A 72,089-nucleotide genomic window follows, 5' to 3' on the forward strand; every position below is an offset into this window, starting at 1 on the left:
TAATCGAATATCTCGTCTCTGAAACTCTTGTAAGGAAGTGATTCTTTAATCGAATATCTTGTCTCTGAAAATGATTCTTTGATCGAATATCTCGTCTCTAAAACTCTTGTAAGGAAATGATTCTTTAATCGAATTCAAAGTCAGGTGACTCTCATGGTATAGATGGACTTATTCTATAGATTTTTGTAATCTTATTTTTATTTTAAGTTTATGATTATATTCTAGTAACTAACATTATATTATTTGTTGGTGATGATAAATATATTAGAGATAATAGAAAAAGTTGTTAATATAATAACTTATTAAATTTAAAGATTCTAATGAAATCTTTTTCATAGATATGTAAATCTTTAAAAATTTAATGAAATAAGGAAAAAAATTAGAAACAGAAATACAATTTACCACTTTTTTTAAAAATTTAATATATGAACCAAACAGCATTTTATTTTTTACTTTATTTTTTCTTGTATAAAAAATTACCTATTATTTAAAGTTCAATTTATTTTATCTTTTAAAAGAAATTAATTATTTTTATCATATATATAACACCACTTTATTTTGATTTTATTTTAAAAGTTTAACATTTTAATCAAAATGTGATTTTATTTTATACTTCACTAATTTTATGTAAATAATTAATTGTTATTTAAAGTTTAGTTTATTTTATCTTAAAAAAATAAGTTACTTAAATTTGGCGAGAAAAACTTACTTAAAAACAGCAATATTGTAAAATTAATATAAAATGACACTAAGAGAAAAATAATAAAAATATGGAGAAAAAAATATAAACAAAATAAAAACTAAAAACAAGATAAAAGAAAATGAATAAATAAAAAATAACGTACTTAAAAATAACAAATAAATACTAAAAATAAAATAAAAACTAAATAAACTAAAACAAAATAAAACAGAAAATTAAAATTATAATTGTAAAAACTAACGAACTTACATAAAATATACTACCTAACGTAAAAATAAAAACAAAAACTAGTAATGATAAATAATTAAAACAAATAAATAAAAACTACCTAAACCTAAATATAACTACGTAACTAAACTTAAAAAGAACTAAAATAAAATATAATAAAATCAAAAGAAAATCAAAAGAAAAATCGAAATAAATCTGAAAATAAATAGAAACAAATAAAATCAAAATAAGAATTAAAATAATAATAGCAAATCAGCAAATTAAAATAAAATCAAATAAAATAAAAACAAATATGTTTAAAATAAAAACACAAAATTAAAATAAATTAAAATATTCACAATATTTAGGAAACTATACTCAACAAATCAAACCTGTTCCCGACAACAGTGCCAAAAACTTGATGACTTTTTACGGCAAGTGCATCGCTTTGTCAGTAATAATTATCCATAAGGACAGATATCGATCCCACAAGAAACATTGAATTATTATTAAGTACAATAATTGCTAAATATAGAACAACACAATTAAAAGTGTGTTGAAAGTGGTTGTGTTGGCGATGATCAATAAGAAACACAGACAAAGAATTGGTTGTTTCAAGTTGGAAAAATAGGGATTAGGTTTCATCTCTCTCACTCTCATGTATTTTGATTAGCATGTCAATATTAAGTTCTTTGATTGAAATTGATGTTCTCATAAAAATCATTTATATCTATTCCTCGCATATAAAATCCTTAAGAATGTCCCCTAACTATTGATCCCTCTCATAATTATAAGAACAACATGCTCGATCCCTCGCATAATTATAAGAACAACTTGCTGAGACGTTTAATAGCAATTAACATTCCTAACACTCAAATATGTTAAGTATTGATGTTTACGTTCGAACCCTAAAAGTACTTCTCAGTCATATTTAAGATTCTCAAATTGTCACGAAAAGTTAAAAGTAAAACAACAATACCAATAATCAATCAAGAATTGAATATTAATATATAAGATATCACCCTCAATACATAAGAGTTTGAGCAGATTACTCCTAATCCCAATTGGTAAAACTAGTCACGCATACTTCTAGCACCTTCCATTCTCCCTTGATTACAATTGGTGTTTTCCTCTAAATCTGGCACACTAAGATTGAGCCTCTAGCCCCCTATTTATCCTAGTTTCATAGGGTTAAGTTGCTTCCTGTGTCGCGCTAATGGGCTAAGTGATAAAACATAAAAAAAAAACTCAATCTTTCTTTGCATCTTTTTCCATTCTGGGACCTTCCAGCTTTCTCTCTTTAGCTCAAATTATTCTTCTTTACTCCAAATCTTCAATCCTCCCCAAAAATTTGTAATTAACATCAAATTTGGAAATAAAATGCTCTTATGCAAATAAAGGTCATAAAAAATGTAAAAAGGTATAAATTCATAAATTAGGGATTATTTTATAAGTAAATTAGCAATAAATCCCCATAAGTGCCTATTTTTTAATATCAAATATTACTGAAATTAGACACTTATCACTTTTCCCAACTTAGAATCTTGTTTGTCCTCAAGCAAAGTAAATGAATATATTTGAATTTAAATATCAAACAACTTAATTCACTATACAACATATCAAATTAAAAACTTATGATGCTTCCAAATTCAAATATAGAAAACAAATAAATGACAATTCATCAAAGAATTTATTTTCCTATGCTCACAGGTAAGTGTTTCTCTCTATTTTCACTGAATCATAATAAATCACAAGTGCTTTTCATTTCATCTTCAAATAACAAACATATTGGAAACACGAATCTTGAGGTCTTTTCCAGGGTTGTAATGAGGTTGGGCTTCCAAAAAAATATTGGTTTTTCTTAGATAACAAAATGCACATCTTAAAGAAGAAGAACATACCTACAATTCAATTATAGAGAACATATATGTTATCTAATCACCATTTTCTTTTGATGTCACCTTTTTCCTCACTTTCTTCTAATTTTTCATGATGAATTTTTTCTTTTCTATTTCTTTTTTTTTTCATTAATAGGAAAAGATTCTTCCTATTTCCAACTCTTTTTTTTAGCTTTCACAATCAGAACCAACCATTCCCTTTTCTATATGTATTGCATCTATGTTCTCCTTCCTTGAACATGCCAAAGGGTAGAAAAATATATCATCAAAGGTTATGGTGCAATAATAACAAAAGTCTTGGCCCAAAGGGATACATAAAAAAATGGAATTCTAATAAGATAAAGGTTGACTATTTGGCCCTGGGTTCCTAATTAACACAAACAAATGCCTCAATCATCTTCATGTTGTTTTATGATGTAACAAAAATAAAAATTAAGCAACCACAACTGTTAATTAATCAGCAAAACTCTCAAAACTGTTTAAGGTTCACACACTTACTTGGTTTAATTGGCCTCATTCCTTGGTCTTGTCATTCTCTGTCCTAATCAACCATCCTGTTAAATTTTCATGTATCATAATTTCAACTACATTTGAATAAGGATTCAATCAAAGTTTCTTTTCTAATTTGTGTCTAATTCATCTCACTATTTAATATTTAAACACAAATTCGTTTTTTCACAATTCAAATTTAATATTGTAGTTCTTTTTTTTTTATTTGAGAAAAATAAAAATAGAAAACAAATTAAATTAAACCTGAAATTTATTATAAAAAAGATAATTCAAGACCTGAAACTAACAAACTAACAAAACAGAAAATTTATTCAAAATACAAAATAAACAATTAAAAGAAACTAAACAAATAAGCAAATAAACAGAAAACAAAATAAACGAAAAATAAAATAAATAAAATTAGAAAAAAATCAAATAACTGAAAAGAAAAGAGAATTAGAAAGATAAAACTATATTTTTGCTCAATCCTCTCTTCTTAAGAAGTCATCCAGCTTTTTGTTAAAATCTTTATCTACAGTCTTGCTACATTTGCTGGATCTGCCCCCTGAATAATAGAACATGTCCCCAGGTTAAAATACATAACCTGCAAAATGATTAGGAGGCATATAAGATTTTTTTTATATTACTTAATTATAATTTTTTTAAATAAAATCAACAAAGGTAGTAAAACAACATAAAACTAAAATGTGGACTGGCTTGCCTCCCACTAAGCGCTCTTTCAACGTCATATAGCTTGACGCCTATGTCTTTATGGGTCACCTAAAAGGATGACTATAGTGAGGTTTTCATGTTCATTACCCAAATAAGGCTTTACCCTCTGACCATTTACAACCCAACTTCTGTGTCATTTTGGTTCTTCTAACTCTATTGCTCCATAAGGCTTTACCTCTTTCACAACATAAGGACCTGACCATTTAGATTTTAACTTTCCAGGAAAAAGTTTCAATCTAGAGTTGATTAAAAGCACAGATTGCCTAGGGTAAAAATTTCTTTCCACAATCTTCTTGTCATGATATTTCTTTGTGCGTTCCTTATAAAGCTTTGAGGAACTATATGCGTTTAACCTCCTCTTCAAGTTTATGGATTTGCAGTTTTCTCTTTTCCCCAGCTGCTTTAGCATCTAAATTTAGTGTCTTTAATGCCCAATATGCTTTATGCTCTAATTCCAAAGGAAGATGACGGGCTTTCCCATAAATCAGCTGAAATGGGGAAAGGCCAGTAGGAGTTTTAAATGTCATTCTATACGCCCACATAGTTTCATCAAGTTTGATTGACCAATCTTTCCTTAATGCAACCACTGTTTTCTCTAATATTTTCTTGATTTCTCTGTTAGAAACTTATGCTTGCCCATTTGTTTGTGGGTGGTAGGCTGATGCTACTCTATGACTAACCCCATAATGTTCTAACACTTTCTTCAATTGGGTATTACAAAAATGAGACCCACCTTCACTTATCAATACTCATGGAATGCCAAATATGCAAAAAATATTCCTTTTAAGAAATTTGATAACTGTCTTGGAATCTGCACATTGTGCTAGAATTGCTTCCTCCCATCTAAAAACATACTCAACTGCCACTAGTATATATTCATTTAAAAAAAGACAACAAAGGCCCTATAAAAGCAATGCCCCAACAATCAAAGACTTCAATTTCTTGAATATTTTGTAATGGCATCTCATGTCTTCTAGAAATGCTTCCTGTCCTTTAACACCTGTCACATCTTTGTACTAATGCATGTGTATCTTTAAACAATGAGGGCTAGAAAAAACCTGATTGAAGAATTTTTGCAGCTGTCTTTTCCCCATTAAAATGTCCTCCATATGCTGAATTATGGCATTGATATATAATTTTCTTGGCTTCATCTGAAGAAATACATTTTCTCAACAAATTATCTGCACCAATTTTAAACAAATGAGGATCATCCCACACATAATGATTGACATCCTTAAAAAATGTTCTTCTTTGATGCCAGTCCAAATTCTCCGGGATTGTTCCAGTAGCTTTAAAATTGGCCATGTCTGCAAACCATGACCTCTCTTTGATTAACAGTAGCTTCTCATCACGAAATTCAGCAAGAACTTCAGGCTCCAATGTGGTTACCTCATCATTTGCAAGTCTTGATAAATGATCTGCTACATTGTTCTCACATCCTTTCTTATCTTTGATTTTCAAATCAAATTCCTGCAACAAAAGTATCCATCGTATAAGCCTTGGCTTAGAATCTGCTTTATTCAATAAATATTTAATTGCTGCATGATCAGTGAAAACAATAACTTTAGAACCTATCAAATAAGATCAAAATTTCTCAAGTGCATACACTATAGCTAGTAATTCTTTTTCTGTTGTGGTGTAGTTACTTTGCGTTTCATTCAATCGCATAGTGTTTTACTTGAAAAATTCTTTCTTTCCTTTGTCCTAAAATTCCTCCTACTGCATAATGATTAGCATCACACATTATCTCAAAATTAAGTTTCCAATCAGGAGCAGTTATGATAGCTGCAAAAATGAGTTTTTCTTTCAAGATATTAAAAGTAGCTAAACAATTATCATCAAATTTAAAAGGAGTATCCTTATTGAGGAGGATGCATAGGGGCTTTGAAATCTTGGAGAAATCTTTAATAAATCTTCTGTAAAATCCAGCATGCCCTAAAAAACTTCTGATTCCTTTGATGTTGACTAGTGGAGGTAACTTCTCAATGACTTCAACTATTGCTTTATCTACCTCCAACCCTTTTTGAGAAATTTTATGGCCTAAGACAATTCCTTCAGTGACCATGAAATGACATTTCTCCCAATTTAGCACAAGATTTGTCTCCACACATCGCTTCAGTACGAGATCAAGATTAGTTAAACAATCATCAAAAGAAGGTCCAAACACAGAAAAATCATCCGTAAAAACTTCAATGCATTTCTTAATCATATCTGCGAAAATAGCAAACATACACCTTTGGAAAGTTGTTGGAGCATTACATAACCCAAATGGCATTTTTCGATAAGCAAAAACGCCAAATGGGCAATGATGTCTTCTCATGATCTTTTGGATTAACCACAATTTGATTATATCCTGAATAACCATCCAAAAAATAATAATATGTTTTACCTGCCAATCTTTCCAACATTTGATCCATAAAAGGTAATGGATAATGATCTTTCCGCGTAGCTTGGTTCAGTTTCCTATAGTCATGCACATCCTCCATCCTGTAACAGTTCTTATAGGAATATAATTGTCATACCTCCTTTCTTAGGTACCACTTGTACTGGACTAACCCACGAACTGTCTGAAATGGGATAAATCATTCCTACTCTTAAGAGCTTTTGTACCTCCTTTCTAACAACCTCCTTCATGGAAAGATTTAAGCGCCATGGTCGTTGAGCCACATGTTTGAAAAATTGCTCCATGTGAATTTTATGCATGCAATATGATGGGTTTATACCTTTCAAGTCAGCAAATGTCCATCCTATAGCTTCTTTATTTGCCTTCAGCACTTTTATCACCTTTTGTTCTTCCTCTTTGGATAAATGGTTGCTTATGATAACTAGCTTCTCCCCATTTTCTTCAAGTAAAACATATTTCAAATAATCTGGCAACTATTTTAGCTCTATTTTCTGTGGGGTGTTGGCTTTGTTCTTTTCTATTTCATCAAAAATCCCTTGTTGAACTTCTTTTGCCTTTCCCAACTCTAGTAAACATTCCTTGACTTCCTTAACCTCATAGTCCTCGCAATTTTCATTATCATTTAGGACGTCTTTCATCAATGAATCATCTATAAATATTTCTCTGTGATTTTCCAAATAGAGGTCATTTAGTGCATCCATCCTAAAACAATCATTATGATCAACGGATGTTTCATTGCTTCAAATACACCAAAGTTAACTTCTTCATCCTGCACTTGAACCTTTAACTTTCCTTCATCCACATCAATCATAATTTTTGCAGTCTTCATAAATGGGCGTCGAAGAATGAGAGGTACTTCAACATCTTCCTCTATGTCCATGATCACAAAATCAACTGGGAAGTAAAATTTGTCTATCTTCACCAAAAAGATATTCTACTATCCCATGTGGATGTTTTATCGATCTATCAGCTAATTGCAATGTCATCCTTGTACGCAAAATTTCAACATCCCAAATTTTCATCAACATAGATAATGGCATCAGATTTATGCTTGCCCCAAGATCTAGTAAGGCTTTGGCCACTATAAATATTCCTATAGTGACTGGAAAATTAAAACTCTCAGAATCTTTATATTTTTGTGGCAGTGATTTTTGAATAATGGCACTACATCCTGCTTCTAGCTCCACAATTCCTTGTTCTTTTAATCGTCTCTTCTTGGTCAACAATTCCTTCATAAATATGGCATATGTAGGCATCTGTTCCAAAGCTTTAGTGAACAAAATACTTATCTCTAGTTGTTTCAGAATTTCACAGAATCTGACAAACCATCCTTCTATATTCTTTCTGGAGGGAGCATGTGGATAAGGTAAATCTACAATTCGAACACTTCTTTTTTCATTCTCTTTTTTGAAACCCACGATTTTTTATAAATTTGTCAACTCCTTGTAGGCTAAGCCCACGCTTGACCTACGCAAAAAACACCCGTCATGTGTCGCCCACACCCGCCAATATCTTTACGTCGACTACATTAGCTTCGAAATTCACATTAATGTTATGCCCATGATAAAAACCATTTTGCGTAGGTTTTTCATAGTTACGGTCCGTTTTTTGGCCCATTCTACTAAACCATTTTTTTTGTAGTGGATACTCTAAATTAAAAAAAAAAAGTTATGATTTAATTCATTACAGTAGAAAAAGGGTTTTACTTTAACAAATGGTTAAATATAAAACTCTGTTCTCCATAAATCTACTATACCAAATACCAAACAATGATCTCCGTCACTCACGCCATCCAAACACTCCTTAACGGTTTTCTTACATTTGGTCTTATCTCGACCAGTGGCATGAAAACAGGTCCAACATTACTGAAGTGATCTCCCCTGGGCGAGATTGGACTCGCTTGGGTGAACTTCTTTGGGACCTTTTGGCATGAGCTAGTGCTGGAGTGAATGTTAGTGCTTTCCGACTCCCTTTTTTTTATCTTTGTATATTCTCCTTTTGTTCTTTCATCTTCATTATTTCCTAAAATATTGAAATTAATACAAATTTGTGAATAAATCGTTCTTATTCAAATTATAATCAAAAAATATGTAAAGAGATTTAAATTCATAAATTAGGGGTTATAGTTATTTTATCAGGTAAGTGATTTATCCAGGGATCAAAATTCATAGAGAATTATGAATAGATAATAGAAACTTTCTCGTAGTGTATTAATTTGTAGGTTCAATTGATTTGTGAATTTTGTAAATGATGTGTATTGTATGAGAAGGTTGAAATTGGTATTAAATTGAGGTTATACGTTTAAGATAATATATAAATTGTTGTTGGATTGAAAAAGAAATTAGATTATTTATGAACTACTAACCTAATTGTCTCTTATATATTTGTATATATTAAAAATTAATTTATTTTATCTTTTAATAGAAATTAATTATTTTTATCATATATATAACACCACTTTATTTTAATTTTATTTTAAAAGTTTAATATTTTAATCAAACTGATTTTATTTTATACCTCACTAATTTTATGAAAATAATTAATTGTTATTTAAAGTTTAGTTTATTTTATCTTAAAAAAAATAAGTTACTTAAATTTGGCGAGAAAAACTGATTTTATTGTAAAATTAATATAATAAAAAAAGTCATTTTGTATGAAAGAATTATTTTGGTAATGACTTGCATTAAAATTTGCCTATATGAATAATGATTATTTTATCTAATAGTTACATCTAGTTTATGTTAATCTTTCAATGTGTTAAACAATCATCAAAAGAAGATCCAAGCACAGAAAAATCATCCATAAAAACTTCAATGCATTTCGCAATCATATATGGGAAAATAGCAAACATACACCTTTGGAAAGTTGTTGGAGTATTACATAACCCAAATGACATTTTTCGATAAGCAAAAATGCCAAATGGGCAAGTAAATGATGTCTTCTCTTGATCTTCTGGATTAACCACAATTTGATTATATCCTGAATAACCATCCAAAAAACAATAATATGCTTTACCTGCCAATCTTTCCAACATTTGATCCATAAAAGGTAATGGATAATGATCTTTCCGCGTAGCTTGGTTCAGTTTCCTGTAGTCAATGCACATCCTCCATCCTGTAACAGTTTTTGTAGGAATCAATTCAATTTTTTTGTTATAAATAATTGTCATACCTCCTTTCTTAGGAACCACTTGTACTGGACTAACCACGCACTGTTTGAAATGGGATAAATCATTCCTGCTTCTAAGAGCTTTTGTAACTCCTTTCTAACAACCTCCTTCATGGAAGGATTTAAGCGCCTTAGTGGTTGAGCCACAAATTTGAAATGTTGCTCCATGTGAATTTTATGCATGCAATATGATGGGCTTATACCTTTCAAGTAAGCAAATGTCCATCCTATAGCTTCTTTATCTGCCTTCAGCACTTTTATCACCTTTTGTTCTTCCTCTTTGGATAAATGGTTGCTTATGATAACTGGCTTCTGATGGAGGAGGGCCGAGCACAACCTCCCATGAAAGGCTAGACCCCAAGTCAAGAGCGTCTAGACCCAAGCCAAGCATCTAAGACCAAGCTAGGAGCATCTAAGATCAAGCTAGGAGCGTCTAAGACTAAGCTAGGAGCGTCTAAGATCAAGCTAGGAGCGTCTAAGATCAAGCTAGGACTGTCTAGGACAAGAAGACTTGGATCAAGCTATGAATGGGAGAATGACATATTAGTACATGTTTCGTGAAGGCCCATCAAGTGTAGCCTAGTTTTAATTGGGGTGTAAATAGCATAGCCATGTGGACAAATGTTTATTTTTCTGCACATTAGAATTAAGGAGGAGTTAACCTTGATTAGCTAAAGGTTTCTAGAAACCTTCACTCATCAAGTTCGCCCATGTGTAAGTTGGAGGGCCATGTGCACCCATGTGCCATGTGCCCATGTGCCCATGTGCCCCTTTCATTACATTTCATTTGGCTTACATTTGTGTAGCATTTAGGTCATCAAATCTGGTCCTCCTTAGCCTATAAAAGGAGGAGCCTACACCTTGTATTTTCAAGATTAAATTGAGTAATGTTATGCTGCTCATTTAGTGCCATACTTTACTCCTTGCCTATCTTTTTGGTTTTAATCTTCCTTTCACCACCTACAAAGGGGCTGGCCGAACCTCCCCATGTCCACACTCTTCATGCACCTTCAAGGTCACCACACCTCCTAGGAGGACCTTGTCCATCTCATCCATAAGCTTCCGCACCATCTTCACCAAACATCCAAGAAGAGCTCATAGGGAATGCCATCATTTGGTATCATGAGCTATGGTTCTTCAAAGATGAGTATCTCTTTGTCATTTTCTTTTTGAGTTCTTCTTAAATCCGTGTTGTTCTTCATCTTCCATATTGTCTTGCTGTTTTTTAATTTTTGTTTTGAATTGGTGTGTTGTTTGGAAATTCCAATCGGTGCATCTTGTTCAATTGTTCTTGAGTAATCTTTGTGCAATTTTTGGTAGGATTCCATATAGTTTGTGTTGCTGTTTTATTTTAGGTATTTGAGTCCTTATTGCAATTTTAATTGGTTCATATTATGTTCATTTGAGTCTTTTAATTTCTGAATCTATATGTGTTTTGTCTAGTCACGTTCTTCCAAAATGTCATCAAATCATAGTAGTACTTTGTTTGGCTTATTTGTTTCTTGTTTTTGGTATAAATGCTTGATCTGAATCTGCTGTGTTTTTAATCCTTTGGTGCTTTTTATTTTTAGCTTGAGTTCATATTTGTGTTTAGATCTACATAAATTCCTTTTCACCAATTCCATTGTGTTTTTCTTTTGGTATATCTTGCTGCTTTTTTTTTTCAGATTTACAGAATCCCCTGTTTTGCATAACTCTGTGCTGGCTGTTTTGCTTAAGAAAATCATTTTCCCACATAAGAAAATTCTGATCCTCTGGATTTTGCAAGATTGAGGTGTTACAGAAAAGAAAAAAAAAAGAATCAGTTCAAAAAAACAAATAGAAAAAAAAATGATAAATATTATAAAAACAGTATGCAATCCTGACGCTACAACTGGCGTAACTGAACACTGATTTAAGAAAATTTATTAAAAAAAAATGGTGCATGCGTTTGGAGTGAAACCAACGCCAGAATTTTGTTAAGATCTTGATCTGTTTGCATATAAATTTTCAGAAGCAAATCTTAAAAGGCTAGCTCAGCATAAATCAGTGAAAATCACGCTCTCTGGACCACAACAATTATTTCAGTGGTGCTGTTTTTTGATTTTGAAATCAAATCTAGTGCTATTCTATAGGTTCCATTTTGTGTGCCATCTTTCTTTGAGTACCTTTTATTTGCTTGTCTAATTTCTTTGGAACTCTTTCTAGTTGTCACATTTAATTCCTTTTGTGTGGTACTGTTTTTCAAATTAATTTGTTTCTTGCTTTAATTCTTTGACCTCTAAGCTTGGTAGTGGAATTAATTATCAATTGGTGCTTGATTGAGTGGGATTTGACTTGAGGGGAGTCTAGTTTGCTTAATAGGTGCTGGATTGAAGAATTAATCACCTACTTCCAAGAGGCACAAAGGCAAGGAGTAGAAACAAACACCTTCTAAATACACCACATACATTGGAAGGCCCAACCAAGAATAGACAACAAAAAGAAGTGCAAATAGAAAAATCAACAAAAGGGAGTTCATCTAATTTCTTTCTACTTAACTTTTGTTAATTACGCAATTAGACGGTGAGTGTGTCTTCAAGGGCTCCAAGTGTCCAAGAAGCCTCACCTAGGGCTGATTAGCTTAGAACTATCTAGTTTGGCAATTGTTAATTGTTTTTAATTGCATCTCTTTGCTTTCTTAGCTACGCTTATTAATTGTCTTGTATGGTTTAAAGCTTTGTTAAATTTGCTTGCTTGATTAGATAGTTTGCATTGTTTCTTACATTCAAAATTTGATTTCTCCAATTTGATCGTGTTTTAAGTGGTTTACTAAGAGAAAGATTTGTGTGAAGATTTGGAGGGATAGTTTTTGGCTAAGGCAAGACTTGGTATTTAAGTAGTCCATTGTGACTCACCTCTCTTACCTGGAAAACTACCTTCTTTAACTTTCCTAATTTTTCTCAAAGTAAAATACTTCTATACACAAAGCTCTAGTCATGTCTTCTTCTTCTCATTCTGCAAAGTCTATTGAAAGTGAAGTAAAATCTTTAAAAACTCTTTTGAAAGAAGTTTCACAAGCTGTGCAATTAATTTCATTTAGACAATTGGAGAATGAGACTAAAATCAATGAGTTGACTAAAGCCAAAGAAGAGAAATCACAAAATTCAAAAAAATCTCATACTCATGCATCTCATTCAAAAGAAGATGAGTCTCTAGGGGAGGGTAGCCTTAGAATCCATGATTACTACCAACCACCCCCTAGGAGAAATAGAAGAAGAGAGGAAGAGAGCCCAAGGGAAGTAAGGGTAGACCTACCCCATTTCTATGGTAAGGAAGATTTAGAGGTATACCAAGATTGGGAGATGAAAGTATAACAACTCTTTGCTTGCCATAAGGTGAGTGAAGATAGGAAGGTACCCTTAGCAACCCTTAGTTTCCAAAGTAATGCCATGTATTGCTGGACCTCTCTAGAGGGAGACCGACGTCTTCATAGGGAGCCTCCCATAGAGTATTGGAATGACCTTAGGGGAGCCCTAAGACGTCGCCACATACCTTCCTACTACCATAGGGAGTTAATGGACAAGCTCCAAAGACTCCAACAAAAAAACATGAGTGTGGAAGAGCTCTACATGATGAGAGCATCCATTAGAGAGGAAGAGATCACCACCATATCTAGGTTTTTAAGTGGGCTCAACCTTGAGATAAGGGATAGAGTAGAACTTCTACCCTACCAAGACTTGAATGACTTGGTTCAACTTTGCATTAAAGTTGAACAACAAAATTTGCGCAAAACTTCCAGTCAAAGGGTGGGTTCTTACTCCAACTTTTATCCCAAGAAAGACTTTAAAAGGGAAGGTAGCATATCTGGAGATGAACCCAAAGAAACTACCAAACCTTTAGTGAAAGATGCCTCCACCCCACCCATCCGTGCTAGGGACACCAAGTGTTTTAAGTGTTTTGGAAGAGGGCATGTGCAAGCGCAATGTCCAAACCAAAGGGCTTTGTTCTTAAAAGGAAAAGATGAGTACACTAGTGGTGAGGATGAACCTAGTACACAAGAAAAGGGGGAAGGAGAGAGGATAAATCCTTTGGAGGGAGACTTATTGATGATTCAAAGAATCCTCCACAATCAACCTAGTGCATCCATCGAGACACAACGAGAGAACATCTTTCATATTAGATGCAATGTTTTAGAAAATATATGCTCTCTTATTGTAGATGGTGGATCATGCTGCAATTGCTGTAGCACTAGATTGATTGAGAAACTAAATCTACAAGTAGTTCCTCATCCAAAACCTTACAATTTACAATGGATCAATGAGAATGGGGAACTACGTGTAGACAAACAAGTGGAAATCAAGTTTTCTATAGGTAACTACAAAGACAAAGTTTTATGTGATGTAGTACCTATGGAAGCTTGCCACATCTTATTAGGTAGACCATGGCAATTTGATAAGAAAACCTTGCATTATGGTCTAACTAACGAGATTTCCTTCATCCACAAGCACAAAAAGTTTGTACTTAGCCCTTTACCACATTCCCAAGTGGTAAAAGACCAAATACAAATGAAACATAAGAAGGATGAAGAGAAAATAGAAAAAGAGAAAACTTTTGGGAGACAAAAGGCGTGGAAGAAGAGTGTTCCTTCCCACAAGGTCATTCAACAAGACAAGCACATTGAAACTATCCTTGAAAACATGCTTCTTGTTGAACAACCTAACCTTACCTCTTTTAAAGGAACACTTGCAAGCATAAGCAAAAAAGAAGAGTCTTTAAAAGAAGTTTGCATAGATAAAGACTATTTCTCAAATGTGCTAGGATATCACCAAGAGAATGTCAAGTTATCTATAAGCATCTACAAAAACAAATTTTTGTGTGAAGTAGTGCCTAGAGCAACTTGTCATGTCTTATTGAGACAACCATTGCAAAGTGTACAAATTTTCATAAACAATGGTTGTAACAACGAGACTATCTTTACACATAAGAGAAAAAGTGTACATGAAGGAGAACCCATGGGCCAAATTAGAGTTGATAAAACTCTAGAGCTTTTAAAAGGAAAACTTTTGTCACTCATGAGAAAAGAGGTTCAAAGACATTACTTTAGGTACAATTCTTGTTTTCAAACTACACCTAAGGCAAAGTCTCAAGAACTCTATACTCCTTCACCTTTTGTAAATGATCCTTGGGAAGACACACATTTCATATTAGAGCTTCCTAGGACAACAAAAGGTTTTGATTCCTTCTTCATGAATGTGGATAAACTCTTCCTAAGAAAAGTGACAAGCCTCCATGATTTATCTTCAAAAATAGTGATGGATAGAGCTCCAAAAATTTGAAAACATAGCTCTTCCTTCTATGCTTCACAAAATCATGAGGGACACCCACAATTCTTGGGATAAGAATCCTTTTCCTATTGAGCATGCACACCATAAAGTAGTTCACAAAACTACTTATATTTCTACTTTTGAGGTTGTATGTGGGCTAAATTATCTTTCTTCTTTTGAGTTGTTACCATCTCCTATAGGATTTGTACCTAAGGAGAAAGTAACCACAATTGAAAATTTTAAAATGCATAAGATGATTAGAGAACACATACAACAATCAAAAAAGAAATATTGTAAAAAGTTGCCAAACACAAAAGAAAAACAAAAATGGCAACTTAGTGAAATTAATTTTCAAACTAACACCTATGCTTTATTTGATGATTTCCGTAGGTACACCACTAGTGCAAAAAGAAGAAAAGGATACACTTTATTTAGTGCGGCTTTTGCGCTACCCGCTTTCGTAAAAAACGCGGTGGCATTTTTGAAATTATTTTGATTTACGAATGCGGTTATTTGAATAGCCGCATTCGTAAATCAAAGCACTTGATTTACGAATGCGGCTATTTGTATAACCGCACTTGTAAATCAAAGCGCTTGATTTACGAATGCGGCTATTCAAATAACCGCATTCGTAAATCATTTTTTACCCTAAATTTTGAAGCGCGCCACACACAATTTCAAACTTTATTTCTCGTCTTTGCCTTCGTTTCGCGTTCGCACTCTGAGTTCGTCTTCTTCTGCTACATCTGCATTCCATTTGTGCAATGTAAGTTTCTTGAACTCTCTTTCTTCCTCTTCATCTTCACAAATATATGCATAAATGTTTTTTGTTTTTCTTATATATGTTTTTTTCCTTGCATTGGTGGTCTCGAAGCACTGTTTCGTTGGCTGACATTCGTTTTTCTTACATTGTTTGGTTTCTCGCATTGCTCAGTACTCTTTCATTGTCTTCGTGGTTTTTTGTGGATTTTTTGGTTTGCTTCATTGCTGCTTCCCTGTCGGCCGTCGCTTCTGCTGCCGCTACCGTTGTTGGCGCTCCCGTGACTCTTCATCAACGTTGGCTTCACACAAGATTGACGATGTTTTAAAATTTTTAATTTTTTTTAATGATTTGGCATATACAAGTGCGGTTAATGCAAATAACCGCACTTGTAAATGGTATTTATAAATGCGACTATATAGCCGCATTTATATTTCTTGATTTAAAAGTGCGTGTTGATCAAATGCGGTTATAAAGCCGCATTTATAAATTCGAAATAGCCGCATTTGTTTTATGTTTCTGCACTAGTGCACGTTTGACCCAGGAGGGCAATCCTAGTTCTCAAAGCACGAGGCTGCAATCCGAGATCAAGTCTGAAGATCTGAGGATAGATCTTCTAAAAAAGGAGGAGATGATGGACACCATCCAGCCACAACCATCCCCCTAGGAAGCAAAAGCATTGGATTTGAGGACAAATCCTTTTCAAGAGGGAGGGGATGATAGAGGAGGGCCGAGCACAACCTCCCATGAAAGGCTAGACCCCAAGTCAAGAGCGTCTAGACCCAAGCCAAGCATCTAAGACAAATCTAGGAGCCTCTAAGATCAAGCTAGGAGCGTTTAAGACCAAACTAGGAGCGTCTAAGATCAAGCTAGGACCGTCTAGGACAAGAAGACTTGGATCAAGCTATGAATGGGAGAATGACATATTAGTACATGTTCCGTGAAGGCCCATCAAGTGTAGCCTAGTTTTAATTGGGGAGTAAATAGCATAGCCATGTGGACAAATGTTTATTTTTCTGCACATTAGAATTAAGGAGGAGTTAACCTTGATTAGCTAAAGGTTTCTAGAAGCCTTCACTAATCAAGTTCGCCCATGTGTAAGTTGGAGGGCCATGTGCACCCATGTGCCATGTGCCCATGTGCTTCAATGTGCCCCTTTCATTACATTTCATTTGGCTTACATTTGTGTAGCATTTAGGTCATCAAATCTGGTCCTCCTTAGCCTATAAAAGGAGGAGCCTACACCTTGTATTTTCAAGATTAAATTGAGTAATGTTATGCTGCCCATTTAGTGCCATACTTTACTCCTTGCCTATCTTTTTGGTTTTAATCTTCCTTTCACCACCTACAAAGTGGTTGGCCGAACCTCCCCATGTCCACACTCTTCATGCACCTTCAAGGTCACCACACCTCCTAGGAGGACCTTGTCCATCTCATCCATAAGCTTCCGCACCATCTTCACCAAACATCCAAGAAGAGCTCATAAGGAATGCCATCAGCTTCTCCCCATTTTCTTCAAGAAAAACATATTTCAAATGATCTGGCAACTGTTTCAACTCTATTTTCTGAGGGGTGTTGGCTTTGTTCAGTTCTAATTCATCAAAAATCCATTGTTGAACTATTTTTGCCTTTCCCAACTCTAGCAAACATTCCTTGACTTCCTTATCTTCCCATTCCTCGCAATTTTCATTATCATTTAGGACGTCTTTCATCAATAAATCATCTATAAATATTTCTCTGTGATTTTCCAAATACAGGTCATTCAGTGCATCCATCCTAAAACAATCATTATGATCAATCGGATGTTTCATTGCTTCAAATACACCAAAGTTAACTTCTTCATCCTGCACTCGAACCTTTAACTTTCCTTCATCCACATCAATCATAATTTTTGCAGTCTTCATAAATGGGCGTCGAAGAATGAGAGGTACTTCAACATCTTCCTCTATGTCCATGATCAAAAAATCAACTGGGAAGTAAAATTTGTCTACCTTCACCAAAAGATCTTCTACTATCCCATGTGGATGTTTTATTAATCTGTCAGCTAATTGCAATGTCATCCTTGTAGGCAAAATTTCAACATCCCCAATTTTCTTCAACATAGATAGTGGCGTCAGATCTGTACTTGCCCCAAGATCTAGTAATGCTTTGGCCACTGAAAAATTTCCTATTATGACTGGCAAAGTAAAATTCCCAGGATCTTTAGATTTTTGTGGCAGTGATTTTTGAATAATGGCACTACATCCTGCTTCTAGCTCCACAATTTATTGTTCTTTTAATCTTTTCTTCTTTGTCAAAAAATCCTTCATAAATCTAGCATATGTAGGCATGTGTTCCAAAGCTTCAGTGAACAAAATACTTATCTCTAGTTTTTTCAGAATTTCACAGAATCTGACAAACCGTCCTTCTATATTCTTTTTGGAGAGAGCATGTGGATAAGGTAAATCTACAATTGGAACACTTCTTTTTCATTCTCTTTTTCCTTTTTTTTTATTTCTTCCTGTACCCTCTCATTTTTTTTTCCTTTCTCTTCTCTCTTGTTTTTTTTGTCCTCTTCTTTTTTTCCTTCCCTATCAATTTTTCTTTCCTCACCTTTTCTCTCTTCCTCACTCTCTATGTCTCTTTCCTTACTTTGCAGATTATAACCAATACCCTTTCCTACAATTACTCCACTCCTTGTAGTGATTGAATTACATTTCTCCCTGAGTTCCCTCAACTCTTGTAGGGTAAGCCCACGTTAATTTGTGGCCAACATGAAGGCTAAGCCCACGCTAATTTGTGGCCAACATGAAGGCTTAGCCTACGCTTATTTGTGGCCAACAGAAGGCTTAGCCCACGCTTATTTAAAGATTGTGTGGCATTTGCGATGGCTAAACTCACGCTACTTTAAAAATGTGTGGACGTTGCGTGGGCGAAACGTAAGTCAAACCCACGATTTTAAATAAATTTGTCAACTCCTTGTAGGCTAAGCCCACGCTTGACCTACGCAAAAAACACTCGCCATGTGTCGCCCGAACCCGCCAATATCTTTACGTCGACTACATTAGCTTCGAAATTCACATTAACGCTATGCCCACGATAAAAACCATTTTGCGTAGGTTTTTCATAGTTAGGGTCCGTTTTTGGCCCATTCTAATAAACATTTTTTTTTTTGTAGTGGATACTCTAAATTAAAAAAAAAGTTGTGATTTAATTCATTACAGTAGAAAATGGGTTTTACTGTAATAAGTGGTTAAATATAAAACTCTGTTCACCATAAATCTACTATACCAAACAAAAAACAATGATCTTCGTCATTCATGCCATCCAAACACTCCTTAGCGGTTTTCTTACATTTGGTCTTATCTCGACTAGTGCCACGAAAACAGGTCCAACATTACTGAAGTAATCTCGCCTGGGCGAGATTGGACTCGCTTGGGTGAACTTCTCTGGGACCTTCTGGCATGAGCTAGTGCTGGAGTGAATGCTAGTTCTTTCCAGCTTCCCTTTTTATCTTTGTATATAATCTTTTTGTTCTTTCATCTTCATTATCCTAAAATCTTGAAATCAATACAAATTTGGGAATAAATCGTTCTTATACAAATTATAATCACAAAATATGTAAAGAGATTTAAATTCATAAATTAGGGGTTATATTATAGTTATTTTATCAGTTAAGTCTTAATTTATCTAGGGATCAAAATTCATTGGGAATTATGAATAGATAATAACAAATTTTTTCGTAGTGTATTAATGTGTATGTTCAATTGATTTGTGAATTTTGTAAATGATGTGTATTGTATGAGAAGGTTGAAATTGGTATTAAATTGAGGTTATACGTTTAAGATAATATATAAATTGTTGTTTGATTTGTGTATTAAGTATTGAGTCCTATGTTGTAATAAAGATCCTCTAACTTCACTAATGGTTTATGCACATAGTATAAGGCATCAGGTGGTGAGAAGTTGATAAGGGATCATGTGTAGATACATGGTGTTGGATGTCTTGAACTGACCCTTATATTTTTTATTAGGTTCGCTTGTAAATCTAAGTCTAGTGTATTGGATCAGATGTTAGTATCTAGTATGAGTTACTTAATGCAAGTCTTTTAGAAGACGTTAGTTGATAATTCACTTATTGAATATCCTTGATGTATAAATCCATGTGGTCTATATGGTTGTTATATATTGGTATTGGAATAAAATTAAAATATTGTGGTTGATACATATATTTTGCATCTCTATGTTTGATTGAAAAAGAAACTAGTTGTTTTATGAATTACTAACCTATTTGTCTCTTATATATTTGTATATATTAAAAATTAATTTAAATAATTTACCACTTTTTTTTATTTTATTTTTTTAAATTTAATATATGAATCAAACAGCATTTAATTTTTTATTTTATTTTTCTGTATAAAAAATGTAACTATTATTTAAAGTTGAATTTATTTTATCTTTTGAATTATTTTTATTATATATATAACACCACTTTATTTTGATTTTATTTTAAAAGTTTAATATTTTAATCAAACTGATTTTATTTTATACTTCACTAATTTTATGAAAATAATTAATTGTTATTTAAAGTTTAGTTTATTTTATCTTAAAAAAAATAAGTTACTTAAATTTGGCGAGAAAAACTTACTTAAAAACAGCAATATTGTAAAATTAATATAATAAAAAAAGTCATTTTGTATGAAAGAAATGTATAAAGGAGGTGATGAATAGCTAAAGATACTAAAAACTCCATGTACAATTTTCAAACAAATGGCTTGAAAGGATTCAAAGTACTTCTTGTGGCGCCCACATTTTTTACAATGACACCCCTTGTTATGTTTTCCTATTATTAAAACTTCTCTGTGTCTTACACTTATTTTGGTAATGACTTGCCCTCATTTAATAGAACACAAAATTTGTCTATATGAATAATGATTATTTTATCTAATATTTACATCTAGTTTCTGTTAAACTTTCAATGTGTTAGTAGATATTTGATGAATGAAGCATATTTATAATTTTTGTTTTCTTTTTCTAACAAGAAGTTGTTCCTACTTTTAAAATCTTTTAACATGTAAGGTGTCATTAATAACATAATCTGTGATGGACTTTAAGTATATATTTTTTTCATATCTAGGCTTATCAATATTTCTTTCTTCAAACACTAAATTAAACATATTTTAAGACTTAAATTTTCTTTAGAAAACAATAAAACTAATAGAGAACTTGAATTTTATTTCTGGCCAGATTTTTAATTTTAAGGTATCATTCTTAGCATCCCCACAATTTGATATTAATTGTGAAATATATAATTAAAATTGTAAAAATACACAATTTGTAATAAATATAAAGTAGGTTTAATTTATTTGGAAACATTCTGAAATATATAATTAAAGAATTATATTAAATTGTGTATTTTAGGATTTAATAATAGATATTTTTTTATAAAAAAACTATTACACTTTACATTAATTTTTTAGATAATTAATGTAAAACATGCTTATTAAACTAATCAATGTAAAATATATTTTTTTAACTAAATTTTTCTACTAAAATAAATAAAAAGTAATATAATAAAAATGTAACAATTTAAATAACTAATTCTTGTATCCTACAATATGAATAAAGAAGGATAGAATAATTTCAAGATGTTTCTTTTTTTCATTAATAATTTAACGAGAGTACATCTTTCCACTTTGATCAACACATAAATTAAAAATGAGAAAATTGGGAGCAAACTCAAAAAATATAACAGGTGAGTTCAAAGATAAGGATAATCCATATTTTGCAAGGCCATCTGCTATCGAGTTAGTCTCTCTAAACACATGTTTCCAAGAGATGTAATGAACTTTGGCACAACATTATAGAAAGGATGAGTTCCCAATTGATAAGTTGGATAGCTGTTTGAGAATCACTCTCAACAATCAAATTTTTATATCCCATTGATATGGCTAGTTCCATTCCAATTTTGATTGCAAATAATTCAGCCTAAGCTGCTGAACCAACTCTTAAGGTAGGAGAGAAGCCAAAAAGAAATTCACCCTTACAATCTCTAAAAACACCTCCTGCACTAGCCTTTCTTCCATCAAGGGTGAAAGCTCCATCACAGTTAATCTTAATAAATCCTTTGGGAGGTGGTATCCAACAAACTAATCTTACGGGATTTGGATTGTCCTACAAAAACTTTGTTTATTAGTTGATGAATAAATTATAAGAAATAAAAATATAAAAATTGGATTGCACGATAATCTTCTAATATCTCATTAAATATCAATAATAATATGAAAATAATATAAAAGAACTTTTATATTGAAGAACAATGACAAAAGAATGTATATAAATCAGACATGACAAGAGAATATAAAGAAATGAGACATGATGTAATTTCTTTTAAACAACAATATGTTATTCTCTCATTTCTTTATCTAAGAAGGAATATGTTTACTTTGTTAGAATTAAATAAAATAATGTTTGGCTAATGTTTTTTAAAGAATTTTTTATATAATCAATATGTATTAGCGCGTTAATACAAAAGGATACAAAAAATTAAGAGTAACCTACCTTGACATTATTATAGTTGTTGTTGGTGTTAACCCACCAATGTAAATTTGGACATTCATCGCCCCTTGTACAATTACCGTTTATCCAATACTGACATGTAGTTGGTGATGATTTTTGAAAGATCATAGTTTCTACCTCCATCTCGTCTCTGAAACTTTTGTAAGGAAATGATTCTTTAATCGAATATCTCGTATCTGAAACTCTTGTAAGGAAATGATTCTTTAATCGAATATCTCGTCTCTGGAAATGATTCTTTGATCGAATATCTCGTCTCTGAAACTCTTGTAAGGAAATGATTCTTGAATCGAATATCTCGTCTCTGAAAGTCTTGTAAAGAAATGATTCTTTAATCGAATTCAAAGTCAGGATATGATTCTTTTAGAAGATGTTAATGGATTATTCACTTATTGAATATCCTTGATTTATAAATCCATGTGGCCTATATGGTTGTTATATAATGGTATTGGAATAAAATTAAAATATTGTGGTTGATACATATATTTTGCATCTCTATGTTTGATTGAAAAAGAAATTAGATTATTTATGAATTACTACCCTAATTGTCTCTTGTATATTTGTATAAATTAAAAATTAATTTAAATAATTTACCACTTTTTTAAAAGAAAATTTAATATATGAATCAAACAACATTTATTTTTTATTTTATTTTTTCTTGTATAAAAAAATACCTATTATTTAAAGTTCAATTTATTTTATCTTTTAAAATAAATTAATTATTTTTATCATATATATAACACCACTTTATTTTGATTTTATTTTAAAAGTTTAACATTTTAATCAAACTGATTTTATTTTATACTTCACTAATTTCATGTAAATAATTAATTGTTATTTAAAGTTTAGTTTATTTTATCTTAAAAAAAAATAAGTTACTTAAATTTGGCGAGAAAAACTTACTTAAAAACAGCAATATTGACACTAAGAGGAAAATAACAAAAATATGCAGAAAAAAATATAAACAAAATAAAAACTTACATAAAATAAAAACTAAAAACAATATAAAAGAAAATGAATTAATAAAAAATAACGTACTTAAAAATAACAAATAAATACTAGAAATAAAATAAAAACTAAATAAACTAAAACAAAATAAAACAGAAAATTATAATTATAATTGTAAAACACTAACCAACTTACTTAAAAGATACTACATAACGTAAAAATAAAAACTAAAACTAGTAATGATAAATAATTAAAACAAATAAATAAAAACTACCTAACCTAAATAAAACTACGTAACTAAACATAAAAAGAACTAAAATAAAATATAATAAAATAAAAACAAAATCAAAAGAAAAATCAAAATAAATATGAAAATAAATAGAAAAAAATAAAATCAAAATAAGAATTAAAATAATAATAGAAAATCAACAAATTAAAATAATAATAGAAAATCAACAAATTAAAATAAAATAAAATTAAATAAAAATAAATCTGTTTAAAATAAAAACACAAAATTAAAACAAATCAAAACAATTAAAATATTCACAATATTTAGGAAACTATACTAAACAAATCAAACTTGTTCCCTGACAACGACGCCAAAAACTTGATGACTTTTTACGGCAAGTACACCACTTTGTCAGAAGTAATAATTATTCTTAAGGACGGATATCGATCCAACAAGGAACAATGAATTATCAAGTACAATAATCGCTAAATATAAAACAAAACAATTAAAAGTGTGTTGAAAGTGGTTGTGTTGACAATGATCAATATGAAAACAGATAAATAATTGGGTGATTCATGTTCGAAAAATAGGGATTAAGTTTCATCTCTCTCATGTATTTTGATTAGCATGTCAATATTGAGTTTTTTTTATTGAAATTGATGCTCGTATAAAAATCATTTATATCGATTCCTCGCATATAAAATCCTTAAAAATGTCCCATAACTATCGATCCCTTGCATAATTATAAGAACAAATTAGAACGAAACTTAGACGTTTAATAGCAATGCAATTAACATTCCTAGCACTCAAATATGTTAAGTATTATTTTTTAGGTCAGAACCCTAAAAATACTTTCAAGTCAGATTTAAGATTCTCAATTTGTCACGAAAAATTAAAAGTAAAACAACAATACCAATAACCAATCAAGAACTTATTATTTTAATATAAGTTATCACCTCAATACATAAGAGTTCGAGCAGATTACTCTCAATCCCAAATGGTAGAATTGGCCACGCATACTTCTAGCACCTTCCATTCTCCCAATTGGTTACAATTCACTCTATGGTGTTTTGCTCTCAATCTGGCACACTAGGGTTGAGCCTCTAGCCCCCTATTTATCCTAGTATTCTAGGGTTAAGTTGCTTCTTGTGTCGCGCTAATGGGCTAAATGATAAAACATAAAAAAAACTCAATCTTTTTTGCATCTTTTTCCATTCTGGGACCTTCCAGCTTTCTCTTTTTAGCTCAAATTATTTTCCTTTACTCCAAATCTTCAATCCTCCCTAAAAATCTGTAATTAACACCAACTTTGGGAATAAAATGCTCTTATTCAAATAAAGCTCATAAAAAATGTAAAAAGGTATAAATTCATAAATTAAGGATTATTTTATATATAAATTAGTAATAAATCTCCATAAGTGCCTATTTTTTAATATCAAATATTACTGAAATTAGACACTTATCACTCTCCCCAACTTAGAATCTTGCTTGTCCTCAAGCAAAGTAAATGAATATATTTTAATTTAAATATCAAACAGCTTAATTCACTAAAGAACAGATCAAATTAAAAACTTATGATGCTTCCAAATTCAAATATAGAAAAATGTAGACACAATCAACTTCCAGGGTCAAATCAAAACAAATAAATGACAATTCATCAAGGAATTTCTTCTCATATGCTCACAGGTAAGTGTTTCTCTCTATTTTCACCAAATCATAACAAATCACAGTTGATTTTCATTTCATCTTCAAATAACAAACATATTAGAAACATGAATCTTGAGGTCTTTTCTAGGGTTGTAATGAGGCTGGGCTTCCAAAAAATATTGGTTTTTCTAAGATAACAAAATGCACATCTTAAAGAAGAAAAACATACCTACAATTCAATTATAGAGAACATATATGTTATCTAATCACCATTTTCTTTTGATATCACCTTTTTCCTCATTTTCTTCTAATTTTTCATGATTTTCATGATGAATTTTTTCTTTTCTATTTCTTTTTCTTTTTTTGTTTCTTTTTTTTTCATTAATAGGAAAAGATTCTTCCTATTTCAAACTCTTTTTTTTAGCTTTCACAATCAGAATCAACCATTCCCTATAGGTGTGAAACATGCTATTGTTAGGTGTTGGGGGGGGGGGGGGTATTTGTGTAGGCATAGTAAGTGAAATTTGGAACCATATGAATAGGGTTGTTTTTTAGAATGGGCGCATAGACCTAGTGGAGGTTTTCTCTTTGACACAAAGGAAGACTTGGTCTTGGGTCACGACAAAGGAAAGTGTGGTTAATTTTTCCTACTCAGACTGGTGCTTGGAACCTCAATGTTGTTTGAGGTATTTGATAAATTAATATTTGGTGTTTCTTGTGTATTCTTATCAGGTTTGGAAGGTATTGTGTGTCTGTGCAGGTTGTCTTGGTCATCTCTATCTGGCAGGGTCGGACTGAGGTTTGTGTTCTGGACTATGGTAAAGGAAGTGTGTTTGATGTATGCTTATTTGTTTGGTGTTGGATTTTTTATGGTGTTTGAACTGTGGCAAACAAATATGTGGTGTTTTTGGTTGCTGTTGTGTCCAAAATAGGAAGTTGTTATGTGCTTTTTGCAGGTCATGTCTGGTTTACGTACCCTCTTCGTAGGATCGGTTTGTTGATGGTAGCACTTGGTTTTTGGTACATTTCAGTATGCTACAAAGATATGGCTTAGTTGTTTGATGTTGTGTCTTGTATTGGTTTGTCGAGTTTGGTACTTGGTTATGGTACTTAAGCCTGGTGGCAAAGACCTTGTTTAGTTGAATGGATGTATGTCCTTGTTTGAGGGTGTGACCTCTTTACTAAGGGTTGATGTAACTGTGTTTGTTGGGTTTCTATATCTTGTACTGGGATTTTATCTTGATCTGTAGTGCAATGTTTGTTGGATCCTTAGTTGGTAGGGTGCTAGGAAACTTGGTTTTGGGGTTTTTGTATAAGGGTTGGGACACATATGAAGTGTCTCATTTTATTTTATTTATTCTTTGCTGATAAAAATAAATATGTATTGCATCTATGTTCTCCTTCCTTAAACATGCTAAAGGGTAGAAAAATATATCATCAAAGGTTAAGGTGCAACAATAACAAAAATCTTGGCCCAAAGGGGATACATAAAAAAATGGAATTCTAATAAGATAAAGGTTGACTATTTGGCCCTGAGTTTCTAATTAACACAAACAAATGCCTCAATCATCTTCATGTTCTTTTATGATATAACAAAAATAAAAATTAAGCAACCACAACTGTCAATTCATCAGCAAAACTCTCAAAACTGTTTAAGGTTCACACACTCACTTGGTTTAATTGGTCTCATTCCTTTGTCTTGTCATTCTCTGTCCTAATCAATCATCCTGTTAAATTTTCATGTACCATAATTTCAACTACGTTTGAATAGGGATTCAATCAAAGTTTTTTTTTTCTAATTTGTGTCTAATCCATCTCATTATTTAATATTTAAATAGAAATTCCTTTTTTCATAATTCATATTTAATATTGTAGTTCTTTTTTTTTTATTTGAGAAAAATAAAACTAGAAAACAAATTAAATTAAAACTGAAATTTATTCAAAAAAAGATAATTCAAGAACGGAAACTAACAAACTAACGAAACTAACAAACTAACAAAACAGAAAAGTTATTCAAAATACAAAACAAGCAATTAAAACAAACTAAACAAATAAACAGAAAACAAAATAACAGAAAAATAAAATAAGAAAAAAAATCAAATAACTGAATAGAAAAGAGAATTAGAAAGATAAAACCATATTTTTGCTCAATCCAAGAGAAGTTATCCAGCCTTTTTGTTAAAATCTTTATCTACAGTCTTGCTTCATTTGCTAGATCTGCCCCCCTAAATAATATAACCTATCCCTAGGTTAAAATACATAACCTGCAAAATGATTAGGAGACATATAGGATTTTTTTTTTATATTATTTAATTATTTATTTATTTTAAAAAAAAACAGCAAAGGTAATAAAACAACATAAAACTAAAATGTGGACTGGGTTGCCTCCCAATAAGCGCTCTTTTAACGTTATATAGCGTGACGCTTATCTCTTTATGGGTCATCTAAAAGGATTACCGTAGTAAGGTTTTCCTGTTCATTACCCAAATAAGGCTTTACCCTCTCACCATTTACAACCCAACTTCCGCGTGATTTTGGTTCTTCTAACTCTATTACTCCATAAGGCTTTACCTCTTTCACAACATAAGCACTTGACCATTTAGATTTTAACATTCCAGGAAAAAGTTTCAATCTAGAGTTGAATAAAAGCACAGATTGCCCAGGGTAAAAATTTCTTTCCACAATCTTCTTGTCATGATATTTCTTTGTGCGTTCCTTATAAAGCTTTGAGGAACTATGTGCTTTTAACCTCATCTCTTCAATTTCATGGATTTGCAGTTTTCTCTTTTCCCCAGCTGCTTTAGCATCTAAATTTAGTGTCTTTAATGCCCAATATGCTCTAATTCTATCGGAAGATGACAGGCTTTCCCATAAATCAGCTGAAATGGGGAAAGGCCAGTAGGAGTTTTAAATGTCGTTCTATACGCCCACAAAGTTTCATAAAGTTTGATTGACCAATCTTTCCTTGATGCAGCCACTGTTTTCTCTAATATTTTCTTGATTTATCTGTTAGAAACTTCTGCTTGCCCATTTGTCTGTGGGTGGTAGGCTGGTGCTACTTTATGACTAACCCCATCATGCTCTAACACTTTCTTCAATTGGGTATTCCAAAAATGAAACCCACCATCACTTATCAATACTCTTGGAGTGCCAAATCTGCAAAAAGTATTCCTTTTAAGAAATTTGATGACTGTCTTGGAATCTGCATGTTGTGCTGGAATTGTTTTCACCCATCTAGAAACATACTCAACTGCCCCTAGTATATATTCATTTGAAAAAGAAGACAACAAAGGCCCTATAAAATCAATGCCCCAACAATCAAACACTTCAATTTCTTGAATATTTTGTAATGGCATCTCATGTCTTCTAGAAATGCTTCCTGTGTCCTTTAGCACCTGCCACATCTTTGTACTAATGCATGTGTATCTTTACACAATGAGGGCCAGAAAAAACCAGATTGAACAATTTTTGCAGCTGTCTTTTCCCCATTAAAATGTCCTCTATATGCTGAATTATGGCATTGATATATAATTTTCTTGGCTTCATCTGAAGAAACACATCTTCTCAGCAAATTATCTGCACCAATTTTAAACAAATGATGATCATCCCACACATAATGATTGGCATCCTTAAAATTTTTTTTTTTTGATGCCAGTCCAAATTCTCCGGGATTGTTCCAGTAGCTTTAAAATTGTCCATGTCTGCAAACCATGACCTCTCTTTGATTAATAGTAGTTTTTCATCAAGAAATTCAGCAAGAACTTCAGGCTCCAATGTGGTTACCTCATCATTTGCTAGTCTTGATAAATGATCCGCTACATTGTTCTCACATCCTTTCTTATCTTTGATCTCCAAATCAAATTCCTGCAACAAAAGTATCCATCGTATAAGCCTTGGCTTAGAATATGCTTTATTCAATAAATATTAAATTGCAGCATGATCAGTGAAAACAATAACTTTAGAACCTATCAAATAGGATCGAAATTTCTCAAGTGCATACATTATAGCTAGTAATTCTTTTTCTGTTGTGGTGTAGTTACTTTGTGTTTCATCCAAAACTTTACTCGCATAGTGTATTACTTGAAAAATTCTTTCTTTCCTTTGTCCTAAAATTACTCCTACTGCATAATCACTAGCATCACACATTATCTCAAAATTAAGCTTCCAATCAGGAGCAATTATGATAGGTACAAAAATGAGTTTTTCTTTCAAGATATTAAAAGAAGCTAAACAATTATCATCAAATTTAAAAGGAGTATCCTTATTGAGAAGGTTGCATAGGGGCTTTGAAATCTTGGAGAAATCTTTAATAAATCTTTTGTAAAATCCAACATGCCCTAAAAGACTTTTGATTCCTTTGATGTTGACTGGTGGAGGTAACTTCTGAATGACTTCAACTTTTGCTTTATCTACCTCCTGCCCTTTATGAGAAATTTTATGGCCTAAGACAATTCCTTCAGTGACCATGAAATGACATTTCTCCAAATTTAGCACAAGATTTGTCTCCACGCATCGCTTCAGTACGAGATCAAGATTAGTTAAACAATCATCAAAAGAAGATCCAAACACAGAAAAATCATCCATAAAAACTTCAATGCATTTCTCAATCATATCTGCGAAAATAGCAAACATACACCATCAGAAAGTTGTTGGAGCATTACATAACCCAAATGGCTTTTTTTGATAAGCAAAAACCCCAAATGGGCAAGTAAATGATGTCTTCTCTTGATCTTCTGGATTAACCAATATTTGATTATATCCTGAATAACCATCCAAAAAACAATAATATGATTTACCTGCCAATCTTTCCAACATTTGATCCATAAAAGGTAATGGATAATGATCTTTCCGCGTAGCTTGGTTCAGTTTCCTATAGTCAATGCACATCCTCCATCCTGTAACAGTTTTTGTAGGAATCAATTCAATTTTTTCGTTATAAATAACTGTCGTACCTCCTTTCTTAGGTACCACTTGTACTGGACTAACCGACACACTGTTTGAAAAGGGATAAATCATTCCTGCTTCTAAGAGCTTTTGTACCTCCTTTCTAACAACCTCCTTCATGGAAGGATTTAAGCGCCTTGGTGGTTGAGCCACAGGTTTGAAATGTTGCTCCATGTGAATTTTATGCATGCAATATGATGGGATTATACCTTTCAAGTAAGCAAATGTGCATCCTATAGCTTCTTTATCTACCTTCAGCACTTTTATGACCTTTTGTTCTTCCTCTTTGGATAAATGGTTGCTTATAATAACTAGTTTCTCCCCATTTTCTTAAAAAAAACATATTTCAAATGATCTGGCAACTGTTTCAGCTCTATTTTCTAAGGGGTGTTGGCTTTGTTCAGTTCTAATTCATCAAAAATCCCTTGTTGAACTTCTTTTGCCTTTCCCAACTCTAGCAAACACTCCTTGACTTCCTTATCCTCCCAATCCTCGCAATTTTCATTATCTTTTAGGACGGCTTTCATCAATGAATCATCTATAAATATTTCTCTGTGATTTTCCAAATACAGGTCATTCAGTGCATCCATCCTAAAACAATTATTCTGATAAATCAGATGTTTTATTGCTTCAAATACACCAAAGCTAACTTCTTCATCCTGCACTCGAACCCTTAACTTTCCTTCATCCACAGCAATCATACTTTTTGCAGTCTTCATAAATGGGTGTCCAAGAATGAGAGGTACTTCAACATCTTCCTCTATGTCCATGATCACAAAATCAACTGGGAAGTAAAATTCGTCTACCTTCACCAAAACATCTTCTACTATCCTATGTGGATGTTTTATTGATCTGTCAGCTAATTGCAATGTCATCCTTGTAGGCAAAATTTCAACATCCTCAATTTTCTTCAACATAGATAGTGGCGTCAGATCTATGCTTGCCTCAAGAACTAGTAATGCTTTGGCCATTGAAAAATTTCCTATTGTGACTAGCGAAGTAAAATTCCCAGGATCTTTAGATTTTGGTGGCAGTGATTATTGAATAATGGCACTACATCCTGCTTCTAGCTCCACAATTTCTTGTTCTTTTAAGCTTCTCTTCTTGGTCAACAAATCCTTCATAAATCTGGTATATGTAGGCATCTGTTCCAAAGCTTCAGTGAATGGAATACTTATCTCTAGTTGTTTCAGAATTTCATAGAATCTGACAAACCGTCCTTCTATATTCTTTTTGGAGAGAGCATGTGGATAAGGTAAAAATACAATTGGAACACTTCTTTTTTCATTTTCTGTTTCCTTTTTTTTCTTTTATTCTTGTACCCTCTCATTTTTTTCTTTCTCTTCTCCCTCTTCACTCTTGTTTTTTTCGTCCTCTTCTTTTTTTTCTTCCCTGACAATTTTTCTTTCCTCACCTTTTCTCTCTTCCTCACTCTCTATGTCTTTTTCCTTACTTTACAAATTATAACCAATCCCCTTTCCTACAACTACTCCACTTCTTGTAGTGATTGAATTACATTTCTCCATGAGTTCCCTCAACACTTGTAGGGTAAGCCCACGTTAATTTGTGGCCAACATGAAGGCTAAGCCCACGCTAATTTGTGGCCAACATGAAGGCTTAACCTACGCTTATTTGTGGCCAACAGAAGGCTTAGCCCACGCTTATTTAAAGATTGTGTGGTATTTTCGTTGGCTAAACTCACGCTACTTTAAAAATGTGTGGACGTTGCGTGGGCGAAACGTAAGTCAAACCCACAAATTTTTATAAACTTTTCAACTTCTTATAGGCTAAGTCCACGCTTGACCTACGCAAAAAACACCCGCCATGTGTCGCCCGAACTCGCCAATATCTTTACGTCGACTACATTAGCTTCGAAATTCACATTTTTTTTTATCAGCAATGAATAAATAAAATTAAAGGGGATACTTCAGGGGTATCCCAACCCATATACAGTAACCACAAGTGGACTTCCTATATCATCCACAAAAGAAACTCTCCTATATGGTTGGAGCAGAACAACCTTAAAGTGAGAAAAACATACCCAAAAATATAACCAACAGGTTACCTCAAAGCAACATTCGACCTTACCGAAACACCCAGAATCGAGGCCACACCTACATTCACCTCGCCACACGACGAGTTACCCATGCACGGAATAACTCGCCATGTAACTTACTCTGGTGAGCACTAAGTGCCACAAGGGGCACAATCTCTGCAAAATCGCCTGCCGCCAATGCTTCTCGCCATGTATGCTTTGACCTAAGGAAACCCTGCTCTCGAGGAGGATCCACTCGGGAAATCCCCTCGTCGACGACCGTGCTGTTCCCTTTATCTACGGTTAACAGACATCTTTTTCGAACCAGCACGTCTGAACTTTCTCACCTAAACTCCAAAGCTTCAAGTAGCTTTCTGGAAAACTTGGTGATGTGTCTACCTCGGCGATTTTCAGTATCTGATCTTCTGTTCTTCAGATACGGCAATGATACACAACTTCGGCGACCACCGACTACACACATGTGGAGAACGCCGCTTCATCGACCGACGATCATGTTGACCTTTCGGCGACCACCGACTACGCACGCATGGAGATCGTCGTTTCATCGACCAACGATCATGTTGACCTTTGCATAACTTCGACGACCACCGACTACGCTCGCATGGAGATCGCCGTTTCATCGGCCGACGATCATGTTGACCCATGCATAACTTCGACGACCACCGGCTACGCACGCATGGAGATCATTGTTTCATCGACCGGCGATCATGCTAACCTTGTATAACTTCGGCGACCACCGACTACACACATATGGAGAACGCCGCTTCGTCGACCGGCGATCATGTTGACCTTTGCATAACTTCGACGACCACCGACTACGCATGCATGGAGATCGCCGTTTCTTCGACCAGCGATCATGTTGACCTTTGCATAACTTCGACGACCACCGACTACACACGCATGGAGATCGTCGTTTCATCGATCGACGATCTTGTTGACCTTGTATAACTTCGGCAACCACCGACTACTCACATGGAGAACGCCGCTTCATCGACCGGCGATCATGACATCCTTCCCCATTTATTTGTAACTTCTAATGCAGATAAGGGGGTTCAGCATCCAATCTTGTCCTTCTTCCTCCAATGGCAGAAACTAGTGTGCTAAGGACCCCTGCATCTGCTGCAAAACTGTGCCTACTTATAACCTCTAATGCATAACATTGGGTTAAGAACCCAGTCGACATATGAGTAGCTAAAGGACTGTACGTTATATTTTATCCAAAGCCAAGATTTAAGTTGTGCCTTCTTAAACACCTCTTCCGCATCAACTACCCCTTGCTTGAAGACAATGAGATTCCTTTGATCCCAAATACATCTAATGATAGTTGCCCATACGCCTTTCCATATCAGATTTTGTTTATTACTGATATGGCTCAGACAAAAGCTAGTGAAATGCAGATTTAAGACATTTTGTTGAACAAAAGATATACCTATCCACTTGAAGCACATCAACCACACCCTTTGAGCATGTTTACACTCCAGAAAAAGATGTTGGCATGACTCCTCCTTGGACTGGCACATTGCACAAAGCGTGGTATTCACCGTGACACCTCTCCTACTCAAATTCATCCTTGTTGGGATTCTCCCCAGCAGCACCCTCCAAGCAGTGGTCACCACATTTGGGAATGCCTTAGCCTTCCAAAGGAGCTTGAAGACTTCTAAGCAAGGGCCTCTAGATTGCTTGTCTAAGCAATCATAAGCAGAATTCACAGAAAATAGCCCTGTTACTTCCTTCCCCCACACCTGTACATCCTTAACATTCTCTTTCATATTAGCCCCATTTAGCAGCATAAGAAGATCTGCTTCCTTTGCGGACTCCCATTCAAATCTGTTACGTCTCCATTCCAGGTTCCACCTCCATGTTGAATTGACCCAAACACCTACCTCGCCCACTGTTTGGCCTTTATTTAGGGATAGGGAGTACAATCTGGGAAACAATGATTTGAGATCATTACTTCCAACCCACACCTCCTCCCAAAAATTTACCTTGTCCCCACATCCTAATTCCCAACTTAATTCTTCCTGAAACCATCCCTTTCTTCCTCCCTCCTTACATAGTTTATTGAGGTCTCTCCACCACCACGATTGAAGTTTAATGGGAGTTTGAGTGCTTTCGGTCTCCAGCCCATATTTTGATATCAAAATGTCCTTCCACTTTCCTTCCTCCTGAGAGATAAAACGCCATTTCCACTTTGCTAGAAGAGCATAATTAAACTTTCGGATATCTCTTAAACCCAGGCCTCCCTCCTCTTTATTCCTGCAAACATCTTTCCAACTTACCTAGAAAATTGGTTTATTTGCTTTACCCCACCCCCACAAGAATCTCCTTTGAATGCTAGTAATCTTTTTGCAGACTGTGTCCGGTGCTCTGAATAGGGAGAGATAATACAGGGGTATGGCAGTAATGACAGATTTGATAAGACATATTCTCCCTGCCAGTGACAAAAATCTACCTTTCCACACATTGAGCCTAGCTTTTATCTTGTTAATGACAGGTTCCCAGAACTGTTCCTTCCTTGGATTTCCTCCCACTTCAATTCCCAGATACTTAAACGGTATCCTCATCTGTGTACAGTTCAGAGTCTTTGTGTAGCAATCTGGAGAACAACTTTGAACATTGATGCCGACTAGTTTTGACTTGTGAAAGTTGATCTTCAATCCTGAGGCTAATTCAAAACCCCTTAGAATGGCCTTCAAGGTTATCACATTATTAAGGGAGTCTTCACACAGAAAAAGAGTATCATCTGCAAACTGAAGGATGCATACTTCCATCTCTTTCCGCCCAATCTTGAGACCCGATAGCAGTTTGGTTTTCATGGCTTATCTTACCAATCCGACAAGGCCTTCAGCTACAATAAGAAAGAGAAAAGGCGCTAGTGGATCTCCCTGTCTCAACCCTCTTGTTGGCTTGAATTCCTCCGTAGGACTCCCATTGACTAGCACAGACACAGTTGCGGATTCCAGGCATCCTCTGATCCATGCTCTCCACAGGGGGTGAAACCCCATCTTGAGTAGCATATCATATAAGAACTCCCATCTTACCGAATCATATGCTTTTTCAAAGTCCACCTTCAGACACAGACCTCTTCTCCCCTGCCTTCTATTTTCTTCTACCATTTCATTAGCCATAAGCACACTGTCTAGGATCCCTTTTCCTTTTACAAAAGCATACTGACTTTCATCTATCAAAACTGGCAACACCTTCTTCATTCTACCTGCCAACACCTTAGATATGATTTTGTACAAGGCTCCGACAAGAGAGATAGGTCTATACTGCTCTAGCAATGTAGGGTCCCTAACTTTAGGTATTAGAGCTATGAAGGAAGCATTACAGCCCTTCGGGATACTCCCAGTCTCATGAAACAGTGTTAGTGCTGCCAAGATCTCATCTTTTAAAAGCTCCCAGTGTTTCCGAATAAAATTGAAATTGAATCCATCTGGTCCAGGGCTTTTGGATCCGTCGCATTGCCAAACTGCATCCCTAACTTCCTTCTCCAAGAACACAGCTGTAAGACCCTCATTATGATACGAGGATAAAGACTTGAATTCGACTCCGTCTAGTCTTACCCCTAGATCTTTCGTTGCTTTGAATATGGATTCGAATAAACTCTTCGCCTCTAACCAAACCGTACAAGGTTCCTCACACCATTGCTCCCCCACCTGGACACCCTTCACTTCATTCCTCAACCTTCTCCACCTCAGAGATGAATGGAAGAATCTAGTACATGAGTCTCCACTCTTGAACCAGTTTGCTCTTGCCTTCTGACAGCTAAGGGATTCAATTTTCTTTTCATTCTCTTTTAGGCTGCTTGCCAGCTCCAGTCTTCTCAACCTCTCACTTTCTGTTAAACCACCTGAGCAGTCATGACTATCAAGGGCCTCCATCTCCTGTAATATCCTCCTCTTAGAAGTCTCCAAGTTTCCAAATACGTCCCTATTCCAAGACTTCAGATCGAGCTTGAGGAGTTTTAGTTTTTCTTTACATATAATAAACCCATTCCCTTGAATAGAATAAGACTGCCATTTGTCCTTCACCATCCTGCTGAACCCTCTCTCCAACAGCCATGCATCTATGGTTCTAAACGGTTTTTGGACCCCAGTCCTTCTCTACTGACTTCACCACTAGTGCACAATGGTCTGACACTTCCCTTCGAAGGACATATTGTTTACTCTTGGGCCATAGAAGTAACCAGTCTTCAGTAACAAGTACTCTATCAATTCTACTCTTAGCCGTTCCATCAGATTTAAACCACGTAAACTTCTTGCCTACCAGAGGTAAATCTAATAAGAAGTTGGAATCAATAAAGCTATTAAACCCATTCACCTCGCTTTTTTGTTCACCCCTGTCTGTTATACCTTTCCTCTCATTGCTGCTTCTCACTGCATTAAAGTCTCCACAGATGCACCATGCCAAAACATGTGATGACTGTCTTACTTTGGAGATGTCCTCCCAAAGAGTCTTCTTACCTCTCAAGGAGCAAGAAGAATAAACATTGACCATGACACACCTATAAGAAGTTTTAAGGTGTTGGCCGTATACAGCTATGTAACCAGTTCCCATCACATGACTTTCATACTCAAAAACGTCCTTATGCCACATTGACAACAAACTTCCACTACCTTCATCTCTTTTATTGTGAATCCAGCCCACATTGTTATCCCCCCAAATCACAAAACACCTAGCATCCGAGAGCTCTTTGGATTTTGTTTCTTGTATACAAACAAAGTCAGCTTCCTCCCTTCCTATAACATGTCTCATATATCTAGCTTTGGTACCTCCCCCCAGCCCTCTGATATTTAAATTAACTATGATCATAAAAACCGATCCTTCCCTCCCTCCTCCGCACTCTTCAGAATCTCCAAATCTCTTGCTTCCATGTTTACATATTCCTTGATTACCTCCTTTTTTTCCCCGCGACACATGGTTCCTACGCGTCTACTAATCTCCCACAGCTTGGCTGATTCGTCCTCCGATTCAGTGACATTCAAACATTTGTTACAGTTGCCTATATCCCCATCCGAAAGCGAAACTGAGGACAATCCCTGTCTTGGTTGAACACTAATCCCAGCTTGAGAGTATCTGGATATTAACCTTGCGGAACGCCTGGGATGAGAATGTGAGATCCCCATTTCCGTTAGGCCTTTCATCTTGCGCCGTCGTTGATTGGTTTTTGTTGCCTTTCCCACTACCTCATCGTCGTCTCCTGGACAAGGTAGTTGGTCTTCACCTGCGAGCAAAACCCCTGACCCCGATGCTTCTTTCCTACAGATAGAATCATTCCCAGCACTCTGACGCCTTACAAGGTCCAATTGCAGCTTACCCAAACCTCTCTCCTTCCCTGGCTTATTGTAAATGGTGGCATTCTTCTCAGCATCCCACACCTCCTGAGATAGGTGCTGCTCTCGTTCACGTTGTACACAAACACTTCCAACGGGATTATTTTCTTCCTCACTGACAAGCCCAATTCCCTTCCGTGATGGTCCTAGCCCACCTTCATTAGAAGCATCATCCTCGTTTTGGGCCTCCTTCTTTTTACGTAGGCCCAAACCTGATTGAACCTCCCTCTGAGAATTAAAGCTCTCTATGTCCACCACTATTATTTCCAGATCAGCATGTGCACAGGGTACGTTATTAGTAAAACCTCATGCTTGATCTAAAGCGCTGACAGTAGCAGGTTCTGCTAATATCTTCTGCCCCTGTATTTCCTCATTCGTGCAAAGCTTTTCACCTTCCCTCTGACTCACTCTACTTTTTGTGGAAGATTCCCCAAAATAGGCCTTTGACTTATACGTCTCCCCTCCTCCCCCCTTACCTACTCCGATCTCCTTTCCGATTGACCGTACATCGTCCCCAGCCCTCCGACCGAGCTCCTCCTCACCACTCTTCACTGAAAACACAGATTCTTCAACATAGGTTTCCGATGAAGAAATACTATAAAAAGAATGTAGTCATGATGATAGTTGTTGCATCGACCTGCTGTGCTCACCGGGGACTCCTCTTCTATAGAGATGCTTAGCAAGTGACCGTTTATTCTCATCTTCTTTGCCATCCTGATATTACAATTGTTCTCAATACGAACTTGCAGTCGAGCGAACTGAAGGTTCTCCCATGTCAACGTTGCTTTGTCTATAGATATCAGGCTGGCTGCTTCTCCTATCACTCTTGCAAAGCATGTGTTGTTCCAGAGAGATATCGACAAGCCATAACATCTCACCCAAACTTTTTTGTGACTTGCAACCCGTGCCTCCGTCCATGGTTCAATGTTCACAAAAAAAACTATCAAACCACTCTCTGTTGAGCTTTATCACCTCCTCCATGTTCTCACCTTCCCTTGGTGTTAGGAGAGCTAAGTTGTCCCCCATAGATCTTACTTGGATCATGTTCATTCCTCCTCTAACAAATTCTTCTCCCAGTTGATCAAAGTCCATACCAGCATTGTATTTACCTACTGCACTCCTCACCATCCATGGAAGGTTTTGTATTTGCGTATTAAAAGCTGGTCCCTTCCACTCCTTCCGTGCTTGTCCTCTAACAGCATCCACATAAGATTTTTTCTCACTCTTTTCCACCCAGATCTCCTTCCCTTTCCTACGTGTGTTTTCGTTAAAGTGTTTTGACTCCTTCTTCTCATATATGGGCTTCTCCATGTTCGTATAGCTAGACTTTTTTCTCTCCACCCCTGGAAGCTCCTCTTGACGACGACGGTATTTTGGGATGTTCACGAAGAGTTTCGTACTCCCTATATAAATCTGGTCAAGATCCCTCTCTAGCTTCCCCACATTTCTCACCTCAAAGAATCTCACGAAGCCAAACCTTCTTCCCCACTTATTACGTCTTCGTGAGATGAAAACTTCTTTCACCCTCGCCCATCTCTGGAAGATTTTTAACATATCTATTTCTCCAAAGCCACCGGGGAAGTTTGAGAAAAAGAATGTTGTAAAATCATTAGACTTACCAGATGGTTTACGAACGGGACCACGACCGCCGCTCCTTTCCGACGTGAACGCTCTGCTTCCCATGTTTCAACTATAGCTAGTAGGCCCCCGATAAAAACCATTTTGCGTAGGTTTTTCATAGTTAGGGTCCGTTTTTGGCCTATTCTAATAAACATTTTTTTTGTAGTGGATACTCTAAATTTAAAAAAAAAAAGTTGTGATTTAATTCATTACAGTAGAAAAAGGGTTTTACTTTAATAAGTGGTTAAATATAAAACTTTGTTCACCATAAATCTACTATACCAAACAACAAACAATGATCTTCGTCACTCATGCCATCCAAACACTCCTTAACAATTTTCTTACATTTGGTCTTATCTCGACCAGTGGCACGAAAAAAGGTCCAACATTACTGAAGTAATCTCGCCTGGGCGAGATTGGACTCACTTAGGCGAACTTCTCTGGGACCTTCTGGCATGAGCTAGTGCTGGAGTGAATGCTAGTTCTTTCCGGCTTCCCTTTTATATTTGTATATAATCCTTTTGTTCTTTCATCTTCATTATTTCCTAAAATCTTGAAATTAATACAAACTTGGGAATAAATCGTTCTTATGCAAATTATAATCACAAAATATGTAAAGAGATTTAAATTCATAAATTAGGGGTTATATTATAGTTATTTTATCAGTTAAGTCTTAATTTATCTAGGGATCAAAATTCATTGGGAATTATGAATAGATAATAGCAAATTTTCTCGTAGTGTATTAATGTGTATGTTCAATTGATTTGTGAATTTTGTAAATGATGTGTATTGTATGAGAAGGTTGAAATTGTTATTAAATTGAGGTTATACGTTTAAGATAATATATAAATTGTTGTTTGATTTTTGTATTAAGTATTGAGTCCTATGTTGTAATAAAGATCCTCTAACTTCACTAATGGTTTATGCACATAGTATAAGGCATCAGGTGGTGAGAAGTTGATAAGGGATCATGTGTAGATACATGGTGTTGGATGTCTTAAACTTACCCTTATATTTTTTCTTAGGTTCGCTTGTAAATCTAAGTGTTGGGTATTTGATCAGATGTTAGTATCTAGTATGAGTTACTTAATTGTCTTTTAGAAGACGTTAGTTGATAATTCACTTATTGAATATCCTTGATGTATAGATCCATGTGGTCTATATGGTTGTTATATATTGGTATTGTTATAAAATTAAAATATTGTGGTTGATACATATATTTTGCATCTCTATGTTTGATTGAAAAAGAAACTAGTTTATTTATGAATTACTAACCTAATTGTCTCTTATATATTTGTATATAATAAAAATTAATTTAAATAATTTACCACTTTTTTTATTTTTTTTAAATTTAATATATGAATCAAACAACATTTAATTTTTTATTTTATTTTTTCTGTATAAAAAATGTAACTATTATTTAAAGTTCAATTTATTTTATATTTTAAAACAAATGAATTATTTTTATTATATATATAACACGACTTTATTTTGATTTTATTTTAAAATTTAATATTTTAATCAAACTGATTTTATTTTATACTTCACTAATTTTATGAAAATAATAACATCTAGAAGCATATTTATAATTTTTGTTTTCTTTTTCTAACAAGAAGTTGTTCCTACTTTTAAAACTTTTAACATGTAAGGTGTCATTGATAACATAATCTGTGATGGACTTTAAGTATATTTTTTTTTTTCATATCTAGGCTTATCAATATTTCTTTCTTCAAACACTAAATTAAACATATTTAAGACTTAAATTTTCTGGAGAAAACAATAAAACTAATACAGAACTTGAATTTTATTTCTGGCCAGATTTTTATTTTTAAGGTATCATTCTTAGCATCCCCACAATTTGATATTAATTCTGAAATATATAATTAAAATTGTAAAAATACAAAATTTGTAATAAATATAAAGTATGTTTAATTTATTTGGAGACATTCTGAAATATATAATTAAAAAATTATATTAAATTGTGTATTTTAGGATTTAATAATAGATATTTTTTTATAAAAAACTATTACACTTTACATTAATTTTTTAGATAACTAATGTAAAAAATGCTTATTAAACTAATCAATGTAAAATATATTTTTTTAACTAAATTTTTCTACTAAAATAAATAAAAAGTAATATAATAAAAATGTAACAATTTAAATAACTAATTCTTGTATCCTACAATATGAATAAAGAAGGATAGAATAATTTCAAGATGTTTCTTTTTTTCATTAATAATTTAAAGAGAGTACATCTTTTCACTTTGATCAACACATAAATTAAAAATGAGAAAATTGGGAGCAAACTCAAAAATATAACAGGTGAGTTCAAAGATAAGGATAATCCATATTTTGCAAGGCCATCTGCTACCGAGTTAGTCTCTCTAAACACATGGTTCCAAGAGATGTAATCAACTTTGGCACCCATATGAATTATGGAAGACACAACATTATAGAAAGGATGAGTTTGTTCGATGAGTCCCCAATTGATAAGTTGGATAGCTGTTTGAGAATCACTCTCAACAATAAAAAATTTATATCCCATTGATATGGCTAGTTCCATTCCAATTTTGATTGCAAATAATTCAGCCTCTGCTGCTGAACCAACTCTTAAGGTAGTAGAGAAGCCAAAAAGAAATTCACCATTACAATCTCTAAAAACACCTCCTGCACTAGCCTTTCTTCCATCAAGGGTGAAAGCTCCATCACAGTTAATCTTAATAAATCCTTTGGGAGGTGGTATCCAACAAACTAATCTTACGGGATTTGGATTGTCCTACAAACACTTTGTTTATTAGTTGATGAATAAATTATAAGAAATAAAAATATAAAAATTGGATTGCACGATAATCTTCTAATATCTCATTAAATATCAATAATAATAATATGAAAATAGTATAAAAGAACTTTTATATTGAAGAACAATGACAAAAGAATGTACATAAATCAGACATGACAAGAGAATATAAAGGCCAGTAGGAGTTTTAAATGTCATTCTATACGCCCACAGATTTTCATCAAGTTTGATTGACCAATCTTTCCTTGATGCAACCACTTTCCTTCATCAAGCTAACCAGTAATGCAGGTAAAGTTGGAGCAACAAATGGTTTGGTTGACCTAGAAGGGTGCCATCCATCAAGATTTAACTTGTTTTTTAAAAGTTATTGTCGTCGCTTTCATATTACTAAGTTAGCAAAGTCGTATTATGTTATGATGCATTTGGTATGCGAAGTAAATTTATGTGGTAAGGTACTTTTGGCATGCATTTATATGTTATACGCAAAGTTATCAACGCCATAAAAGGGCACAATTAAAGGCAAGTCACGAGCTTAAGATACATAAAATGATTAGCCTACCTAAATTTTGTCTGAGTTCAAACATTAAAATACACACTTATAAGGATATACAAAACAGTTAATACGTTCCAATATTAAATACATGCATAAAAATAAAATATGGTTCATAATCTTAGAGTTTAAGAGTCCTCCAAAAGCTTTTCCATCAACTATACTTTTGCATGGGTTTAGCTCAGAGAAGTCCACCGTTGGATGGACAATAGCTGCCTGCTCCAAGGCTGTTTCAAACCCAACAATGAATGATTAGGTCGCGTCATCCTTCAGGGAATCTACCATCTTGGAGAACTCGCCCTTTTTACAAGTTATCTCATCTCCCATCTCTTTCTTCAAACTTTCAATCTTTCTAGATAGGTCAACCTTCTCTTTGGCCAGGATTAAAGAAGCCCATAGTTGACAACCAGATTGTTTGAATTCAAAAAAGTAAAAGAACACTTCCACAGTCGGCGAAATGTCGAGTTAGGAACATAAAATAATGAAACCTCAAATGAGTGCCCAGCTATTCAGATGTAGCTGGGCAAGAGCCACGTTGAGCTCGGTCAACAGCTCTTTTTCAAAAATAGAGATGGGAAGACGCAAAAAAAAAAAAATTGGTAAAAAAGGTAGCATGGAAAAATCAGAATGGCCCATCTGGGTCTGACGACTCATCATTACATATCGGTTCGCCGTCTCTACATACTACAACTTTCACTAAACTCTCATCTTTTTTAAACCACCCCCTGATTCCCTTAACTCTCTAACTTTTACACGAGTAGTATAAACAGAGTTTTCCTTAACCAATTCTTTTTTGGCCCAAAGGTAAGTAGAGTTATAATCCATCTCTGAAAGCAATTAAGGCATGAACAAGCAATGAAAATACAAAGAAAAGATAAGCCTCTTCGCCTCGCCATGTTCGGCTTGAGGCTGGGGAATGTGTACTGGTCGGACGTGCTCGGGACCCGACCCGAGCTCTTAAGTGTGTTATCTTGGTTGGTTAGGTCAATACGGGGAAATACTTAGCTCGGTCTAAGATAAATGGCAAGCCCAATGATACATCAAGAAGTCAGACCAAATAGCTGGCAGCCCATGTTAGAAAGATAATTAAGGTAAAAATAACATAAGAAATAATTGAATTAGTTGAGTACAAATGTCATTTTTAAAATCAGTAAACAACTAGAGATAATGTTCTGCTTGTAACCATAAAATAAACAGGATATCTTTATGTTTGTTAAACTCCTGAATGAGGGTCTATGAATACTATAAAAGGGACTTGAAACACTGAGCAAAGGTAAGTTGAAATCCCGAAAGACTACAGTCATATAGTTATTTTGTATTCAGATTCTGATAGTTATATGCTCTCACGGACTTGATCGTCGGAGTGTAATTAACAGGTGAAACTCAATTCACTGTGAATTATTAGCATCTCAAAGCAACAATAATAAAAAAGAAAAGTCAGTCCAAAATTCACCAATAAAATTCGATCCAGGTTAGCCGACAAGAACAAGTAACCTAAAGAATATTTGTTCGATAGTTAAATTCAAATTATGTATTACTTTTGTAATTTAGATGGGAAACGTTTATATTTTATTTTATTTTATACACTAATTCCTCGACGGTTACATCAAATTACTTATTTTACATTAATTTTTTTCTTTCATAATGATAATATAAGATTTCATTAATTTTTAAGTTCGGATAAATTTATGAATTTTTAATTGAATTTTTATTAAAAATATTATTTATTAAGTATTTAAAATTAATTATTATATTTTTAAATTGAGTGAATCGAAGTGGTTGTTGTCTTGAATGATCATTGCTTATGTGTTTTAATTAAAAATAAAATAAAAATAACATAATTAATTTTTAAATTTATTATAAATTTGAGTGTTTTTAAATTGAATTTTTATAAAAAAAATTTATAATGTCAAGAACCACCAAAAACAATAAAAAAAAAACTTTTGAAATCTTAATAATCTTTATCAAATCCCCTTATTTTGTGCTCCCACATGCTTGTTTTTTTTTAATATTTAATTTGAAAAAATAAATAATGTTAAGATTTTAAATATGTATTATTTTAATGGAGTGTTTAATTTCTATGCATGATGTAAAATAATGACACAATATACTAATATATTATACTAAATAAGAATACAACCACTAGTAAATGTGTTAAGGAAAATTTTGTTTTACACTTTTTATTTGTAATTAAAGATATAATTAAGCCATTAATAACATATTTTATTCTCATTGATGAAAGAAATTTTAAATATTTTAAGTATAGCATTAGGTTTGACCAATCACTTAAAGTCAATTAAATTTATGGATATTTGTAAAATACATTTTAAATTTCTGTAAATAATAATTAAAATTAACTAATTAAATTATTTTTATTAATTAGATATGTATATGTAAAACTTTGCCAACATTTCATTCAATAAATAATATTTAACTAACAAATTTTGAGTATAATGAATTGTCTCATTTCACCTGTAATCTAGACTAAACAAATTAGATGATCCAATAAACCGTATATGAAATGAGATTTTTCTTGTTTCCAATACATGGAGTAGTTTTTTCCATGAAAGTTTTTGTTGAAATGGGTGGACCCTGCCTGCACATGATGATACTGATATGGAATTGCTGATAGTTATATGAACCTAACTTTAGGTAGCCTAACTTCAGGTAATTACCTCAAATGCTGGATCACATAATGTAAACCAAAAAAGTTAAAATTTCCTTATTTATCATGCCATTTATCTCTTTAAACCTGTGGGTTATGTATTTATATCATGCATGTGTGCACTCTGCTACCATGTTATATATTTGAAGTGGGTGTCATGTTTTTGTGATTCATGTTGTCTTCGTTGTTTTAGATTCTCAGGTTTGGGGTTTGGGGTTGGGGTTTGAAGATTGGTTTGGGGTGATATATATACCTACAATGGGTTTTGATACCAATTTGGTGATTACTACCATTGGGTTTGGGTTGAGAGCAACTTTCATTGTCTTTGTTTCGTTTGCTCAAGACTAGTTTGTGGAAGACTACAAGAACGTGTGGAGTACCAAGTGTATATGAAATTGATCAAGAACGGACATAAAACGGGTAATTTTCTTTTTCTTTGTTTGAGTTCATTTTGCTAGTTAACTATCATTATTAGTGATTAGTAATGAAACAAAATATTAAACTCTTCTTAGTTACAAAGTTATGGCTTTCAATTGTGCTTATCTTGTTAAACTTCATTTGAGAAAATGATACATAGCAGTAATAAGTCCTTACTGTGATTCAGGTGTCATTGAATTTCGTAGAGAAAATATCTTATGGAAAATTTCAATAAGATAAAGAAATGGATGCTTGGTATTAATTAGAATGTATACTTCCTTTTAAAACCAAGAATTTGTTCATGTATATATCATTTTCTCAAATGAAGTTTAGAAAGATAAACACAATTGAAAGCCATGACTTTATAATTAAAAAGAGTTCAATATTTTATTTCATTACCAATCACTAATCATGTTAATTAACTAGCAAAATGAACTCAAACGAATAAGAGGGAACTATATGTCTATTCTTGGTTCAATTTCATATACACTTGGTATTTCTACATGCTCTTGTAGTCTTCCACAAATTATTCTTGCGCAAATGAAGACAATGAAAGTTGCACTGAACCCAAACCCAATGGGACTAGTCACCAAATCGATATCAAAACTCACTGTACCCGTAACCAATCTTCAAGAGATAAATAGCATGATAAAAAGGAAAAAAAAATAATAATTGACACCCAAATGAGAACTCTTGAGGAAAAAAAAGAGTAAAAATATGATTTTTTTTAAAATTTTTATGGAATCCAAGTGGCTTTGGTGTTACCAAAGGGAAGATGGATGGTGGGAAAGAGAGGAGAGAGATGCAGAAGAAGGACGTTCGTTTTTCATTCTGTTTTGGAATCATATTTAATGGTGTGGAGAAACGACAACATAATTTTTAAGGAAGTTTCAACATTTTGGTTTGTGGCTAAAAAAACAATCCACTTGTGGCAAAAAATTTCTGAGTCAAAACATGTGAGTCATGTAAGATTTACCATCAAACATTCTTTGGCTGAGTCAAATACTTCAGAAAGGAACATAGACAGTAAGAGGCAAGTTGAACCAAATTCTATGATATCTCTGCAATCAAGTTTGGGAGAGTTAGAAGGTAGATAGGATGACAGAAAGCAAGTTTGTGCCTAATATTCTATGTATGTAAAGGAACGTTACTATTAATTTTGTCTAAGTACTAACAAAGCACTTTTTTTATAAGTTTGTTTGGTGAATTTTGTTTGAGTAATGAATAATTCTGGATCCTTTCTATCTATAGAAAGACCCTTTAAAGTTACTTAATAGTTAGAAGTGTTGTATATGTGTTTGTAATCATATTTCAATGTTTTCAATTTTATTTTAATTTTTTCTTCTAAAATAAAAAATCCTTCAAATAGATGTAATTAGTTTGTTAAAGTTGGGAAAAATTAAGTGAAAATAGGCAAAAAAAAATTGATGATAAACTACCTAATGAAATTAAAAGTGTTTACAAATTAATAGCTAAATTATACCATAAGTGTAAAACGAAATTTTAGTTATAAATTAAGTTTGGTAAGAACTCATACTCTTAAAAAATTATTACATTTTACATTTTCAAACAATACATCTTAAAAGAGATAGTAAAATTAATTATGATTTGTTCTCATATTTAAATTTTTATTTAATAAAATGAGATTATATATACAGGATCTTGTGTTTTAACTAATAATTTGATTATTTTGTCCTTCATCGTGTGAATAAAACACCAAGTAAGAAAAATGAAATTTTGGAAAGGTAAATATGATGAGCTCGTGGAAGAGAAAAAAAACATATTAAGTCAGAAAAAAAATTATAAGATAAAAGAGGTGTTTATATTTATTTATATTAAAAGTCATTGTAATTTTTATCTAGTTTTGTTTTCAGATATCACTATTTTTTAAATATTCTAAACATTTTTAAATTAAAGCAACCGAAATACTTCATTTTATAATTTTTATACTTTTTTAAAAATTCAATATTAATCATATATTTATTGTAAAAGTATATTTTTCTAAACTTTTTTTCCCTTCTCTCTTTAATATTTTTTAGTATTTTTTTAAATCAAATATATATTCTTTTAATATTGTTGCAATAAATTTTTTAGTTATAAGATGATATTTGTTAATATATTTAATTTTCTATTTTAAATTATTGGACTTTGTTTGTTTGACCCAACTTTCCTTTTTCTGTTTCAGCTAGGTCTTAATCTTTTTCTTATATATACACCATGTATTTTACTCTCTAATATACAAGTGAATAAAAGTTTCTTTTATATTTATTTTTCTGTACAATTAGGATTCATCAAAACCTCTCTTTCTTCATTACGATTACGTGCGATTACTTACGCTACATTAAAGCATCACATCAGACAAGGAATATTCATCTTCATTTACTGTAATATGGTATCAGAGCCATTTTCAAGCCTATCCTAGCGAGTGTTTGTGTTGGGCCTATCGTGCCACCCGCTATCGGGCCGCTATCGGACCACCCAAAATATATAGTCCCATGCACGAGTTGGCAGTCTTGGCGTGAGGGGGTGTGTTGGAGATCCCACATCGACTAGAGATTAGAGCCTTTCATTGTATATAAGTGGGTGCAAACCTCAACCCTATGAGCCGGTTTTATGGGGTTGAGTTAGGCTTAAAGTTCACTTTCGTAATATGGTATCAGAACTCTTCGATGCGCTTCTCTCTGATTTTTATTTCCCTCTTTGTTGTTCTTGGTTTTTTTTTTTTTTTTGTTCTCTTTCAAAATCTTGATTGGTTTTAAAAATCTTTTAGGCAATGTTTAATGAAAACCCTAGTCTTCATAGTCTTAATAGTAGTCACACTATTACATGTAATTTTTGTGGTAAATATGGTCATACTGAGGCTGTTTGTTTTCACAAAGTGGGTTTTCCTTCTGGTAATATTAAAACCTCAAAGTTTTCTTTAAATAGAAAAGTCTGCACTTTTTGTAATCGTCTTGGCCACACTGTTGACACCTGTTATAAAAAGCATGGGTTCCCTCCTGGCTACAAATTCACCAATTGGACATCCCAAACCAATAATATGATTACTACTGACACTTTTTCTGAGCTTTTTCCTAAAGAACAGGATGTAATGGGGATTCAACTTACATCACAACAGTGCCAATTCCTTACCAACATTTTGCGTCAGCAAAACCTTGAGGATCCTGCCTCTCACACTCAAATTAATCAAGTCGGCAGCATCTCTACGGATGAAATCCCCAATACTGAGCATTCTTCAACAGGTAAGTTTCTCTCTTCACTATCTTCTATAAAAGAATCTTGGATTATTGATTCTGGTGCCACTGATCATGTTTGTCACAATTTGAACGTTTTTACTACTTATACTAAAATTAAACCTGTCTTAATTAGTCTTCCAAATGGCCAAACTGTTTATGCCACATATTCTGGTTTAGTACGTTTTTCTGATCAGTTTTATTTGTCTGATGTGTTATACGTGCCTCATTTTCAATTAAACTTAATATCTGTTTCTAAACTCACACACCAACTTAAATGCACTTTAACTTTCACTTCAACCCACTGCATTATACAAGACAATCTCACTCAAGAGAGGATTGGTACAGTTAAAGCCACCGCTGACTTGTACCTTGTCACTACCTTGCCTGCTTCTAGTCAATCTAAACCGCATTGTTTTGCTCCTTTTATTAATTGTAATATCACAGACAAAACACTATGGCATTATATACTAGGACACCCTTCACATGAAAGATTACATGTCTTAAGCAAACAATACTCTTTTATTACTGTTGATACTCATCATGTATGTGACACTTGTAGTCGTGCAAAACAGAGAAAACTTCCTTTCACTTTAAGTAATACTGTTACCTCTGCTATTTTTGATCTTGTACACTTTGATATTTGGGGACCATGTTCCATAATTTCTATGCAAGGTTTTCGTTATTTCTTGACTATTGTTGATGATTACTCGCGTTATACTTGGGTTATTCTGCTGCATAACAAATCTGAAGTGCGTCAGCACATCATTAACTTCACTGTTTTCGTTCAAAATCATTTCAAAACTAATATCAAAACGATTCGTACTGACAATGGTGTTGAGTTTGCTATGTCAAATTTTTATGCTTCAAAGGGAATTATACATAAAAAATCTTGTGTTGAAACACCACAACAAAATGACATTGTAGAACGTAAACATCAACACATACTAAATGTAACCCGGGCTTTACTTTTTCAAGCAAATCTTCCTCCTATTTTTTGGGAATTTGCTGTAAATCATGATGTTTTCTTAATAAATGTTATTCCTACTCCATTACTTGATAACATCACTCCTCATGAAAAGTTGTTTGGAAAACCATATGACATTTCCTTTCTAAAAGTGTTTGGTTTTCTCTGTTATGCTAGTACCATTACTGCACATAGAAAAAAATTAGATGATAGATCTATCAAAGGTATTTTTCTTGGCTTCCCGCAAAATACAAAAGGTTATATTATCTTAAATTTAAAGTTTCATAGCATAGAGATATCAAGACATGTAATCTTTCATGAAAACCACTTTCCATATAAATTGGACAGTGGCTTGCCTAAGGACCCTAACACTTTATCTCTCCCTATTTCTAATGCATATAATTCTGCTTTTGATTTTTTTTTTCTGATACTGCACCTCCTGTCGAGCCATGTGCCTCTACTCCTGCACCCAATATTGTTCCTCCACCAGCCTCATTATCCTATGATCTTCCAACAAATAGTGCCTCTGCTCTTGCATCCAACATTGCACCTCCATCAGAATTATCACCGCCTGCATCTCCAGGAAGCATCTCACCCCAATTTCCAAGAAGATCAGCTCGTCCTCACCGACAACCTGCCTATCTTGCAGATTTCCACACTGCAACCAACACTGTAAGTAGTAGATATCCTATTCATAATTACTTGTCTTACAATTCCTTATCTTCCAATTTTAGAAATGTTATTTTCTCTATCAATTCTCATCCTGAACCTCGGACATATAACGAAGCCTCCAAACATGCTTCTTGGCAATCTGCCATGCAAGATGAGCTTCAAGCTCTTGCTGCTAACAATACTTGGCAACTTACCCCTCTCCCTCCAGGAAAGAAAACTATTGGTTGTAAATGGGTATATAAAATCAAATACCATTCTGATGGCACTGTTGAGCGCCACAAAGCTAGAGTTGTTGCCAAAGGGTTTACCCAACTTGAAGGACTTGATTTCTTAGACACTTTTGCACCTGTTGCTAAACTCACTACCCTCCGCCTTCTGCTTGCTATTGCCACTACCAAAAATTGGATTTTAAAACAACTTGATGTCAATAATGCATTTCTTCATGGTGATCTCCATGAAGAGATATACATGACCCCCCCACCTGGCCTCTCTCTTCCTTCTCCCCAGCATGTTTGCAAGCTTCAACGGTATTTGTATGGCCTTCGTCAAGCTGGTCGCCAATGGTACGCCAAACTTTCTACTTTTCTTTTATCAAATAATTACTCTATTTCTGTTGTTGATCACTCTCTTTTTCTTAAATATAATAATGATAAACTCACTGTTATTCTTGTTTATGTTGATGACTTGCTCTTAACTGGTGATGACACGGAGGAAATCAATACAATTACTGCATCCCTTCACCATCACTTCAAGATAAAAAATTTAGGTAATCTCACTTACTTTTTGGGACTGGAAATTGCTCGTAACAGTACTGGTCTTCATTTAAGTCAACGCAAGTATACTCTTGATCTCCTTCAAGAAACTGGCATGCTTGACTCTGCACCTGTGGCCACTCCTATGACTCACACCTCCCGTCTCTCTCCCGACCAAGGCTCACCTCTCGATGCTGATGCCACTTCTCAATACAGAAGACTCCTTGTACGTCTAATTTACTTAACCAACACACGACCAGACATCGTCTTCGCTGTCCACAATTTAAGCCAATTCATATCTGCACCCACAACTCATCATCAGCAAGCTGTCTCACGTCTTTTGTGTTACCTCAAGGGCACCCCTGGTGAAGGACTATATTTTTCTCACACTAGTTCACTTCACCTTTGTGGTTTTAGTGACTCTGACTGGGCAACATGTCCTACCACACGCAAATCTGTCACTGGATATTCCATCTACTTAGGAGACTCCCTAATATCATGGAAATCAAAGAAGCAGTCAACTATCTTCCGCAGCTCCTCTGAAGCCGAGTATAGAGCCCTTGCCACCACCACATGTGAGTTACAATGGTTGTCTTACCTCCTTCAGGATTTACATCTTCCTCTCTCCCAGCCTGCAACCCTGTACTGTGACAACAAATCTGCCCTTCAAATAGCTTCCAATCAAGTTTTTCATGAACGAACCAAGCATATCGAAATTGATTGCCACCTAGTTCGTGAAAAACTTAACTCTGGTCTCCTCAAACTACTACCCATTACTTCTGCAATGCAAGTTGCTGACATATTCACCAAGCCCCTTGCTTCCGCACAATTCTCTACTCTCAAATCCAAGCTGGGCCTGACAAATATCTACTCCCCAGCTTGAGGGGGTGTTAATATATTTAATTTTCTATTTTAAATTATTGGGCTTTGTTTGTTTGACCCAACTTTCCTTTTTCTGTTTCAGCTAGGTCTTAATCTTTTTCTTATATAAACACCATGTATTTTACTCTCTAATATACAAGTGAATAAAAGTTTCTTTTATATTTATTTTTCTCTACAATTAGGGTTCATCAAAACCTCTCTTTCTTCATTACGATTACGTGCGATTACTTACGCTACATTAAACCATCACATCAGACAAGGAATATTCATCTTCATTTACTATAATAATATTAAATGTTGAAACTTATTAAAGAACTATTTATACTCTTAGAATTCCTCTGTAAACCTCACAAAAGTTCTAGAAAAAATCTTTAATAAAATTCAAATTAATTCTATTTGGACCTATTTTCAAACAAAATATTAATATTTTAATAGTTCCTCACAAAACAATTTAATAATTTCACTATATATAAAAGTAATCTACATTTCTCATTTAAATAACTACATAAGTTGATCTTGGTTATTTCCTTTATTTCCCAATTAAATATAAAATTTATAAGTAATTTTTAACACTAAATCACTTCAGTGAGACTATAGTATAGATAAATGGTTTATTCAGAAGTAATTTATTCTTTTAAGTATTTTATAATTTCCATTTCTAACTATAGTATAGATAAATGGTTTGAAATATAACACTACAAGAAATAATGATGGTAGTGTCCGCAAAAGATCGACGCAAAAAGTAGAAGAGAAACGTTAGTGTGGGCTTAGCATCCCAATAAAAATGAAAACAAATCTTTTGATGGTTATGCATTAGAGATGACCTTCAGTGAGACACAACTATACAAGGTAGTGTTCACACAAACTGATTTAAAGTTTAGTTTATTTTATCTTAAAAAAAAATAAGTTACTTAAATTTGGCGAGAAAAACTTACTTAAAAACAGCAATATTGTAAAATTAATATAAAATGACACTAAGAGAAATATAACAAAAATATGCAGAAAAAAATATAAACAAAATAAAAACTTACATAAATTAAAAACTAAAAACAAGACAAAAGAAAATGAATAAATAAAAAATAACGTACTTAAAAATAACAAATAAATACTAAAAATAAAATAAAAACTAAATAAACTAAAACAAAATAAAACAGAAAATTAAAATTGTAAAACACTAACCAACTTACTTAAAAGATACTACCTAACCTAAAAATAAAAAATAAAACTAGTAATGATAAAGAATTAAAACAAATAAATAAAAACTACCTAAACCTAAATAAAACTACTTAACTAAATATAAAAAGAACTAAATAAAATATAATAAAATAAAATAAAAACAAAATCAAATGAAAAATCAAAATAAATCTGAAAATAAATAGAAACAAATAAAATCAAAATAAGAATTAAAATAATAATAGCAAATCAACAAATTAAAATAAAATAAAATAAAAAATTTGTTTAAAATAAAAGCACAAAATTAAAACAAATCAAAACAATTAAAATATTTACAATATTTATGAAACTATACTCAACAAATCAAACATGTTCCCCAATGCCAAAAACTTGAGGACTTTTTACGGCAAGTGCACCACTTTGTCAGAAGTAATAACGGATGTCGATCCCACAAGGAACAATGAATTATAAGTACAATAATCGCTAAATATAGAAAAAAACAGTTAAAAGTGTGTTGAGTGATTGTGTTGGCGATGATCAATATGAAAACAAACAAAGAATTGGTTGTTTCAAGTTGAAAGAATAGGGATTAGGTTTCATCTCTCTCACTCTCATGTATTTTGATTAGCATGTCAATATTGAGTTCTTTGATTGAAATTGATGCCCGTATAAAAATCATTTATATCAATTCCTCGCATTTAAAATCCTTAAGAATGTCCCTAATTATCGACCCCTCACATAATTATAAGAACAAATTAAAACGAAGCTCAAACGTTTAATAGCAATGCAATTAACATTCCTAGCACTCAAATATGTTAAGTATTGTTATTTAGGTCAGAACCCTAAAAATACTTTCAAGTCAGATTTAAGATCAATTTGTCACGGAAAATTAAAAGTAAAACAACAATACCAATAATCAATCAAGAACTGAATATTTTAGTATAAGATATCACCTCAATACATAAGAGTTCGAGCAGATTACTCTCAATTCCAAATGGTAGAATTGGCCACGCATACTTCTAGCACCTTCCATTCTTCCAATTGGGTTACAATTCACTCTATGGTGTTTTGCTCTCAATCTGGCACACTAGGGTTGAGCCTCTAGCCCCCTATTTATCCTAGTTTTCTAGGGTTAAGTTGCTTCCTGTGTCGCGCTAATGGGCTAAGTGATAAAACATAAAAAAAAAAATCAATCTTTTTTGCATCTTTTTCCATTATGGTACCTTCCAGCTTTCTCTTTTTAGCTCAAATTATTCTCCTTTACTCCAAATCTTCAATCCTCCCTAAAAATTTGTAATTCACACCAACTTTGGGAATAAAATGCTCTTATTCAAATAAAGCTCATAAAAAATGTAAAAAGGTATAAATTCATAAATTAGGGATTATTTTATATATAAATTAGCAATAAATCCCCATAAGTGCCTATTTTTTAATATCAAATATTACTGAAATTAGACACTTATCACTTTTCCCAACTTAGAATCTTGTTTGTCCACAAGCAAAGTAAATGAATATATTTTAATTTAAATATCAAACAGCTTAATTCACTAAAGAATCGATCAAATTAAAAACTTATTGATGGAAACCGTTCAACCTCGAAACTTTCGGCCAAGAAGATAGACGAAGATCGAGCTTTAATGAAGAGTTTGTAAGTCTTTTTCTTCTTCTTAGCCTTGTAAAAATTGTATAGAGTAGTTAGAAAGTTTTGGGCATTGTATTTTGGGCCAAAGTAGAGAAAGATGTAAATAGAAAACAAAGTAATGTGTAAAATAGTAAAAGAGGGGTGCAAATAGAAATGTAGACAAGGAAGGCATGAGTCTCCACATCTCTTCTGCTTAATGGAGAGGATTTGCACCAATAAGGTGGTGACACTTGTCACACTCTCATTTGAGAGTTTTTGAGAGACTTTCTCCTATAAATAGGAGTCTCTTATACATGTATTTCTTTAACTTGGAATTAGTAATAAAATGCTGCCTAATTTTGGCCATTCTACTTGTTCTTATGTTCTCCCTAGGTTAGTCTCCTTCAAGACTTAGCCTAGACTCTTTCCTAGTGAGTTAGCCTCACCTCTCACTCTCACAAATTCCTAACTCCACTTCAATCCATGGAAACTCCTCTTGAGTTTCTTTAATGCTTCCGCTCATCATATCTCCTTCATCATCCATCCAAAGAAGAAATTACAAAGATCACTACTAGAAGAAGAGCGTTTTTCCATCACTTATGATGCTTCCAAATTCAAATATAGAAAAATGTAGACACAAACAACTTCCAGGGTCAAATCAAAACAAATAAATGACAATTCATCAAGGAATTTCTTCTCATATGCTCACAGGTAAGTGTTTCTCTCTATTCTCACTGAATCATAACAAATCACAATTGATTTTCATTTCATCTTCAAATAACAAACATATTAGAAACATGAATCTTGAGGTCTTTTCCAGGGTTGTAATAAGGCTGGGCTTCCAAAAAATATTGGTTTTTCTAAGATAACAAAATGCACATCTTAAAGAAGAAGAACATACCTACAATTCAATTATAGAGAACATATATGTTATCTAATCAGCATTTTCTTTTGATATCACCTTTTTCCTCATTTTTCTTCTAATTTTTCATGATTTTCATGATGAATTTTTTCTTTTCTATTTCTTTTTCTTTTTTTGTTTCACTTTTTCTTTTCATTAATAGGAAAAGATTCTTCTTATTTCCAACTCTCTTTTTTAGCTTTCACAATCAGAATCAACCATTCCCTATAGGTGTGAAACATGCTATTGTTAGGTGTTGGGGGGGGGGGGGGGTGATGTGATTCCACTACCCATATAGAGAATGATTCTTGACATTCTTAGGAATCACCTTGAGCTGGACATTATTGAGGCACTTTTCTTAGAGTTGGATTATTGTTCTAGGACAAGAACTCACCAAAAACTAGTACCAAATCCCAAACTCATTTGAATGTTCCACATATTGTCAAATTGAACCAAAAGAGATGGAGGAAAGGCAAAAACACTAATTAACAACACAAAACAGTAAGGAACCGAATCAAATTGCTGGAATTGAAGAAGAAAAGATGAAAAACAGCCAAGAACACAAATGAACCATAGCTACACAAAACAAGTTGAAATTGCCGAACCAAAACAACTAGAAAACAAGCTAAGACAAGGAAATTAACAAGAGAAGAAAGGAAGGAGAAGAGAATGCTCATGAAGATGGAAGAATGGTTGGATGATCACGCCACTAGAAGTATGGATGCTCCTAGATGAGTGTGCAAGCCGCCACTTGAGGAAACCATGGTCCTTCAAGATAAGACTAGAGAAGAAAGCTCAAAAGCTCTCCAATGCTCACTCCAATTTTGAGTATAGTTTCTTTAGATAAATTCAAATCTGAAATTTACAAAAAGAGCACCTCTATTTATAGCCTAAGGTGCTGAAATGTAAGCTACACAAATTCAAAAACTCCCTCCTAAAAAGCTTCTAGAATTGGCGCCTAAAACAAAGCATGAGGAAGGTGTGACCTCTTCCTTCACTTTGGCACCTCCTTTTCTACTCCTACACCTATCTACTAATACACCCCCCCTATGACTCCTAACTAAAGACTAAAAGATGCTTTAACAATAGAGGTTTCTAATGTTTCCCTCTAAGCACCTTTAAACAATATTCTTTATTATTTAAAACTTGGCCTTGCCCTTCATAGGATGGACTTGGGCTTGGGCTTGGGCTTTGGGCTTGGGCCTCTCTTTATTTTATGTCTTCTTTTAATTTTGAGAAGACTAGAAGGAAGAACTTCAAGTGTGATGGTGAATTGCCTCTTCCTTCATTAATAAAAACCTCCTTTACTTGACTCTCATCATACTCCCCGAGTTGGAGAGAATTCGTCCACGAATTCTGAATCCCTGCATATAACAAAGTCAGTTTACTTTGACAATCAAAAGTGTAAGAAAAAGGAAGACATGACTTAGCAGATGGAACCAAAGGGATTGCAGAAAAGGATGTCCTATAAATCGACCAAGTTGGAAAAATTTGTTTAGGAATGATGATGTTTGTTGGAAAAAGACCTCTTAAATGGTGAAACCCATTAGGAGGTATGAAAAAATCATCCCTAACATATTTTAACCAAGGTGGTGTTGAAATAGGAACCTTGGGTAATGAAAAAGATAAAGAAGACCTTGGAGGGTCCATTTGAGGTATAGCACGAGTCAACATGATGGATTTAGAGGAGAAAATGGTGTGACTCGGTGTAGTACTTACTTCTTTTTCTTTCTCATTTTCTCTTTTAGTTTTCATTTTTATTTGGTCCTCATGAACCTCTTTGGGAGAGAGGGGTTTTAATATAACCTTGCGCCCTAGGAAGGAAAAAGACATTGTATTGGATAGGCCATCATGTAAAACATGTCTATCATATTGCCAAGGCCTTCCTAAAAGAAGATGAGATGCTTCCATGGGCACAACATCACATAAAACCTCATCTTTATACTTTCCTATTGCAAAGTTAATGAGGACTTGTTTATTCACCATGATTTCACCTACTTCACTAAGCCATTGTAATTTGTAGGGCTTGGTATGAGAGATAGTGGGTAAGGCTAACTTCTCCACAACTCTTGTACTAGCCACATTAGTGCAACTTCCCCCATCAATAATCAAGGAACATAACTTGTTGTTGATAAGACATCGGGTGTGAAAAATATTTTCTCTTTGAGTATCATTCAAAGATTTTGGAATTGTGCCCAACATACGTCTTACCATCAATAAGTCACCTTCACAAGGACTTTCACTCTCATTTTCACTTGATGGTCTAGAAGGTGAAGAATGCCTAGGTGAATTGGAATCATGCTCACTAACTACAATGCCTTCATGCATGTACATACTTCGTTTAGAAGGGCAATTAGCAGCAATGTGACCATATCCCAAACATTTAAAACACTTTTGACTAGACGATTTAATTGGGGATTTAGGCCTAGAAGTAGATGGCGTAGGATCCTTGGGTTTGAAAGAAGAATCTTTGGAAGGATGTTTAGAAAAAGAATTTTTGTTTCTCCAAGACTTGAGGTAGTATTCATCATTGGAAGCATTTTTGAAAGAGTTTTTCTTAGCAAGTTGGGCTTCCACCTTCATTGCAAGATGAACTAAAGAGCCCAATGATGAATACTCTTGTAACTCAACAATGTCTTGAATATCCTTTCTAAGACCACTCACAAACCTAGCAATCATAGCTTCCTCACTTTCCTCTAATTCAATTTTAAGCCCAAGCGTTTCTAGCTCTTTATAATATTCATCCACATTTAGCGTGCCTTGTTGAAACCGTTGGAGTCTCAACATGAGGTCTTTCCTAAAATGTGGGGGCACAAATCTAGCGCGCATTTGATCCTTTAAAGAGTTCCAAGAGTCCACAGGAGGACCCTTGTGATAGATAATGTCCTTTACAATTCCATGCCACCATTTCATGGCATAATCACTAAACTCTGGGGTGGCTAGCTTAAGCTTATGCTCATCTTGGATCTCAAATATTTGTTCACACTTAGCCTCCCAATCTAAATATACATTAGGATCACTAGAGCCATTAAAACAAGGAAGCTTGACCGAAGGTAGCCTAGCCTTTGCGTCTTGGTAGTAACCATTGCCGTAGTGATGTCTTTCTCCTTGATGATGAGGTCTTTGTCCATGAAATTTTGGTGGATTCCTCCTTCTCCTATGCTCTTCTTCACGGCCAAAATCATTTGAAGAGGCTCTTGAAGATGGTCTATGAGAATGATGCCCATCATGGATAGAAGGAGATGGTCTAGCTTGTTGGACCTCCATCTTTTGCATTTTCTCTTCCAAGCGTCTAATAGTTCTTTGTGCTTCATGTAATTCACCAAGGATTGAAGCTTTGGAAGGAGAATTCTGCTTGTAGGATGCATCACTTGAAAATCCAGCCATTTGAAATTAAAAACAGCAAACACACAAAACAACAAAGAAGTCAAAATTAGCAAAAACAGTGAGTGTTTTAAGCAAAAATGCCGAAGTGAATTGAGGCAGAAAAATAGGTCACTCTCAAGGAAATAATATTCTTGCACCAATCTGATCTTGAGGTCTTGGAATCCTCAAATGAAAGATGTCAAAGCAAGCACACCAATCTCAAAGGCAACCACCACAAAACCAATGAAACAATAAAGACAAACAAGAAAAGGTATAAGCAAAGAAAGGTAATTGCAAAAGGAATACTATATGTAAGACAAACTCAAAGAGTAAAGAATGAAAGACAATCAAGAAAATAAAGAACTCAATGAGAAAGTAGGCACACAAAAGAATACTTAAGGAAAAGTACTAGAGTAGATGAAGAAAACAAAAAATTAGCTACTGGAAAAAAAATTTTAAAAAAAATGCAAACTGTGCTTGATATTCACTGATTTAACTGGAATGATGTAGAGCGAACTGGATTATGAAATTTAAACCATAGAAACTTCAAGATGTTAACTCAATAATGGCACTGGAATCAATTAAAAACAGTAAGCCAATTAATTGAGATAAAGTTTTCAAAATCGCTGCCAGATTACCGTATTCTTTTCGGCAGAATTGTACACTTTTTTTATTTTATTTATCATTTTTTGTGTACTTTGAATTTTTGAATGATTTTTTTTCTACTCTTTTATAACACTTGGAATATCACAAATCCAGAATTTCAGAATTTTCCAGTGAGTAAATCAATTGAAAGAAGGAAAAACAGTAAGCACTTTTTTTCAGAAATAGAGGAATCCTAATAGGAATAAAAAACAGAATTATGAACTAGCAAAGACATAATGGAAAATGATGTATTGGAACTTGTATAGGTCTAGAATAAAAGTATGAACTAAATTCTAAAAAGAAAATGCACAAAGGATCAATATCAATTCAGAAAATTATATGACACTAAAGCAAGAAACAATAAAAAACAATAAAAGTACTACTAGAAGTAATGACAATTATGGAATAACATGACTAAGACAAAACTTGACATGATTCAAAAAGGAAAATACTCAAACATATGATAGGCAAAAGAATTAAAACAGCAAGTACACTCAAAATAAGCCTAAAACAGAAACTTAAATTGCAAGAAATTAAAAGAGCTCTTGAAATAAAGTGCTACACAACTCAACAATTAAACAAGAACACACCTAAACTCATGATACCACATGATGTGATTCCATTAGCCATATGGAGAATGATTCTTGACATTCTTAGGAATCACCTTGAGCTGGACATTATTGAGGCACTTTTCTTAGAGTTGGATCATTGTTCTAAGACAAGAACTCACCAAAAACTAGTACCAAATCCCAAAGTCATTTGGATGTTCCATATATTGTCAAATTGAACCAAAAGAGATGGAGGAAAGGCAAAAACACTAATTAACAACACAAAACAGTAAGGAACGAATCAAATTGCTGGAATTGAAGAAGAAAAGATGAAAAACAGCCAAGAACACAAATGAACCATAGCTACACAAAACAAGTTGAAATTGCCGAACCAAAACAACTAGAAAACAAGCTAAGACAAGGAAATTAACAAGAGAAGAAAGGAAGGAGAAGAGAATGCTCATGAAGATGGAAGAATGGTTGGATGATCACGCCACTAGAAGTATGGATGCTCCTAGATGAGTGTGCAAGCCGCCACTTGAGGAAACCATGGTCCTTCAAGATAAGACTAGAGAAGAAGGCTCAAAAGCTCTCCAATGTTCACTCATATTTTGAGTATAGTTTCTTTAGATAAATTCAAATCTGAAATTTACAAAGAGAGCACCTCTATTTATAGCCTAAGGTGCTGAAATGTAAGCTACACAAATTCAAAAACTCCCTCCTAAAAAGCTTCTAGAATTGGCGCCTAAAACAAAGCATGAGGAAGGTGTGACCTCTTCCTTCACTTTGGCACCTCCTTTTCTGCTCCTACACCTATCTACTAATACACCCCCCCTATGACTCCTAACTAAAGACTAAAAGATGCTTTAACAATAGAGGTTTCTAATGTTTCCCTCTAAGCACCTTTAAACAATATTCTTTATTATTTAAAACTTGGCCTTGCCCTTCATAGGATGGACTTGGGCTTGGGCTTGGGCTTTGGGCTTCAGCCTCTCTTTATTTTATGTCTTCTTTTAATTTTGAGAAGACTAGAAGGAAGAACTTCAAGTGTGATGGTGAATTGCCTCTTCCTTCATTAATAAAAACCTCCTTTACTTGACTCTCATCGGGGGGGTATTTGGGTAGGCATAGTAAGTGAAATTTGGAACCATAGGAATAGGGTTGTTTTTTAGAACGGGCGCGTAGACCTAGTGGAGGGTTTCTCTTTGACACAAAGGAAGACTTGGTCTTGGGTCACGACAAAGGAAAGTGTGGTTAATTTTTCCTACTCAGACTGGTGCTTGGAACCTCAATGTTGTATGAGGTATTTGATAAATTAATATTTTGTGTTTCTTGTGTATTCTTATCAGGTTTGGAAGGTATTGTGTGTCTTTGCAGGTTGTCTTGGTCATCTCTATCTGGCAGGGTTGGATTGAGGTTTATGTTCTGGACTGCGGTAAAGGAAGTGTATTTGATGTATGCTTATTGGTTTGGTGTTGGATTTTTTATGGTGTTTGAACTGTGGCAAACAAATATGTGGCGTTTTTTGTTGTTGTTGTGTCCAGATTGGGAAGCTGTTACGTTCTTTTTGCAAGTCATCTCTGGTTTACGTACCCTTTTCGTAGGATCGGTTGTTGATGGTAGCACTTGGTTTTTGGTACATTTCAGTATGCTACAAAGATATGGCTTAGTTGTTGGATGTTGTGTCTTGTATTGGTTTGTTGAGTTTGGCACTTGGTTATGGTACTTCAGCCTGGTGGCAAAGACCTTGTTTAGTTGAATTGATGTATGTCCTTGTTTGAGGGTGTGACCTCTTTACTGAGGGTTGATGTAACTGTGTTTGTTGGGTTTCTATATCTTGTACTGGGATTTTATCTTGATCTGTAGTGCAATATTTGTTGGATCATTAGTTGCTAGGGTGCTAGGAAACTTGGTTTTGGGGTTTTGTATAAGGGTTGGGACACCCATGAAGTGTCTCATTTTATTTTATTTATTCTTTGCTGATAAAAAAAAATTATGTATTGCATCTATGTTCTCCTTCCTTAAACACGCTAAAGGGTAGAAAAATATATCATCAAAGGTTAAGGTGCAATAATAACAAAAATCTTAGCCCAAAGGGGATACATAAAAAAATGGAATTCTAATAAGATAAAGGTTGACTGTTTGGCCCTGGGTTCCTAATTAACACAAACAAATGCCTCAATCATCTTCATGTTCTTTTATGATATAACAAAAATAAAAATTAAGCAACCACAACTGTCAATTCACCAGCAAAACTCTCAAAACTGTTTAAGGTTCACATACTCACTTGGTTTAATTGGTGTCATTCCTTTGTCTTGTCATTCTCTGTCCTAATCAATCATCCTGTTAAATTTTCATGTATCATAATTTCAACTAAGTTTGAATAGGGATTCAATCAAAGTTTTTTTTCTAATTTGTGTCTAATCCATCTCACTATTTAATATTTAAATACAAATTCCTTTTTTCATAATTCAAATTTAATATTGTAGTTTTTTTTTTATTTGAGAAAAATAAAACTAGAAAACAAATTAAATTAAAACTGAAATTTATTCAAAAAAAGATAATTCAAGACCTGAAACTAACAAACTAACAAAGCAGAAAAGTTATTCAAAATACAAAATAAGCAATTGAAACAAACTAAACAAATAAACAGAAAAAAAAAATAACAGAAAAATAAAATAAGAAAAAAAATCAAATAACTGAATAGAAAAGAGAATTAGAAAGATAAAACCATATTTTTGCTCAATCCAAGAGAAGTTATCCAGCCTTTTTGTTAAAATCTTTATCTACAGTCTTGCTTCATTTGTTGGATCTGCCCCCCTAAATAATAGAACTTATCCCTAGGTCAAAATACATAACCTGCAAAATGATTAGGAGACATATAGGATTTTTTTTATATTATTTAATTATTTATTTATTTTTAAATAAAAATCAACAAAGGTAATAAAACAACATAAAACTAAAATGTGAATTGGGTTGCCTCTCAGTAAGCGCTCTTTTAACGTTATATAGCTTGACGCTTATTTCTTTATGGGTCATCTAAAAGGATTACCGTAGTAAGGTTTTCCTGTTCATTACCCAAATACGGCTTTACCCTCTGACCATTTACAACCCAACTTCCGCGTGATTTTGGTTCTTCTAACTCTATTACTCCATAAGGCTTTACCTCTTTCACAACATAGGCACCTGACCATTTAGATTTTAACTTTCCAGGAAAAAGTTTCAATCTAGAGTTGAATAAAAGCACAGATTTTCCAAGGTAAAAATTTCTTTCCACAATCTTCTTGTCATGATATTTCTTTGTGCGTTCCTTATAAAGCTTTGAGGAACTATATGCGTTTAACCTCATCTCTTAAAGTTCATGGATTTGCAGTTTTCTCTTTTCCCCAGCTGCTTTAGCATCTAAATTTAGTGTCTTTAATGCCCAATATGCTCTAATTCCACCGGAAGATGACAGGCTTTCCCATAAATCAACTGAAATGGGGAAAGGCCAGTAGGAGTTTTAAATGTCGTTCTATACGCCCACAGAGTTTCATCAAGTTTGATTGACCAATCTTTCCTTGATACAACCACTGTTTTCTATAATATTTTCTTAATTTATCTATTAGAAACTTCTCCTTGCCCATTTGTCTGTGGGTGGTAGGCTGGTGCTACTTTATGACTAACCCCATAATGCTCTAACACTTTCTTCAATTGGGTATTCCAAAAATGAAACCCACCATCACTTATCAATACTCTTGCAGTGCCAAATCTGCAAAAAATATTCCTTTTAAGAAATTTGATGACTGTATTGGAATCTGCATGTTGTGCTGGAACTGCTTCCACCCATCTAGAAACATACTCAACTGCCCCTAGTATATATTCATTTGAAAAAGAAGACAACAAAGGCCCAATAAAATCAATGTCCCAACAATCAAAGACTTCAATTTCTTGAATATTTTGTAATGGCATCTAATGTCTTCTAGAAATGCTTCCTGTCCTTTAGCACCTGTCACATCTTTGTACTAATGCATGTGTATTTTTAAACAATGAGGGCCAGAAAAAACCTAATTCAAGAATTTTTGCAGCTGTCTTTTCCCCATTAAAATGTCCTCCATATATTGAATTATGGCATTGATATATAATTTTCTTGGCTTCATCTGAAGAAACACATCGTCTCAGCAAATTATGTGCACCAATTTTAAACAAATGATGATCATCCCACACATAATGATTGACATCCTTAAAAAAAATTCTTTTTGATGCCAATCCAAATTCTCCGGGATTGTTCCACTAGCTTTAAAATTGGCCATGTCTGCAAACCATGACCTCTCTTTGATTAACAGTATCCATCGTATAAGCCTTGGCTTAGAATCTGCTTTATTCAATAAATATTTAATTGCAGCATGATCGGTGAAAACAATAACTTTACAACCTATCAAATAAGATCAAAATTTCTCAAGTGCATACACTATAGCTAGTAATTCTTTTTCTGTTGTGGTGTAGTTACTTTGTGTTTCATTCAAAACTTTACTCGCATGGTGTATTACTTGAAAAATTCTTTCTTTCCTTTGTCCTAAAATTGGTCCTACTGCATAATCACTAACATCACACATTATCTCAAAATTAAGTTTCTAATCAGGAGCAGTTATGATAGGTGCAAAAATGAGTTTTTCTTTCAAGATATTAAAAGCATCTAAACAATTATCATCAAATTTAAAAGCAGTATCCTTATTGAGAAGGTAGCATAGGGGCTTTGAAATCTTGGAGAAATCTTATAAAATCTTCTGTAAAATCCAGCATGCCCTAAGAAAATTTTGATTCCTTTAATGTTGACTGGTGGAGGTAACTTCTCAATGACTTTAACTTTTGCTTTATCTACCTTCAGCCCTTTATGAGAAATTTTATGGCCTAAGACAATTCCTTCTGTCACCATGAAATGACATTTCTCCAAATTTAGCACAAGATTTGTCTCCATGCATCGCATCAGTACGAGATCAAGATTAGTTAAACAATCATCAAAAGAAGATCCAAACACAGAAAAATCATCCATAAAAACTTCAATGCATTTCTCAATTTTATCTGCGAAAATAGCAAACATACACCTTTGGAAAGTTGTTGGAGCATGACATAACCCAAATGGCATTTTTCGATAAGCAAAAAGGCCAAATGGGCAAGTAAATGATGTCTTCTCTTGATCTTCTGGATTAACCACAATTTGATTATATCCTGAATAACCATCCAAAACACAATAATATGCTTTACCTACCAATCTTTCCAACATTTGATCCATAAAAGGTAATGGATAATGATCTTTCCGCATAGTTTGGTTCAGTTTCCTATAGTCAATGCACATTCTCCATCCTGTAACAGTTTTTGTAGGAATCAATTCAATTTTTTCATTATACATAACTGTCATACCTCCTTTCTTAGGAACCACTTGTACCGGATTAACCACACACTGTTTGAAATGGGATAAATCATTCCTGCTTCTAAGAGCTTTTGTACCTCCTTTCTAACAACATCTTTCATGGAAGGATTTAAGCGCCTTGGTGGTTGAGCCACAGGTTTGAAATGTTGCTGCATGTGAATTTTAAGCATGCAATATGATGGGCTTATTCCTTTGAAGTAAGCAAATGTCCATTTTATAGCTTCTTTATCTGCCTTCAGCACTTTTATCACCTTTTGTTCTTCCTCTTTGGATAAATGGTTGCTTATGATAACTGGCTTCTCCCCCATTTTCTTCAAGAAAAAAATATTTCAAATGATCTGGCAACTGTTTCAACTCTATTTTCTGAGGGGTGTGGGCTTTGTTCAGTTCTAATTCATCAAAAATCCATTGTTGAACTTCTTTTGCCTTTCCCAATTCTAGCAAACATTCCTTGACTTCCTTATCTTCCCAGTCCTCGCAATTTTCATTATCATTTAGGACGACTTTCATCAATGAATCATCTATAAATATTTCTCTGTGATTTTCCAAATACAGGTCATTCAGTGCATCCATCCTAAAACAATTATTCTGATCAATCGGATGTTTCATTGCTTCAAATACACCAAAGCTAACTTCTTCATCCTGCACTCGAACCTTTAACTTTCCTTCATCCATACCAATCATAATTTTTGCAGTCTTCATAAATGGGCTTCCAAGAATGAGAGGTACTTCAACATCTTCCTCTATGTCCATGATCACAAAATCAACTGGGAAGTAAAATTTGTCTACTTTCACCAAAAGATCTTCTACTATCCCATGTGGATGTTTTATTGATCTGTCAGCTAATTGCAATGTCATCCTTGTAGCCAAAATTTCAACATCCCCAATTTTCTTCAACATAGATAGTGGTGTCAGATCTATGCTTGCCCCAAGATCTAGTAATGCTTTGGCCACTGAAAAATTTCCTATTATGACTGGTAAAGTAAAATTCCCAGGATCTTTAGATTTTTGTGGCAGTGATTTTTTAATAATGGCACTACATCCTACTTCTAGCTCCACAATTTATTGTTCTTTTAATCTTCTCTTCTTGGTCAAAAAATCCTTCATAAATCTGGCATATGTACGCATCTGTTCCAAAGCTTCAGTGAACGGAATACTTATCTCTAGTTGTTTAAGAATTACACATATCTGACAAACCGTCCTTCTATATTCTTTTTGGAGAGAGCATGTGGATAAGGTAAATCTACAATTGGAACACTTCTTTTTTCATTCTCTTTTTCCTTTTTTTTCTTTTCTTCCTGTACCCTCTCATTTTTTTTTCTCTTCTCTCTCTTCACTCTTGTTTTTTTCGTCCTCTTCTTTTTTTCCTTCCCTATCAATTTTTCTTTCCTCACCTTTTCTCTCTTCCTCACTCTCTATGTCTCTTTCCTTACTTTGCAGATTATAACCAATCCCCTTTCGTACAACTACTCCACTTCTTGTAGTGATTGAATTAGATTTCTCTCTGAGTTCCCTCAACTCTTGTAGGCTAATCCCACGCTAATTTGTGGCCAAGATGAAGGTTAAGCCCAAGCTAATTTTTGGCCAACATGAAGACTTAGCCTACACTTATTTGTGGCCAACAAAAGGCTTAGCCCACGCTTATTTAAAGATTGTGTGGCATTTTCGTTGGCTAAACTCACGCTACTTTAAAAATGTGTGGACGTTGCGTGGGCGAAACGTAAGTCAAACCCACGATTTTAAATAAATTTGTCAACTCCTTGTAGGCCAAGCCCACGCTTGACCTACGCAAAAAACACCCGCCATGTGTCGCCCGAACCCGCCAATATCTTTACGTCGACTACATTAGCTTCGAAATTCATATTAACGCTATGCCCACGATAAAAATCATTTTGCGTAGGTTTTTCATAGTTAGGGTCCGTTTTAGCCCATTCTAATAAACATTTTTTTTGTAGTGGATACTCTAAATTAAAAAAAATAGTTGTGATTTAATTCATTACAGTAGAAAAAGGATTTTACTTTAATAAGTGGTTACACATAAAACTTTGTTCACCATAAATTTACTATACCAAACAACAAACAATGATCTTAGTCACTCACGCCATCCAAACACTCCTTAACGGTTTTCTTACATTTGGTCTTATCTCGACCATGGCACGAAAACATGTCCAACATTACTGAAGTAATCTCGCCTGAGCGAGATTGGACTCGCTTGGGCGAACTTCTTTGGGACCTTCTGGCATGAGCTAGTGCTGGAGTGAATACTAGTTCTTTCCAGCTTCCCTTTTTATCTTTGTATATAATCTTTTTGTTCTTTCATCTTCATTATTTCCTAAAATCTTGAAATTAATACAAATTTGGGAATAAATTGTTCTTATACAAATTATAATCACAAAATATGTAAAGAGATTTAAATTCATAAATTAGAGGTTATATTATAGTTATTTTATCAGTTAAGTCTTAATTTATCTAGGGATCAAAATTCATTGGGAATTATGACTAGATAATAGTAAATTTTCTTATAGTGTATTAATTTGTCTGTTCAATTGATTTGTGAATTTTTTAAATGATGTGTATTGTCTGAGAAGGTTGAAATTGGTATTAAATTGAGGTTATATGTTTAAGATAATATATAAATTGTTGTTTGATTTGTGTATTAAGTATTGAGTCCTATGTTGTAATAAAGATCCTCTAACTTCACTAATGGTTTATGCACATAGTATAAGGCATTAGGTGGTGAGAAGTTGATAAGGGAGTACATTACACACTCTGATCATGTGTAGATACATGGTGTTGGATGTCTTGAACTTACCCTTATATTTTTTCTTATGTTCGCCTGTAAATCTAAGTCTTGGGTATTAGATCAGATGTTAGTATCTAGTATGAGTTACTTAATGCAAGTCTTTTAGAAGACGTTAGTTGATAATTCACTAATTGAATATCCTTGATGTATAAATCCATGTGGTCTATATGGTTGTTATATATTGGTATTGGAATAAAATTAAAATATTGTAGTTGAAAAAGAAACTAGTTTATTTATGAATTACTAACCAAATTGTCTCTTATATATTTTTATATATTAAAAATTAATTTAAATAATTTACCACTTTTTTTTATTTTTAATTTAATATATGAATCAAACAACATTTAATTTTTTATTTTATTTTTTCTATATAAAAAATGTAACTATTATTTAAAGTTCAATTTATTTTATCTTTTAAAAGAAATGAATTATTTTTATTATATATATAACACCACTTTATTTTGATTTTATTTTAAAAGTTTAATATTTTAATCAAACTGATTTTATTTTATACTTCACTAATTTTATGAAAATAATTAATTGTTATTTAAAGTTTAGTTTATTTTATCTTAAAAAAAATAAGTTACTTAAATTTGGCGAGAAACACTTACTTAAAAACAGCAATATTGTAAAATTAATATAATAAAAAAAGTCACTTTACTTACAATGACACCCCTTGTTATGTTTTCCTATTATTAAAACTTCTCTGTGTCTTACACTTATTTTGGTAATGACTTGCCCTCATTTAATGGAACAAAAAATTTGTCTATAATAGGAAAACATCCCCACAATTTCATATTAATTCTGAAATATATAATTAAAATTGTAAAAATACACAATTTGTAATAAATATAAAGTATGTTTAATTTATTTGGAAACATTCTGAAATATATAATTAAAAAATTATATTAAATTGTGTATTTTAGGATTTAATAATAGATATTTTTTTATAAAAAAACTATTACACTTTACATTAATTATTTAGATAACTAATGTAAAACATGCTTATTAAACTAATCAATGTAAAATATATTTTTTTAACTAAATTTTTCTACTAAAATAAATAAAAAGTAATATAATAAAAATGTAACAATTTAAATAACTAATTCTTGTATCCTACAATATGAATAAAGAAGAAAGAAGGATAAATAATTTCAAGATGTTTCTTTTTTTCATTAATAATTTAACGAGAGTACATCTTTCCACTTTGATCAACACATAAATTAAAAATGAGAAAATTGGGAGCAAACTCAAAAAATATAACAGGTGAGTTCAAAGATAAGGATAATCCATATTTTGCAAGGCCATCTGCTACCGAGTTAGTCTCTCTAAACACATGGTTCCAAGAGATGTAATCAACTTTGGCACCCATATGAATTATGGAAGACACAACATTATAGAAAGGATGAGTTTGTTCGATGAGTCCCCAATTGATAAGTTGGATAGCTGTTTGAGAATCACTCTCAACAATCAAATTTTTATATCCCATTGATATGGCTAGTTCCATTCCAATTTTGATTGCAAATAATTCAGCCTCTGCTGCTGAACCAACTCTTAAGGTAGTAGAGAAGGCAAAAAGAAATTCACCATTACAATCTCTAAAAACACCTCCTGCACTAGCCTTTCTTCCATCAAGGGTGAAAGCTCCATCACAATTAATCTTAATAAATCCTTTGGGAGCTGGTATCCAACAAACTAATCTTACGGGATTTGGATTGTCCTACAAAAACTTTGTTTATTAGTATATGAATAAATTATAAGAAATAAAAATATAAAAATTGGATTGCACGATAATCTTCTAATATCTCATTGAATATCAATAATAATAATATGAAAATAATATAAAAGAACTTTTATATTGAAGAACAATGACAAAAGAATGTATATAAATCAGACATGACAAGAGAATATAAAGAAATGAGACATGATGTAATTTCTTTTAAACAACAATATGTTATTATCTCTTTTCTTAATCTAAGAAGGAATATCATTACTTTGTTAGAATTAAATAAAATAATGTTTGGCTAATGTTTTTTAAACAATTTTTTATATAATCAATATGTATTAGCGCGTTAATACAAAATGATACAAAAAATTAAGAGTAACCTACCTTGACATTATTAGAGTTGTTGTTGGTGTTAACCCACCAATGTAAATTTGGACATTCATCACCCCTTGGACAATTACTGTTTATCCAATACTGGCATGTAGTTGGTGATGATTTTTGAAAGATCATAGTTTCTACCTCCATCTCGTCTCTGGAACTTTTATAAGGAAATGATTCTTTAATCGAATATCTCGTCTCTGAAAATGATTCTTTGATCGAATATCTCGTCTCTAAAACTCTTGTAAGGAAATGATTCTTTAATCGAATATCTCGTCTCTGGAAATGATTCTTTGATCGAATATCTCGTCTCTGAAACTCTTGTAAGGAAATGATTCTTTAATCGAATATCTCGTCTCTGGAAATGATTCTTTAATCGAATATCTCGTCTCTGAAACTCTTGTAAGGAAATGATTCTTTGATCGAATATCTCGTCTCTGAAACTCTTGTAAGGAAATGATTCTTTAATCGAATATCTCGTCTTTGAAACTCTTGTAAGGAAATGATTCTTTAATCGAATATCTCGTCTCTGAAACTCTGGTAAGGAAATGATTCTTTAATCGAATTCAAAGTCAAGTGAGTCTCATTGGTATACATGGACTTATTATATAGATTTTTTAATCTTATTTTTATTTTAAGTTTATCATTATATTATAGTAACAAACATTATATTATTTGTTGGTGATGATAAATATATTAGAGATAATAGAAAAAGTTGTTAATATAATAAATTATTTAATTTAAAGATTCTAATGAAATCTTTTTCATAGATATGTAAATCTTTAAAAATTTAATGAAATAAGGAAAAAAATTAGAAACAGAAATACAATTTACCACTTTTTTTTAAAATTTAATATATGAACCAAACAGCATTTTATTTTTTATTTAATTTTTTCTTGTATAAAAAATTACCTATTATTTAAAGTTCAATTTATTTTATCTTTTAAAAGAAATTAATTATTTTTATCATATATATAACACCACTTTATTTTGATTTTATTTTAAAAGTTTAACATTTTAATCAAACTGTGATTTTATTTTATACTTCACTAATTTCATGTAAATAATTAATTTTTATTTAAAGTTTAGTTTATTTTATCTTAAAAAAAATAAGTTACTTAAATTTGGCGAGAAAAACTTACTTAAAAACAGCAATATTGTAAAATTAATATAAAATGACACTAAGAGAAAAATAACAAAAATATGCAGAAAAAAAAATATAAACAAAATAAAAAGTTACATAAAATAAAAACTAAAAACAAGATAAAAGGAAATGAATCAATAAAAAATAACGTACTTAAAAATAACAAATAAATACTAAAAATAAAATAAAACAAAATAAAACAGAAAATTATAATTCTAATTCTAAAAAACTAACGAACTTACATAAAATATACTACCTAACGTAAAAATAAAAAATAAACTAGTAATGATAAATAATTAAAACAAATAAATAAAAACTTCCTAAACCTAAATAAAACTACGTAACTAAACTTAAAAAGAACAAAAATAAAATATAATAAAATAAAAACAAAATCAAAAGAAAAATCGAAATAAATCTGAAAATAAATAGAAACAAATAAAATCAAAATAAGAATTAAAAT

At 33.1% G+C, this 72,089-nt stretch overlaps 1 protein-coding gene and 2 pseudogenes across 1 annotated transcript; all 3 read right to left on the minus strand.

Moving 5' to 3' along the window:
- Nucleotides 1-4,063: 4,063 nt before the first annotated feature.
- LOC150024764 (uncharacterized) lies at nt 4,064-17,748 on the minus strand (annotated as a pseudogene).
- Nucleotides 17,749-27,454: 9,706 nt separating this feature from the next.
- Nucleotides 27,455-34,837, minus strand: LOC150024765 (uncharacterized; annotated as a pseudogene).
- A 1,261-nt stretch (nt 34,838-36,098) lies between these two features.
- Nucleotides 36,099-36,779, minus strand: LOC137817617 (uncharacterized). Its single transcript, XM_068620893.1, has one exon. It carries the CDS (start codon nt 36,777-36,779, stop codon nt 36,099-36,101), a length of 681 nt encoding a protein of 226 aa, XP_068476994.1.
- Between the last annotated feature and the right edge of the window lie 35,310 nt (nt 36,780-72,089).

The sequence above is a fragment of the Phaseolus vulgaris genome, chromosome 10 (assembly GCF_051622355.1).
Source record: "Phaseolus vulgaris cultivar YP4 chromosome 10, ASM5162235v1, whole genome shotgun sequence".
Classification (NCBI taxonomy): domain Eukaryota; kingdom Viridiplantae; phylum Streptophyta; class Magnoliopsida; order Fabales; family Fabaceae; genus Phaseolus; species Phaseolus vulgaris.

Excerpts from the sequence above, each read along its gene's own strand:
- LOC137817617 (XM_068620893.1), bottom strand. The coding sequence starts at position 36,779 with ATGAGACATGTTATAGGAAGGGAGGAAGCTGACTTTGTTTGTATACAA.